The sequence below is a fragment of the Symsagittifera roscoffensis genome, chromosome 9, assembly GCF_963678635.1.
Source record: "Symsagittifera roscoffensis chromosome 9, txSymRosc1.1, whole genome shotgun sequence".
Lineage (NCBI taxonomy): Eukaryota > Metazoa > Xenacoelomorpha > Acoela > Convolutidae > Symsagittifera > Symsagittifera roscoffensis.
In genome coordinates, this window is record NC_087070.1 from 21460840 (window position 1) to 21532928 (window position 72089).

The 72089-nt window shown below is 34.2% G+C and overlaps 2 protein-coding genes across 2 annotated transcripts in view; one reads left to right on the plus strand and one right to left on the minus strand.

Annotated features, from left to right (window-relative positions):
* Positions 1–15177: 15177 nt before the first annotated feature.
* On the minus strand, positions 15178–57316 carry LOC134854074 (degenerin-like protein unc-105). Its single transcript, XM_063870147.1, has 12 exons — positions 56529–57316; positions 25225–25540; positions 24842–24981; positions 24295–24446; positions 23802–23902; positions 22851–23014; positions 22339–22434; positions 22003–22126; positions 18498–18640; positions 17707–17954; positions 16846–16921; positions 15178–15635 (listed from the first exon to the last, which is right to left on the minus strand). The coding sequence occupies exons 1-12, from the start codon at positions 56583–56585 to the stop codon at positions 15234–15236; spliced, it is 2019 nt and encodes a 672-aa protein (XP_063726217.1). The 5' UTR covers positions 56586–57316; the 3' UTR covers positions 15178–15233.
* A 13802-nt stretch (positions 57317–71118) lies between these two features.
* Positions 71119–72089, plus strand: part of LOC134854103 (uncharacterized) — a 17623-nt gene continuing 16652 nt past the window's right edge. The window contains exon 1 of the mRNA XM_063870215.1: positions 71119–72089. This exon is cut by the window's right edge and continues 214 nt beyond it. The gene's annotated coding sequence lies outside the window, so the exon portion shown is untranslated.

Genomic DNA, 72089 nt, shown 5'->3' on the forward strand with positions numbered 1-72089 from the left:
GAATTTTAATTTTGCCTAACTCAACTTTGGTTATAGTTGGCAAAAAATTGATGAGAACGGAAAATTCCCAAAGTGTTGCATTTTTTTTCATGGTGCATGTTTATCAAATTCGAACCAAAGTTACACCTTTCAAACAGGCGGAAGTTAACAGGTACAACTGTAGTTATCCTTACAACAATTGACCCTGTTTAGCTCCTCACTTTTGAACCAAAGGAATTGGTCCGTTCAAACAGTGTTAATTTGGTTTGACAGTTCGCTAAAAAATTGCGAAATTAAAAAAAGTAGTAAAATTCAAGCAGGACATTTATAACCAAACTTGAGAAAAACTATTTCAAAAGTCCTGTTTTAGTTCACTTTATCCAGTTGTTTTAATTCAGCACTAGAGTAGCTTGTTCAGCATAAAAGGCAGCGAAAACTCAGTAAGTCGGAAAACAAGCATGAACAAAAACAAGCGTGAACAAAACCAATGAAATATATTATCAAAATTTGGCAGAGTTTCACTGCCTACTGCAAAAGTTCACTTCAAAAACCCAAATAATAATGAAACGAGAGAAAATTTCTAAGTTGAAAGTTTTGAGAACACCCTTTGGAAGTAAACGGTAAGTCTTGAAACATGAAATTGTGTAATTTAGTATAAAAACTTCTATCCTTACTAGCTGCCGTAAAATTTTTCCCAGTTTTTGGTTAGGTCTTGAATAGTTTTATTTTGCATTATAATCCCAAAAAAAGTCAACTGACGAGCAGAAGCATTACTATGTATCCTGCTCTCAAGGAACAAAATGTTGGGGGTTTCGACTTCAACAATAGTCACCGCTCGAGAGTTAGACAGTTTTATCCAGTATATAAGAATGAACAACAACGCAATTTTTTATCTAGTTTTCGAATGTAGTTTTTTATCAGCTCCGTAGCAGCTGTGCGTCGTAAAAAGCTGAAAAGCTGGAATCTAGGTACTTTTTTTTCCTGGACAATTAGTTTCGAGCTGTTGCAATTTACGAAGCCAAACTCTATACTGAATAGGTGCAAAATTTGGGCGGTATAGACTCTATGGAATCCAGATACAAGTCTTTAAACATGTTCAATTTTTTCCAAACTATTACAGAAAACGAAAGAAAAAAATGAACAAAAAGCGCTTCCCTGGTGCGGAATTCGTTTTCATCTCAAAAAGTACGCTGGCAGTTTCGCCTCGTAAAAACTTTTAGCAGTATTTAGGGTTGAGGAACTTGCATGGTGTCATAGTGCTAAATTAGACATTCGAGTTGTTATTTAGTTCTTGCTAGTTTCTCCTGTCAATCATTCCAGTTATTTCTAGTGCTAGACATCATTGACAGATTTTTGGCCTTCGGAGTGTCTGACACCTTTGGATGACCTCTGAAACATTGTCTTTGTGATCTAGGATACGATTAAGTTGTATATGCAAAAGGATTTAATTCAAGTATAAAATATGCATTTTTAACTTGGCGCAGCCAGCAGGCCCAATAGGGGGAACAAATCCACTTGGAATTACATCCTTTTGGCCGCCCAAATGTGCAGAGCCACCGACGTTATGGGAGTTTTTGGTGAATCGCTTCCAGTGGAGAATAGTTGCGAAACTTTCTATAAATCCGATGAATTTCTACTTCGCTAGTACGCTGGACGCTGCGTTGCCGGAAAAAAGTTGACGTGAAAAACCGGTTAGAGTCGAACAAACTCTAACTTCGATATACCTGTGCCTGAGGGAGAAAGGACAGGACAAATTTCACAAACAAAAGTCACATCTGGATTTGGAGGCCTCGCTTTTTCCAAGGGTGCTCGATGCGATGGAAGGGGAGTTCAAGAAGGAACGTAATGAAACATAGGAAGTCTTTCAGCTACTGTCAAGGAAGCAGCGGACTGAGGAGTCCTTAGAGCAGTTTCATGCTTTGCTCAGTGGACTAGCGGCGCGTTGCTCTTTCGAGGCATTGGAAGCAAGTTCACGGTTGACATGACGACTCGCGAGGCTCAAAATGAGTTATGTAGAGCCACAAAAACCCCGGAAAAAGCGTATCGTCTTGCTTTTTACTAAAGGCGGGGGGAGAAATATGCTAAAACTTACGTTTCAACCGGAGGCGCAGCTACGAGCAAGCTTCGGGCAAGCTTCGGGCTGCAAATCAAGACGGAAACGGTGGGAGTTATCAGAGGTGGATACCGGAACAACCGGGGGAGAGGCCGCAGCCAAACCCAAGGCCGAGGACAGTACCGAGGAGGGACGAATGAGGGAGACAGTAGATGTTATACTTGTGATAAACCCTGTTTCACATGGAACCACATGAACGAATGTGCAACCGAGAACTTTACCTGCAACTTTCGTGGAAAACTCGGACATTTCGAGCGTATCGCCGTGCCAAGAAAAACAATAGGGGGAGATCATCGGTCGGAATGATTTAAGGGCCGGATTGTCAAGAGCAATTTAAATCGGAAGAAACGAAGGATGATCAATCGGAACATGAAAGCTCAGTGGGATGGGTGAAAAATTCCCAAGAAAAACAAGTCCAGTCGTGGGATTCTGACAACTCGAGGGACTACATGGTGATGGCGGTTAGAGCAAAGAAAAATGCAGAGCTACGAGTGGCGGGCGCAAAACTTCCTATTAAAATCAACGGGCGGAAGACAAGCGTGTGGATTGTTAGTGGGTCACCAATCTCGATATTTACCATTGGGGATTTTTGGAAAAATTAGGCGCCGCAGGCATAAAAATGCAAGATGTCAAGCCGAAGCACCAAGAGTTTCGCGACCACTGAAATAACTCTATACGCTTACTGGGGACAATAAGAGTGGAGCTGGTGTCCAATGGCTAGCTGACAACGGCGTCAATCAATGTCAACGGAGGAACTCGACCATCCATCATTGGACTGGATTTGAGGACCGAATTGGGATTGCAACTAAACCAGAAGAAGCCAGGCCAAAAAGGAATGTCAATACAGGATGAGACCGCCTCTTACGACGACACTAAATTGGAGAAATGGCAGGGTTACTTCAGTAAGTTCTTCGCTAATCTCTTTAAACAGGTATGAAAAATACGTAACTATAATGTACAAGCCAAATTTTTCGCAAATCTCATGCCGATTCAACAAAAATGACAAAGGGTGCCAATAACACTCCAAGAAAATGTCGATGGGGAAACTGATAAATTAATCAAACAAGGGCATATAAAAAATTAGAAGACTGCTCGAATAAGTTTTTTTATATCTCCGATATTGATTACGGTCAAGAAGGACGGCTCGGTAAAACTCGTTTTCTGAGCACGCAAATTAAAAAACAGGTGTATAAGAACAAGTACCAAATGCCGAGCATCGAGGAACTAATGAACGCCGTCGGCCAAACGATAAGTGAAAAGAAATCGGGCGAAATATACTTCTCCACTATGGATCTAACGTATGCGTACAAACAACTGCCGCTAATTCAAGATACCAGTCTGCATTGTAATTTCTCTTTAGCCGGTGGTATATCGACAGGAACGTATAGATTTGAAACCGGGTTTTACGATCTAACCACAATGCCGGCGGATTTCTAAAAAGTAATGGAACCGATCCTATCGGAATATCCACAGGCACAATCGTCAATCGAAGATATGTTAGTAGTAACTAAAGGCTCCGAAACAGAGCATTTATCAACCGTGGTGAGAATCCTAAGGAAGTTAGACAAAACAAAGATTTCATTGAAGCTAACGAATTGTATTTTTACCAAAATTATGTGAATGGTTAGGAGATAAAGTTACGTCGACCAGATTAACGCCGCACACTCGGAAATTGGAGCCAATCAATGCAATGAAACCGCCCCGCAAAATATCTAAACTAAAATCTTTTATGGGGTCAATTCACAGTCAACACAAATGTTTACCGGCATTGACAGAGTCATCAGCCCCGTTGAGATCATTATTAAGCAAGAAAAAACGAATACCCATGAACAGCTGAGTGTCAGGAAAATTTGAAAAATTTAAAAATTCAGGTGGCAAACATCGTGGAACCTTGGCATTTTGACGCGCATAAAGATATTAGGAGAGTGTGCGACGCTAGTCTAAATGGATTGGGGACCGTATTAGAGCAATTTGGTACCGAAAGGTGGAGGCCAGTTTCGTTTGCATCGCGTTATTTAAATGACGCCTAAAAACGGTACTCCACAAAAGAACTAGAAATTCTCGCCGTAGTCTGGGGGCAGAATACTTCAAGAATTGTTTTCTAGGACGGAAATTTCAAGTAAATACAGATCATAAAGCGCTAGCGTCAGTTTTAAACGGAAAAAATATGAATAACAAAACAGTGTTTAGTCGGTTAACAAGATGGCTCGGTATAATAATTCCGTTCGACTTTGAGTTGGAACATAAGCCAGTGGCGAAAATCGCTCTAGCGGACTATTTTTCTAGACATCCGAACATTGAAGCAAAAACTTTGTCGGCTTACGACAGCATGTTCACTGTCGCAAAAATTATTTCAATTCAAAGAGCCCTCAGTTAAAAAACAAAGTTATCCAGAGATCCGGAAACTGTACATACTAATAAGGATAACATTGTAATATCGAACCGTAAAATTGGTAGACAAACATCGCAGCTCTAGGGCGAGCGATCATGCAACGACAAGCCAATCAATCAGAGTTCAGATATTTGAATATGCCGACGGTCACGAGACAAACCGCGCCGACGGTCAAACGTCTATATAAATAGATTAGTTGGAGCGATTAAGAATTAATAACACAGTCACACATAATCTATTCATAACAAACTTCATTTGTTATGGACAAATCAATTCGAAAATTACAGAAAATTTTAGAACGCCATCCTTCTATAATCAGTAGTGACGAAGATGAAGTGGAAGAGTTAGTCGGAGAAGGAAACCTAAATGCAATCACTACGGAGGCGAATAGTACAAAAGTAACACAACCTTATCAATTCCTTCTTAAATTCCTGGTGAAACAATTCCCGCTGTTGTCCCAGCTAACTTACTTATGTCTATATTCCCTCGTAATTGTAAGATAGTTTCCAAGGCCACCGCGTCACCGGACTTATTCAACCTTCGGCTTGTTGAGTCTCAATATGCATTGGATCCCCAACTAGAAGCTGTTTATCAGTAAATTAAATGTAAGTACCCCGATACCGCATCGAAAAATTATGCGATTAACTAGTTTTATGCACAATTTTTTAATGATTGCCATATTAAAGAAAACTGTTTGTAGATGGACGAAAAGTGTTAATCATTCCAAACACCCCTCAGAAAGCAATCAACAATCGACTGTATTACTATCATCGCGGCAAAAAAAACATGTTTGCGGCGGCAGAGTAAATCTGATTTCCACATATCCATCGGAATATAGCGTCTATCACGGATAACTTCCAGGAGTGCATACTCGTCGGTAAAAATTTAAAACTAATGCGTACTAAAGATGACTTGAGTAAAAATCCCGAACCAAAGGAGCCCAATATGGCCTTACAGTTGGAGTTTTAGGGAGCCATAAACTACCTGCAGGAATCCAAAAAGTACGTGATAGTACTGGTGGATGGATTCTCGTTCGATCAGCAAAAGTGTAAAGGTCACAAAAACTTAATCGAATTCTAATTTCGAGAAAGTTTTAACAATTTCGTTTTTTCAAGTTTCCAGTTAACATTCCCAGTTTGTTTGTTCCCAGTTTAAAAAAGTTAACCCAGTAGCAAAAAAAAACGGTTTGAAAATGTTCAGTTTTTGGTCCGAGTTCGAGCGAGAAAAGCAATCGAGTGACGCTCGTGATCTAAAAATTGTTCATTTAGGATCAGTGTTTTTGATTTTATTTTTAAAAAATTTCGCAGATATTTTTTTTTTGATTTTCTTCATATGCTCAACTCAAAATTGTTTGCAAATTGAAATACAAATTACGCAACTACGCTCTCCCATAAAGCAAATTCAAATAACCGAAACAAAACGTGTCAGAAAGTTTACCTGCGTTTCGAAAGTTTACCTGCGCTTAAAAAGTTTTGTCTTATTGCAAAAGCGCATGCTAGAAGGTCACTGTTTGCTCCGAAATTTATAGTATGCAAGCAGCACAGAAAAACCCCAAATTTAGCTTTTAATTTTTTGTTAGTTTTGAGATACGCCTGCGGCGAGTTGAAATTCTCGGACGTGTTCAATTTTACCACAAACCAGTTTTTCGAAGAAAAACTGTTCAATGCTGTGTTATTTTTAAAGGGACTCAAACTTCAAGAACTAAGGCCCAGAACCAATTCTTGATTCACGGTCGTTTTATAAGTCAACGATGATTTGTAGATGATCAGTGATAAATAAGCGATAATGCTTTTTTCAATTATCGATTCAACTTATGGATGAATTACTGATAATTTGTTCATCGATCAATCAGCAATATTTCATCAATGAATTAGCGCTGGGACATTCTAAAGTTTTCCATGCTGACTAAATGATAAGAAAGATTTTTGAAAAGTAAATTCAACTTTCGTGTAAAAATCTGCCATGATATTTTATCAGAACGAAAAAATAAGAGTGACTGATATCAGAAATCATTCTAGAAATATCATGTTTTCCTTACAAAAATTTTGAAATCGATTATAATGATTTCCTTTGAGAAAATTGCAAGAAAAACCACAAAATAAGTTGCTGCAGTAACCCTTTGGTATCATTTTTGTGAAAAAATTTTGCCTATCGATTTTTTTCATGATAAGTGAAGTTCACTATACTGAACAAACGCAATAAATAAATCAATTTGAAAAAAAAATAGATGATCATAGTGTATCCTTTCATGGATCAGACTTCATCAGTATTTCTGACTAAATTACCAATAATCATAGTTCAAGGATAAAATGATGACCTATTGATGTACTTTTTAGATTTTTCAACAATTCAGGAAACTTTACTTACAAACCATTATCTCATATTTGGACCACTCACACTCGATTTGGAAAAACATGTTTTCTTCGAAGATGCTCATTGCAAGGTCAGCAATTGAAACGATATGAAAAATTTAAATCGAGAAGACAATTATTATTGTTCAAAAATTGTTTCAGCCGTTTTTGGTACAGCGGCTGCTGCATATTTGACGGAAAAATTCGATAAAGGTTTGAGACAGGTTCAGTTTGCAATGGCTATGCATTGGCTTTGTTTCTGTATGGAAGTGCTATGCCTTATAATGGCCTGTATAGCTGCCTTCTGCAAGAAAAACTAACGAAAAGGAGAACAACCTCGAAAAATGCTACAATCAATCAAATCGCTGCACTTTTTGGCCTATAATCAGAAATAATTACACAACATCTGCCAGAACGACATCGTCGAAAATTTGGTTAAAATGACAGCATTTTTCTTTAGACTGAGCCTTTTTCGACATTTTTGGAGCCGAGAAACGAGTACATTACTAATTTTTTTTTGCGTAGTTTTCCGTTCTTCAAAAATTGTAATCCCACAAGAATGAATGCAATTTTTTTTTAACCAATAAAAGTTTTCATGGGTATTTCTTTTTTGTCCTCAAACAGCTCCACTTTCGCAAAAAAGTTTTCCCTTTATTAATTGAAGCTGAGTTCCGCGGTTTTCGCTCGCTTTCAGTCAATTTCGAATTAAACATATGTTTTGATGCTTTGAAATTACTGAGGTTGAAACCGCAAATGACTAGCATTTAATTATTGACATTAGATTTAATTTGTTTTATATGACTACTATTGGTAGTAAATATCATGCTTCTTCCAACGCTTTTCAGCTAACCCACCATAAATTTTTTAACGAAAGCCTTTAACAAAAAAAAGCATCAATTTTGTTTGTTTGGTTCCCCAGTATTTACACAAAATTTTGAAGAAAACGCGCAATTTTTTTTTTCAAAATGTTCAAAAAAGCTTAAAAACGCCGTTGTTGGCTCGTTTATGCATTTTCAAAAAAAAATTTTGTGGCGCACAAAATTATCTCAGAAAGGGATCTTTAAAATGTTTTCAGAGTAATCGAAAATTTTATTTAGTCGATCCAGTGACGGAGCTAGGTTTTTCTCGAGAAGTGGATTTTCAAAAAAAAATCAAAAAATCTGTCGGTTTTTTCTACAATTACTGTACATTTAATCTGACTTCGTTTCAGTTGATTCTGGGAGCTTCTCAAATGCAGTGGAAACCAAAACTCACTTAATTATCATGCAATATTTTGTCAATTGACGAATCAATTGTCGTACATCGATCATACCAGATTACAAATGTTCAATATTAACCAAAACGAACAAATGTTAAATTTGATAAATCAAAAATGTATCAGTATGTGCGCTTTATAAATTCGAGATCAAAATTTAAAGCAAATTGATCTTAAATTTAGTGACTTAACATTTTTTGAGAAGGCGAAAGTAACCAAAGTTTTAATTTGGGCGTCAGAGTTTGAGGCCAAATTTTATTTCATTTACGCCGTTAGTTTTTTTAGGAGCCGAAAACTGTTTTTGCTGCTGTTTTTTTGGCGATCTGTTTTTTTGAATAAAAAGGCCGAATTTTAAATTTTTGCATAAATTTCGTAGGGTAAAATTGCTGCCAAAACTTTTTTGTTGCCAATATTTAAAATTTTGAAAAAAAAATCAAAAAATTTTACACATTAACACAAAAACGTCCAATTAGATCTTTCAAAAATGAACTTACGCCAATGATTTGTCTGAACAATATTTGAATTTTGCAAAGAACATCACTTTGTAGTGTGCATAGCGTGTAGTTTTTTCTTGAATATTACCACTGCTCTTTAGTTTCAATTTGAAAAAGTAGTTTCAAAACAATAAATTAGTTTTCAAAAAATCTAAAAAATAAAAACAGTTTCAATTATTTAACTATATTGGTAAATTTGAGCAAAAGTTATTTCACCGACGGTAAAGAGCAAACGGCACATTCAAATCTTTTTTCTTATACGATCAGTGTTGTTATCTTTTTATTGATAAGTTATGTCTCGAAATCGTTTATTTAAGAGTTCATTGTTCGTTTTCTAATAACAATTCGTGCTCAGTTTGGGTTTTCATATGAAATTTTGTTTTTTAACAAGTTTTGACAAAAGATTTGGTATTGATATCGACTAGAAAATATTGATGTGCTGAGCACAAATTTTAAAAAAATCCTCGTATCAAGGACAAATCATGATAGCTTCATCTGATTTTTGAATAGAAAAAAAATAGTTTCCTCTGACACCCTATGTGAAGTTAAAATACTGCTTTCGCGTCTATTAACGTATTGATACGATCAAACAGGAAGCATGAGTTCAATTTTTTTTAATTTGTGAGCAGCATTAGAGAGCGACTTAAGCTGAAAAGCATGCATTTTAAAGCGCGTTACTTTGCTCAAATTGAAAATTGTGAAAAAAAAAATTGCCCAAAATCAATCATTAGTTCAATTTTAATTTTCAATTCAAAGCTTCAGTAACTTTCAGATGATGAAAAAATTCTGTTCAAAAGAGGCTAGTTGTAAAGACTAAATTAATCTGAAAGAAAACCATGCCGAGCCGAAACGTTTTGGCACTGTTTTAGTTTGACAAATAGATATATACTAGAGTAAAGACAGTCGGATCATGAACAACTCATATTGCGTTTTCAGTAAAACGTGGTCATACATATTTGCTACTGCATCATGAAATTTGAGCTCTGAAGTTTTCCATTTACAAAATTAATATGGAAAAGTTTTACTTTTTTTCAGTGTTCTCTCATACAAATTATACTGCTGTCAAAGTTGCTATCCTGAGGCAAGTTAAACTTTATGAAGATTTTTAACTGAACAAAAAGGCAGTGATGACGGACTGCCAATTTGTAGTTTTTGAAACCAGCACAAAAATTAGAGCGAAGAACCATTTTTAATGTACGTACTGCCATTGAAGCAAAATTGAGGGTTGCTGTTTGTATATTAATCTCTGTCCATATGAACTTGTGTAGCAAAATTTGTAATGAATTTATAGCGAACCGATTATTTGAGTTAGGCTTAGGTTTTTTCCAAAAATGTTGGGTGACAGGATTAAACAGTTATTTGGAAATATGACACTCATATCAGCTATAAACACACAAATTCAAAATGGTTATTTCGGAGTGCTGATCTCAGAAAAAAAAGCAAAAACAAAAGAATAGAGACTTTAACATGGCTAAGTGCATCAAGGCAGAGCACTGACTGTCCAGACTTGTCTCTAGAGTCTATGAAAATCTTGATTACACAATTGATGCAAACTTAAAACGCAATTGAACAAATTGAAAATTAAATTGAACAAGATTGCTCGTATCAGGGCGAAGCCCTGAAAGTTCCGACTGCCTTTTAACGTTTATGGAGCAGTAATAACATAAACAACATAAAAGAATTAAATAAAACAAAATAAAATGAAATTTTTTTTTCTTAAATTTTAAATTTTTCATGAAAATCATACCCCCACACGCCATATAAAGTACAAAAGGATAAGTTTTGCTCCTTGTAACAAATCAATTATGGCAAATAAGCTTCTTCCAACCAATTTGGAACGATTTCGATTACGGATTAAATCTCCGCTTACGCGTTAATAGCGCGAAATATATCGCGCGTTAATTGTCCCAAATTGGTCAAAATGGCCAAAATGGTAATCTTTAAACCCTCATAACTTTACGAAAAATGATCACAAGTGAAATATCTTTTCAAATTCAAACTCAGAACAACAATGGCTTTCGAATGATAGATAAAAAAAAATTTGTCGAAAATGGCTAGTTAAAAAGACGAAATTTGACTGAAGAAAAAAAAAACCCAGCCCGAGCACAAATATTCCGTTACTTTCGTATCGAAAGTCGGAACAACAAGACTGCTCGTATCAGGTCGCAGCCTTGAATGTTCCGACTGCCTTTTAAGGTTTATGGAGCAGTAATAACATTTAAAAAATTCAATGAAATAAAACAAAATGAAAAAAAAATTTCTAAATTTGAAATTTTTTTATGAAAATCATCGCCCCACACGCCATATAAAGTACAAAAGGATAGATTTCGCTCCTTGTAACAAACCAATATGGCAAATAAGCTTCTTTTAACCAATTTGGAGCGATTTCTAAGACGGATTAACTCTCCGCCTACGCGTTAATAGCGCGAAATATATCGCACGTTAATTGTCACGAATTGGCCAAAATAGCAAACTTTAAACCCCCGTAACTCTACGAAAAATGATCACAAGTGAAATATGTTTTCAAATTTGAGGTCAGGAAAACAATACTTTTCGAATGATATAAAAACATTCTGTCAAAAATGGCTAGTTAAAATGTCGAAATTTGTCTGAAGAAAAAAACCCACCCCGAGCACAAATATTCCGTTACTTTCGTATCGAAAGTCGGAACAACAACAAGCTATGCTAAGCACAAATTGATTTATTTAGATTCTTGTAACAAAACATTAAAACTGAATAGCTTGTCTCAATTTTCTCAACTTATTCAGAAATTTTTTCTGAGCTGTTTTCACTTATCATCCACACGTTAACTGCGCGAGGCAGATCCCGAAATATTTTTCCTCATTTAACAGTTTGCAAATTTTTGTATTCTTACTTATAAAATTAACATGTGAATCTGAACATTAGAATACTTCTCAATTGATTCGAAGTTTTCCGTGTTCAGAGCTAGTTAAAAACCTTAAGTAAAAGTTAAGACAATTAAAAATTTATCTCAGTTAATCAAACACAAGAATCACATTTTTCCCGTCACTTTCTTTGCGTACATGATAGTCATTTCTTCCGATTCTATAAAGAAAACGGCTGCTTGTTTTTCTCAAAATAGATGGCGAAAAATCTTTCAGACCAGTGTAACAATTCATTACTTTTATGTATCACAAAACCGAAGCGATGAAGTGATTAGACTTCGTTACTGAGAGACATGCCGTCACCAACTAATGTTTCAAGTAAAAGTTTTGATCCGACGGTCCAAAAAAATCATCAAACTAATCAGTGCGGGATAGTTTCTTCTTGCCATCTGATAGCTTCTGATAGTTTTCCTCAAATTTGCTCAATGCCAGAAAATTTCAGATAGTTCACGAGACACTTTTCGAATTCCGACATGAAACTGATTAAAAAATAATGAAGACTTAAAAAAGTATATACAAAAAAAAGCAATTTTATTTTTAAAAAGTGTTTTTCCAATCGTTTTGCTTTAAAAAATTGTTATGAAAACAGAGAAGTTCAATTTCATTCAAATGGCTTGACTTTCTCATTGGTTGCTACAAAGATAGAGAAAAAACATAAACAAAACAATTCAAGAAAAATGAAAAATTAACTATAGTTAAACAAAAATTGTCCGATCAGCTCATGAAACTTTACTTTACTAAATAACATCGAAAACCATTAATTTTTCCCAAACTGCGAGGTTATTTTAGCGTGGTGTGATTTTAATACATTAATCACAATTCAATACAGTTGTATCCGAAAAAAAATTGATTTTCTTGAGTTTTTTGTAGTTTATTTTGACAACGAACTGCTACACAAAGCTTCAAAAACTTGTTTCCAAGCGCAAAAGTTATTTTTTAAGCGTAATAAAAAAACGATTAATTTTCATCTAAAAAACGTTACTCATTTGCCTCAGTTCAATGGTGTCCAGTAAGAAACAGTAGCGGACTTAGGGTGCAGCGCGTCCCAGGGATTAGGCCCCTTGGCCACCTAAAGATCTTTTTGAGCCATTATTCGAAATATATTTTTGGTCAACCAAGACCCCCTTAACCCTCTTAGCGCCAAAATTAACTAAAGTTGAGCGCGAGAATCGGTCGAAAACTTAAGTTTGCGGTCAGAACCTTTCGAAAAAATGCCGAAAAATGTCATTTTTGTCCTAGTTGAATTCAAAAACTTTGTGATAAATAGACAGTTAGTTTTGGAAGAGCTGCGCAGAAAAGATTGTTTTGGATAGTTTTCTAAGCGGCGCAAAAAATTTTAATTTGGAAGAGTTTGCAATATGTATCTGTCGACCTTCGACCTAATGATAACTTGGATCAAATCTTCGATATTACACCATTTCAAAGCCAATTGAACAATCGGTAATTTGAAAAAAATTATAGGTAACTTCCATTGAAGGAACATTTATTTCGTAAGTTCTAAAGAGTAGAAAAACGATGGAGTAATCACAAGTGACTTCAATTGAAAACATTTTATCTCAAATGAATAAGAACAGAATATAATATACAGAATCAACGGTTTTTATGCAACATCCATTGTTCATCCATCTATTTTATTCCTGACCAAACAATCCAGGATATATGTCAACGTATGATTGCACCAACCAACATACTTCTGTGGGGTAATATCACAACTTGTTCGTTCCACAATAGATTTGACATGACGGAAACGGGAATCCTGAAGTGTTTGTCCTGGCTCCTTCAAGGCATCAGCACTGATAAACAAATCCGTCTCTTCTTGCAGTTTTCGTTTCATAGCCGCTTTCCAGAAAATGCAGCTTCAACCGAAGTTAGAAATGGGCTGTACTTTGGGAGCCTCTTCAGAAGGAATATTCCACTGAGGTCCATATCTTCGATTCCTCTGTGCCCGGGAGCATTGTCAAAAATGCAAAATCCATCAGCATTGTCCCTTCGTCAAGGATAATGTTTCCACATAGAACTTCGAGAACATTTTTGAAAATTACCTTCTCCATTCCCCCTTGAATTACCTGATAATGCAAAAGGCCTTCCGTGGAAACTGCGCAACAGATTGTAACATTGGGTCCTTTCTGGGCACTGACCTTTCTATAAACGCTGTCACCCTTAGCAGATCGCCCTTGAGTACGCCGCATGTGGATATTTACACCAAATTCATACACAAAATTCATCCTGGACAATCTCTCGCAATCTTGAAAGTGATCATTCTCCCTTTTAATGCTTTTGATAGTGCTTGCTGGGTAAAATTGGGTTTTTGGGGTAAGCGCGCTCTCAACGCAAAGTTCACTTGTTGTAATGTCATCAGTGGATTGCCCTCCAGAATGTCAAAAGCCCGCAAAATAACTTCTTCGTCAGTTTTCAGATTGTATAATCCAACTTTTCGTAAATTTTCATATCTCCCACGTCGCACAATTGTATACGCAGTGTTCCGATTTATTCCCAAACAGTCGGCCAAAGCTATATAATCTTCTCCACGGGAATGCGATTCGATTAGACGTCGTTTGTCGATACATGAAATTTTTTTATACATGGCCATTTTGAGCGTGATTCAATTGGAATTTCGCGATTTCAAAAGAACTTATGAACACACAGTTGAGCATGCATTATTTCTTGACTTTCAATTGAAAATACGTTATGTTCAAAAGATGTCACTAACATTTTAATAGTAAAAAAAATGGATTTCTTGAGCTACGCCTGGGATCCCATCTGAGAGCCTGATTACAAAACTTTGACATGTTAAGCCGTATGAATTGTTCGATCCTTGATAAATTCTTAGCAGCCGCGTGGGTCGTCTTCACTCTTCCAACATTGGCAGTTTTGATTTCACACCAATAATGTGCTTTTTGAACTCAAAAATTAAGCAAAAGTTGACTGATAAGTTTCAGTTTTTAAGTCTTCTTTCTAACTGGATTCCTGGTTCAATCATTTTTATCCATTTACTTAAAGGCAATTAAATTTAGCAGTTAAAACTTTTCGAGGAGTTTGCCGAACATTTGTAGCTTATCCTGGTCAAAGATCATGATCAAGCTTTCTTCTCGACTAAGTTGAGCCTTTGCCTATGTTTAGATTTTGCTGGCGACTATGTTCAGATCTTGTTCTTGATGTCAAACCCCGCGAGGAATTTGAATTTTGATCTTCAGCTGTGAAATCAGAGTGCGTCTTTGGAAGTCGTAACATTCGTGACACTCTCTGGACACCCTGTCATTTTTTATGCCACTCGAGTTTATTTATGCAGATCTGTGGCTATGAATGTTTCCACGAACTCTGATATCCCATCAGTGCTGAAAATCTCTGTTCCAGCTGCGACAATCAGTCTAATAACTAATGTGATTTTTGCACCAAAAACTTATTCTCGCTATAAATTTTATCACATAGATTCTAACTTACAGAAAAACTTTTTGCCTCTTTCAAAAATAGCCGTAGCTCCACCGTCTGGCTTTTCTGCCGTTTCCATTACACGGAATGAAATTATCAAATCTATTGTGTAATCATTAATGAAATATGAGATGAAAATGAGCTTATAATTAGGCACTGAAAACCAGATGCCAATGTTTAAAAATTTTCAAATTGTTTTTAGCTGAGCCAAAAAATTATTCAATAAGAAAAACAAAATTTATTTTAATTCGACTTAACTAAAATCAGCATGCTTTTTTATTAAATAATTATTTATAAAATCCGATGTCTCTTTTTTAATCAAAACTTGTTTCATCTTCGGCCTTTTTTTCAATAGTGAAAACTGGAATTTGTCTGTTGGACCTCGGAACTAAAAGATCGTTTCCACTTTGCTGTGAAGATTTGGCCGATGGAGATTCTTTAACATAGCAATTCACGTAAGTTGTCAACTCTCGGTGCTCCACGCCCCTTTTCGTAGGAGAAGCGCGGTTGAAATTGTGCGTAACAGGATTTAAAGTACTTCCATTGTTTTTGGACGTGGTTATGGCGTTCTTGGGTATTTTGGAGAGCCAGTTCCAGGAGCTGCGGAGGAAGTAAACGGAGAACACGATGATTTCGAGGAACTCCATCAGCGTGATTACTGAGATGCCGACCCACAGTCCAAGAACTCCTCCGATCTCAGCAAGCAGCTTCTCAAACTAAACATTCATTCGTATGTCATGAAACAACAATCTACCTAAGTTGCGATTACCCAAAAACATCATTTAAATTTTTTTTGAATTAAATTCAAATCATGAATAGCTGACTGCTGTGCTAATAACAAAGAAAGAGACCGACAACACCGATTGGATTAAAGAAGTCCAGAAAAATCCAAAACGTTTTTTTTCTTCAATTTCCCCTAATTTGCAGTTTTTTTTCGGTAAGGGGCGATTACAACAGGTCAAAAAAAATGGTTTAAAAAATTAGGTCAATCAAAAGAATGTACAAATTGCTGCAGAAACTGAAGCTCTCCTTTTGTCGTTTTGGTTTGAAGAACAGAAAAATCCAGACCAGTTTTCTGTGCACGGAGACAATTTTTTTTAATTTTTTTTTTGCAGCTGGTGAGTAGCGACCGATTGGTTTTAATATGCCGCCACTACGATTTTTGCTGTGGTCAAAATTGGGATGAAAAAGCACTATCTATGCCATAGTTCCTCCTTTCACTATGTGAAATGGACTGAAATGAACTAAATTTGGCAAAGGTATCACAACCTACTTTAAGCATTGATTAACTAAAATAGCATCTTAAATAGTAACTTCAAGAAACGCTTCCAAAGGCAAAACTGATTGGTGGTTAGTGAAAAGGAGACCACTACTATTTTGACCAAATTAAAAACTCTGCCAATGACGTTTTCAGTTCTCATTAGCAAATTGTGCGAAACATAGCCAGCAGACAGTATGAAAGGAGTCATAAACGAAAAGAAACAGAAAAAAAATAACATGTTAGAAAAAAACTTCAAGTTAAAAATGTTTTAAAAAATTTTGCCCTTGAAGTTCTTTGAATTTCAAGGACAATTTAGGTTGAGACTTTTTTGACACACTTTACCCAACTTGACCCAACTTGAGAAAACTGGATCAATAGGTTAAAATGTTTCCGCTGGGAAATCCGAAAGTTAAAATCCACGTTAAAAATCTAGAAATTGATCACGTTTTTCATGACCTTTACACTTTTGCTGTTCGATAAAAATTGGCCTTACTTTAATTCAACGAAAGGAGCTGAACTTAAAAAGAATTCAAACGCCAAACCGCAAAAAAATCTAATTTGATCGTGAACAATTTTTCAGACTTCTTCACAAAAAAATCACCATGACCTAAATAAAGAGTGTTCACTAGGTTCATGACTCTAAATAACAATGGAAATGTACCAACCTGTATCTCTGGCTTTTCTGTCTGAATTTCATGGTCATTCACTGCTTCTGTCACGTGAATCGTCGCATACATCGACCTTGAACAATTATTCAGTTGCAATAACTTAAAACTTATAAAGTAATAACCAAACAACAAAGAAAAAAGGCATGAAAGACTTAATAAAGTGGCACAAAAACGGTTAGCCGTTATCAGTTGAACAGGTTTTTCTTGGTATTTTTCCTCGTGAAATAGTGGGCTTATCGCAATGAACATCTTCATGTCTTAAAGCACTGTGGTTCCTTTTTCTGCTTTAAAACACAAACCAGCTAATTATTTTGGGAAGAAAAAAAACAATCAGCAAACTTGATTTATCTGAAGCAAACACCATGTACCATGAATGTTGTTAACTCAGTCAATCGGAATCAGGGGCGGATCTAGGATTTTCACGAGGGGGGGGGCGGATTTTCAAAAAAATTTCGAAAATTTTGACGACCTTTTTTTTTAGGTCGACCAAATTGATTTTCCAAGCTCTCCTAAAGCAGTATTAAAACGCTGTTTTGGCCAATATTTTGAAAAAAAAACAGGTGAAAAGCCATTTTTGAGCTCTTTTTGGAAAATTTTGACAAAAAAATTGCGTTTTTTTGGGCGCGCGCTCCCCCTCAAAGTTAGTATATATTGGCGCCCGAGGCGCCTTTAGAAAAATTTTAGGTTCTGTCGGCCAAAAATGGATTTCTTAAAAAGTACCGAAGGGGGACCCTTTGGGTCGGCAGGGGGTCGAATCCCTGAGGGAGGAAGGCGTCCGCCCCCCCCCCCCCCCTAAGTCCGCACCTGATCGGAATCCTAACTTGCTCTCGAACCCTTGAATTATAATTTAGAAGTCACCTTATCTTGTCGAGTAAATCATTGATGCCATCTTGTTTTTTGATCTCATCGAACCACTTGAGTGGATTATAGTGAATAAAACAAGAGACCAGACTGTATACATTAACATCTGGATTTTTGTTCAAAATCTGTTCACATGAGGGGTATTGTGAACTGTTGAAGAGGTGGGCGAGGTCTGACAGGAATGTCTTGGAGTCGTTGCGCACGAGGGAGTTGCTGCTGCGCATCAAACTCAACAGTTCTGGAACCTATATGAAATAAATAGAAATTATGGAATTTCCCTTTGGTACTATTTTACGACAATCAAACCCTAATAATATCCCAGGATGCTTTCGGCATTACTAAGAGAGGGGAGTGCACGCCGCTCCAAAAATTTGACAACATTCGTTTAAAACGGCTCACAAAGATCAACTAGATTTCAGCAAACTCCGGATAGAAATTGATAAAAATCGAAGATATCGAATTCGCTCGAGCAAATATGAGGATATCAAACGAACAGCCTTTTTGGATTTTCCTAATGCTCCAAAATTATCTCATTTTATGAGACCTATATGCGCCTGTGATGGTCGAGCAATTGAGTGATTATTGCAAAACAAGTTGGATCATTGTTTTAGAAAAATGTTTTCGTCAACACTGCCATCATCAGTCATATAAAACCAACAATTATCCAAAAACCAAATCAAAAAAATTACCGGAAGAAAAAAGAGGGAAAATGAAAACAAAAACAGCAAATTGTGAGTTGGAAAAACAATTTATGATTCTGAGTGATCATCTTGACTAACTAGACATACTATTGAGTTGATGTGTGGGTACTTGGCAGCCGATAGAGCCAACTCGTACTGGGTGTCCCGGCATGGCAAGTGACACCTCTGATCGCACTTATGAGGAACTGCGTGGTCCACTTTACGAGAGGAGTACTGTTGCCAACAGAGATCTAAGAAGAAAAGACGACTTTTGTAAAATGGTTTCCACATTCACTAAGTGGTTCCACTGGCCACTTTTTTTCTACTTTTGTTTTTATGATTCCATTCCACAAATTGGAATTAAGTCGTTTTCCTCCTCCTTCTAAGTTGAACCACTAGTTTGAAAATTTTTGGGCCACTCTAATTTGTCTGGTGATGTTGTTGCCTAAAGTCGTTTGGCTGGCTTTAGAGGTGTTTGATTTCTCTAATTCGGTAGGTTTTTATACAGTGCTTATTGTAGTTATCCCGACAAAACGCATTAAACTTGAATATTAAAATGCATATTTTTCCCGAAGTGAGTTGACCTTAGTTGAAAAACGATGCAGACAAATCTTTTGGCTTTTAGAAGTTCGAATTTTAGGGACTGAAATTGAACGTCTTTTTTTCTCCCCCCCCCCCCCCCCCCCCCACCTTGCACGGTCATCAATTTTTTGATGTAATGAGTAGATTAACAAGGTTAATTATGAAGGTTGAAAATATTTGTCATGGTGCAATTTGTCCGCGCGTCAATTTTCATAACAATAGGAGAATGTGAAAAAAATTGAGTTGTTAAATTTGATGGTGGAGGGAAAGAAAAATGTACCCATCCCCCCACACCGCTATGCAAAATGACGTTTTAATTCACAAAATTTGTAATTAACAGAAAAAAAACATCAACGAACTCGAAGAAAAAAGGAACTTTTTTCAAATTCTGCGCTCAAAATTGTCTTGTGATCTCATCATTTTTCAGAAAAAAATCAGAAAACTGGAAGTTTAAAAACTTAGTTTAAACCATAATTTATAACAACAAGGATATCCAGTTACTGCGCAATAAGCACAGAATTTTCCGACCGTTGTCTTTAAAATAATCAAAAAAAATTCAAATAAGAGTAGTTTCTTTGCGTGGTTTGATAAAAGGATCTGATTTAAAAAATAAAAGTAGGCATATTTGACAGTCAGAGTAAAAGAGGCACTTTGGATAACAGTTTTGCGAGAGAAAAACAAAACAATCATGAAATTGAAACAGTTTTAAAAAAAAATCCAATTGAATCGACGTAATTTTTTTTGAACTTTTGAACTTTTTAAATGCCAGAAAAAAAACGCCAAAATTTTTTCCTCGAGTAAAACTAAACATTCACAGCTTGAAATTAAAGGTCCTAATAGCTCTGCAATAATATGTTTGGCTATAGGAGGCTCCTCTCTTGCACTCATTTTTGCAAACTGGTGGGTTGAAGATTGCAAACCCGTGCTGAAGAAAAAGATTCCCGAGATTTGCAAGCCCACGGAAGTTTTAATTGGCGTCCGTCCAAAATGTTCGAAATATTCTAAAGGCAAAGAAGAGCTGTGAAAGTTGGCTACAATGGTTCCATCAAAAGTAGAGTATGGTTCAGTCTAATAATTATTAGAAAGTAGCCAATATGATCTGGTTTCGCTCTTCAAGCTGAGTTCAAAAAACGATACCAACTTTCAGAGTTGAAAAAATTTTCAAAGAGGAATGTGGATGACATCATGAGAACTGTAAAAGGAGACCCGGTGAATATATCGAACGCTGCAATTAATTTACTTCCTTATCTGCAGATTGCTCTAGAAAAGGCTCACAAAAACAGAAATTTAGAATCTATATTTGTCCAATATTTCCAAACAGAAATAACTTCTTCGATATTCTCGAATCAAACTATTTAATCAATAATTCTGCCTGTTTTATCCAAGCCGCCAGTTCAACCTAAAAATACCAAAACATTTGTGAATAACTGAAAAAAAATTACCACATCCACCCACATGGCTTTTTTATGATAGAAATCCTTGGTTATTGTGTTTTGAGATTAAAACACAAACTTTTGAAGCTTTTTTTTTGCAATTTAATCATGAAAAAAGCCTATCATACAATTTCATGGAATAAAAAAAATGTTTTGCTATTTCGGCACTTTTTTGATACATATAAATGCAAAAAGTTGCTATTTAGTCCCGGAGTGTGGTAAAAAACACTTGTTATGAAATTTCATAGCAAGGGAAAAAAGATTATTTGTGCCATTTTCATATAATCGGTTCTCAGTAATCTAATGGAATGTTGTGAGTGTCTTATAACTTCTCTATTTTTTCGAAAGATTTGCCCTGACGCATGTTTATGAGAAAACTCAGGGTTTGCTTCTTACATCTGGCTTTTGGCCAAAAAAGCAGAGCGTTTTTCAAATTGATGAGGGTGCATTTTTGGTTACTAATATATAACTAGTAACAGTAAGTTGGAACAAACAGAAATAATTACAAAGCGCAATCTACCAATTTTGAGCACTTTTGGATGCAAATTTGAATTGTTACGTAACATTGAGTCATACTTTCTGTCTGACAAATTAGCTTTTGTAAAAAAAAAGTTTTCTGAAATAGCTTATTTGCTCTTTTTAGTTAATTTTGTCTGTTGCTACTTTTTGCAACTCTCTTTAACCACCAGTAGAAATTTGCGGCGACGCAGACATTTTTGTGGATTGCAAACCGACTGCCGAGTTTAGAATCGTTTCAATTTTTTGATTTATTGAAATGTACACTTTTATGTTCATAATATGAACAGCTTTGAAACAATTCGCTCTGAAAGAATGAATGAATAACAGACAAAACCTTTTGTCTCTTAATCTAAGTTTAGTAAATTGCACCATTTGAAAACTGTGGAGTGAGCAATCATGAAAAGATTGCATCTAATCTCTCACAAAAATTGTTACAACACTGATAAGTAAATTGAACTTTGAGTCAAATAACACTTTGAGCACTTAGACATGAAGACATTAGGGCATTTTTGTGCTTGTCGATTACCTCCACATACAAAAGCAAATGGATCATAATTGATTTTTTATGGTGTTTAGGCTTCTCGAATGGCAAATCACAACTCTCAGTCTCGGAGACGAAGATTTTACTTTAAATCACCATTAATTACCATCTGATACCGTCGTTCTCGAGCGAGATCAAATTAGACGTATAACAAAAAAGCTATGAAATATCCCTTCTTCTCGATAAACTAAAGATAGACCCTAGATGCTCATGTGTCTGATGTTTGATAACAACGGATGCAAAAAGTTAGCGTCAGTTATAACTGTGCGCTAAAGTTTCGATGTTTGCAAATTTTATGGATGGACTGTGAGTTTTTGAATGACGACATGTTTGAAACAAAGTCGGTCAAAACAAGAAGCCAGGCCACTTCGGTCGAAAGGTAAAGACGAACCCCCGTCAGAGGTGTTACCAGCTTTGCCGTCATCAGCGTCAAAGAGTGTCACTAACTAACTATACCGTGCTTCTATTGTCACGTGCCCCTATTGCCAATCACTTGCACCAATTGTGAGGAATTATTTCCCCGTGCCAATTGACTTACGATGCGATCCATTTTCGGCCAGCATGCATTTCTGTCTTTGAGGGTAGATGTTTTTATAGAGAACAGACAGAGCACACCCACATTCATCGTAGAGAGAATCCTCGATGCAGAGTTTGCGACACACCTTAAAATCAAATAAAAAATTCTGCAAATCAAATTCTCAAATACATCAAAAATAGCTACAAAAAATCTGGAAAAAGATCGTTTGATACAATCAGTAATCATAGTATTTGTGCAAGATATTTAGTATGCAAAAAATGTTTTAAAAAAATAAGTTTGAGTAAAATTATGAGTATAAGACAAGCCTTTGGTAAGTCGTTAAAAACTATCTCTCACTTTGTCGCTGTATGCCAGTCCATCCAGCTGACGACTCTGAAGAGGCCACACATCGCTACAGTGTTCACGCCTGTTGTCGTACCGAAGAAGTGCCTTCTAAAATCGAGCATAGAAATTTTTAAACTGAAGAATTGATGCATGTCGCATTTTTGCCAAAAAAAATTACCCTATGATATTATTGTAGAAATAAGAAAAGGATAAATCTCATACAATTAATTAGTTCAATTTTAGTTAGAGAGCCCCAATATAAAGTGTTTTTGTAGGAACGTGCTACGTTCCTGATACTACGTTTCTGATACTACCAAAAGCATCTATTTAAGTCTCCAGTTCGTCGCTACTTTATTTTTTTTCAACAGGTTGCATTTTTTGCAATAGAAAAGCATACACAAAAGAGAACCAACAACTTTGTTATTATGTCATTAACAACTATCTCGAAAAAAATTATCAATAAACTCAAGAAACAACGAACTGTGTTCAAATTTTGAAGGAATCATACTCTAGATCCAATTTACCTGGTTGAATCTGATAAGGGCATCGATGCCCAGAGGCGTGAACAACCCTCTGTCTTCGGCAAAAGAGGGCAGTTGGTTTGCATCGTGAACAGATATGCGGATTGCTTTAGTGGCTGCTCTCGCTTTTTCGGAGGTCTCGGGCAACCTCACTTTTAACTTGAGACCTAAATGATTCATTGTTAGATTGGTTTCTGTAAAAGTAAGTATGAAAGATTGGTCCAGTGATTTTTTGCAAAACGGAAAAGGACAGCCACCGAAGATTTTAAGGCAACTGATACTTGCTCTTTAGAAACGCAGAAATAATTAGATATTCTTTTAATTCTGCTATCTGACGTTTTTTGGCGTCATAAGTTGTAAGTCATGCTGAGCAGGTTCCCAGAGAACTAATTTGAGCCCATTAATTCGAATTTTTTTGTAATGTTCGCGAAAATGTTTACACAGCAAGAACATCTCTAAAACAGGTTATGAGATACTGTCTAATTCAGGCCAGAATCTTCAGGCCAGAATCTCATAAGATACTTGCTCGTTGAAATCAAAAAGCAACTTGTCCCGTGACTGTAGCAAAGATGTTAGGCTAGATATCTTGTTACTGTCGGTTTCTAGACTGGAAAACTTTGTTGAGCGAAACTCTTTTAGCGACCTTATATCTCATTCTTCCTTATTTTTGGTATACTTTTGATAAATTCAAACCCTACGTCAAAGATTCTATTTTTTTGTGTATTTCAGAGCTTCAGTATAACAAAAATATCAAAAGCATATAAGAAACGGTAAGAAATGTGTTTCAAATGACAGCCCCACACCCCGCATAAAAGAAATTATATTAGGTCATCGATTTATTTTACCTGGGGCTTTATTCGAAAATATTGCTTGTTATTGCTAATGCGTTTTTTCTGGGGAGGCAACTAAAAAATTACATAATAAAATGAAATCTTCCTTGAACCCTCAACTTACCAGGGAGTCCCTTCGGCGAGTCTTGTGGCGTGTCAGAATATTCGGGAGACTGGAAGGTGAAACAGTTGCCATAAGAGTCACTCTTCTGAACTGAAAAGTCACTGAAACAAACAAGAAGCTGCAGCTTTCCGAAAAGCACAAAGTTACGCAAAATGCCGAAACAAGACGATGTTTAACGCAAAGCGTATCAAAATTTACCAAAAACAGAACTTCGGAGTACGTTTTTTGGCAAAAAAAAATATTTATGAGAAGCATTTTACGGTAGCTACTTTTTTCAGCTTCCACCCTTCGTGAATACGAACAACAGTTTTCTGAACATACAAATTTTCGAACAATCGTAATTAAGTTTATTCAAATCTGGTTATTTGTTAACTTTGCCATGATCCAATGTATTTCATAACATCAGAGAAGCTTTTAAATAGGCTTTCATAAGTTTAATTTGCAGAGAAAATGAAAAAAAAAAGAGTTTCGGGTAAAACACAATCAACGTAACCTGAAATTGCATGGCTTCCCTCTGAAAGAGCAGTCGAAGAAGTAGCTCTCCGGGTGGAGTTTGGACATGGCGTATGACTTGTGGGGTCCAGAGTATGACATCATTTCTTGCAATTCCAGGAAATCGGAGAAGTTGTAGCGTCCGGGGTAGCGCATAGAGAAAAAGTAGGGGCATGCACTGACCATTGTGGAAATTTTAATTATTATTTCAGCAAAAAAAATCTGCAATTGCTCCAAAACTGAGTCCACTTTGTTTGAATGGCGAGGGCGCACGATCCCACCTTTAAACCCGTCACTGCTTTAACATACTTTAATCAACATACTTGCAATGCTTCTTCTATATTTGTTGGATTTTCAGAAGAAAAAAAATATTTATTTTTCCATGTTTAAATAGTGCTCCTCTAAAATACATTGAATCCAAAAAATCTTTTGAAATACATTAAATCCAAAAACCGATCGATTTTTTAGATACCATTAATAATTATAATCTGACACAAAAGATAAGATGCCGTTTTGTTTTTAATTGTCTGATGTATTTGTTGCCCCTACATGTAATCGGTGATGTTGAACATCTGTTCCTTTAGTTCGTACCAGATGTCGACCATGTGTTCGGCGGAGATGTTGCCGACGTTGTAGGCCTCCATGATCTCGGGGATCTTGTTGATATCCGTCTCTGTGCTGATATCCACTGAAACAAAAGACGACACAGGAGGTCATGCTCGAATTGCTATTTCTAGACAAAAAAACTGAATAATAAAGCTGTTTATCTTTAGACAAGCTACAGGTTTTAGCTACCGACTTTGGATTTAAAAAAAACTATTGAACGTGAACCTATAAAAAAGCAAATATAAACTTTTTCATCGTTACTCAGGAAGGCTAAGTTACTCAAGTACAGTCTGAGATAGACTTTAGGAGTCCGCTTTCAACTGACCTTGCTGAGCTGTGATGTGTTCTTTCGCCAGTTTAGTCAATTCCACGAAGTATGGACTCGGCTCAACATCATCAGGAACAAAGAACTCACTGCAAAAGGTAATATACGGAAATTGGGGCAATTTTTCCTCCCTCAGCGCAATTGAAACTGTCTTTCCATAACTCAGATATTGACCAATCAGTGTCCAGCACTGGCTGCTGACCATAAACATGGACAGAAAGAAGGTCAGGATCCAGAAGATTGACCTTTTACGCGGTCCCGATCCAATTCTCTCCATTCCATGGGCGGTGGAGTCCTCGAGGAGCAAGGAAATTTCCTGAATGAAAAGATGCAAAAATTTCATTCTGGCGCTTTTGTTTCCGCTTCTGGAATCCATGAAATTAATATCAGAGTTTGTATGCTAAAGTTTCCAAATTTTCTAAGCTAAAAATTCCGAAATCGGGTGGTCTGAATAATGAAGGAAGAATTGTAAGAATCAAAATTGTTTCTTCGTCTGTTTGGATCAGCAAAACAGATTTATATTGACAACATTGTCCATTATTAGCCTGACCAGAAAACTCATTGGGCGGAAAGTTACTCCTCCTGATAAAAAATGTTTTCTGGGGTAAAGCAATATTTTACATTAACTGTAAAGGTATTATTGAGATTTAACACAGTGGCTTGTTTTTTTACAAACCATTTTAAAGGAAATTGCATAGTTTTTAACTCAATGGGTTCTTTATTTTAAAAGTGGAAAAACGTAAATTGGATGCAAAAAGAAGCAAAAATGAACTTGTAGTAAAATAAGAAACATTACTCGAGGGAAATAACTGTCGAATTTGCGTCATTTTGTTCAGTGAAAGGAGCTTTTCAACTCAAGTACAATGCAAGAGTAGTTGTCATTTGAACGCTCAAAGCAGATGTTAAAAAAACCACTACCGTGAAAAAAAAATTGTTCACGCCACAATGGTTAAGTTGCTAGGGTACAGATCTTCGCCTTTTTTCTTTACGGATAAATAAACGGTAATTTGTGTCGCAAAAGTAGCGGAACTGGAACTTTTACACTTTTGTTAATTAGATAAAAGTAATTTAATATGAGATGCTAATAGGTTGGAGACTGCACAAAAACTGCACCTGGGGCTCGTTAAACTTATTTGAAGTATCTTTTGAGATCCCTTTGGGAATCTAACAAGGAAAAGGAGACTTTATATTATACAATATAACTCATTACTGCGTTCACAATTCACCGCATATTTCGGAGGTTCGTCTTTTTTACAAAAAAAACTGAAAACAGACCTAATTAAGTTAAAGTATGTAGGCAGACCAAAAACATGTCAATCGATATTTGAGTTTGACAACGGCTCATTGAAATTGAAGTATGCTCGCTATTTGATCTGCATATGTTGTCAATTAGAGAGTTTGAACCAACCAGTCCCGATGCAAAAATAATCCAATTGCTATCTGATGTTACATTAGGCAAATTATTTCCCCAGTGATCACAGATTTTCTAAAATGAAGTTGGACCAAAATTTACAAAAGAAAAGATTTGGTTTTATTTCATGTAAAGAGAACGGCATTCCTGCGCAAACCTTTCAATATTGACATACGGTTGGAATCAAAAAACACGGACTGATTATTAGTTACCCCCGGATAGGGTTATCGTACTCAATTTTTGACGATAGATGCAATATATTCCGAGAAAGTCAGAAGAAAACGTTGAAACTTTCAATGGTTTAAGTAGTATATGTTGGGGCAGTTCAAGGGGGGGGGGGCTGAGGACCCCCATGTATTAACATAGGCTATAGAGTATCCGGTCCTCACCCTATGTATTAACATAGGCTATAGATTTCCCAATGTATTAAGATAGGGAATAGGTTTCCCAATGTATTAAGATACGAGGTTTCAGATGGTAAGATGGTAAGTTTCAGAAAATTTTTCGGCGCCCGAATTTCCCATGTATAGATTTCCCTATGTCTAAGAAATTCTTTGTAGGTAATTAAGAACTCATTAGGGAATAGATTTCCCTATGTATTAAGATAGGGAATAGGTTTCCTATGTATTAGGATGGTAAGGTTTCAGATGGTAAGATGGTAAAGTTTCAGATGGTAAGTTTCAAAAAAATTTTGGCAACCGAGTTTTTTGAGCTCGATTTTGCCGATACTTGCGTTTCTTAGCTAGCTTCTACTGTTTAGATGTTTTGGTTATTGTTTTATAGGTTTGATTCAACGAGAAAGCTATCTAAAAGCCATATTGAAACCTAACGAAACTTCGAGAAAAAAATCATATTTTTTGAAAAAAAATTTGGTGCTTGTGTGGAAATGTCTAGTTTTTTCGCAAAAATTATAGCTCGGATTATCTAATTGTTAGTTAATACTGGTTAATTACGTGTAGGTTGTGAAACTAAGGTTATTTCATCAGTTTTCTTGTACATGGTAAGTCAATGGTAAGAGTTTTTGGGCAAAAACTTGGAGTTTTTGTCACAAAAATTGAAAATTTTTCTTAAAAACTTTAAAACACAAAGTTTTATTGTAATTCGATCTAATTTATTGGATAATCCTATTTTCTATCTACCTGAATTTATGCCGAAACCTACTGAAACTTCGAAAAAAGTCAAATTTTTGGAAAAAATTGCAAAAAAAATTCAAGTTTTTGGGAAAAAAATGCAAAAATTTCAAAGTTTCGGAATAAACTGCAAATTTTTGAAAAGAACTGCAAAAATCTGAAGATTTTGGCTACTGTTTTGTTGCTTCTGATCTAATTGAACAAAAAGTAAATACGTTTAGAGTTTAAAATTAGGCTCAAATTGTATTTCAATTGGTATCATGTTGAGACACTGATACAAAACTTTGAATAGAAATATGGATTTTTCCAAATTTTTCACACAAAAAATTGAAATACGATAAATTTTAGCATTATTTGAGTAACAAAGCGGGTTATTTAATGCTCTCAACATTAACAAGAAAGCTCATAAAAGCTGAATCGAAATTGAAATTTGCGGAAGATAGTGAAAATAACCGTAATTTTCGAGAAAGTAAAATAAAAATTATTCAAATTTGTCAAAAAATTTCCATTTCAACCTTTTAAATGGATAATTAACTGATTTTTTGTCCAATTCAGGGAGAATTGAAATAGAACTCTTAATACAAATGAACATTAAGAGCAATATTTCATAAAAATTCTAGATTTTTGCTCAATGATTAACCCAAATTTGTACAAAAATTACAAATTCAGAGAAGTTATTCATCTTAATAGTACAGAATTTCAGTTCAATGATGAAAAATGAGCAGTTAATTGCAACAATTTGATTAAAATGAGATAAATTTTTCTCAAAAATTTATTCGATATTGGTTCAAATTCAACAAAATCTTCTTCATAACTGATGATTATCTCTCTGTTGCTTCTGCAACATAATTTTCACGATTTTCCGTAGAAATGTTCTATTCTTAAAGTTTATTCTTACTTTCAGCTTAATACATGGTTTCGCTATTGAACACACTTTGCCGGAAAATTTAGTCAGAACTGGAGAATTTAGGGGGAAAACAGTATCAATCGAACGAATAATTTGCTAGCAGAGATGAAATTAGAACTAATACCGTCTGATGATTTGATAAAAATTGTAAATGTCTGCCTCAAGTTTCCCTTAATAGGTGCTACAGTAAACTATTTAAGCAAAAATACAACTTTTGGGATAAATATCTATCACTTTTTTGGAAAAATAGTCAATTTTTCATGATTTTCTGTTGAAATGCTCTATGCTTTAAGGTTATTCCTGCTTTCTGCTTAATGCATGTTTTCGCTATTGAACACATTTTGCAAGAAAATTTAGTCAAAACTGGAGAATTTAGGAGGAAAATGGTATCAATTGAACGAACAATTTGCTGGCAAAGATGAAATTAGAACTGATACCGTCTGATTATTATGATAAAAATTGTAAATGTCTTCCTCAAGTTTCCCTTTTTAGAGGCTACAGTAAACTATTTAAGCAAAAATTTAACTTATGGGATCAATAATTATCATTTTTCTGGAAAACAAAGTCAATTTTTTATGATTTTCTCTAGAAATGCTCTATGTTTTAAGGTTTTCCTTGCTTTCTGCTTAATGCATGTTTTCGCTATTGAACACACTTGGCAAGAAAACTTAGTCAGAACTGGAGAATTTAGGAGAAAAATAGTATCAATTGAACAAACAATTTGCTAGCAGAGATGAAAATAGAATTGACACCATCTGATTATTACGATAAAAATTGTAATTGTCTTCCTCAAAGTTGTCTTGATAGGTGCTAGAGTAACTTATTTCAGCAAAATTACAATTTTTGTGTCAATAACTATCACTTTTCTTGCAAAACAAATATTGAATAGCTTTTTTTTCTTATTTAAAAAGGAATTTTTCTCAAAAATATCGAATTGAGAAAGAATCGGTGCTGGTTAAAACATTCAAAAAAAATATGTAAAAAATGAGAATATAAATGTGTTTTTACAATTTAAGAACAAATTAGGAGCAGCTCTATTAGTTATATTCTGAAAACCTCCGGAAATACGCAAAGGAACCTAGTTCTTAACATCTACAATATCCAAAAACTTCTAAAAGAGCGCGTCTCAAAAAACGATTAAGCAAAGGAAATCAAGGTGCAAACTGGAACAATTGTGTAATTTTCGGATTTTTATTAAGCAAAAGAAAACTCTATATAGTTTAAAAAAAATAATGAAATGTAGATCTTGAAAGCTTTTTTTGCTTATGCTTCATGTATTTTCTTCCAAAAGATGTCGGATTGAGTTTACTTTACAAACACTATCCTCAAAACATCTGATTTTTCATAAAAAGTTACCTTATATATCAAAGGATAACAAACTTTTCTAATGAATTACACATAAATACCAATCTTTGACACTTTTTATGTTGGAGTTTCTCTCAAAATATGGTTTATAAGCTAAATTTTAGTAAAATTATGTCAAAACTTTTATTGAATTAAATGGAGTTTCTATCTCATTTTCTCAGTTTCTAAAATTGAGAATTACTTGAAAATTGAACTTTTGATGGAAAAATATATCGTTTCAACGACCGTTCAACAATCCGAAGCTGAATTAATACCACGAAGCCTTTGCTAAACGTCTTAAAATTATTTTCTCTACTTGATAATATATATTGCTGTTTCAACTCTAAATTTCTTTTTTGAAGTAAATTTTGGGTTGAGAACGATGTATACTATTATCTTGAAATTTTCAAATGTCAGCAAAACATACAGTTTCAAGGTCAGTTATCAATTCCTTTTCTGAAATGTAGAAAAAAAGCAAAAAAAAACCATAATTCTTAGTAAATCAATCTCCAATATCTGCTACGCACTACTCTAAGATTACTTTTACAACCACTAAGCAAGGAAAACTTTAAATTGGTTACTAGGTAAAACCTTTCAATAAATCAATGTTTTTATAAATATCCAGTTTTTTATAGTTTTTCAACAAATACTTAAGCACTCCTTAGCGTAGGTGATTCACTTTTACTACAAATTTATCGCAACAAAATCTCCGCAAGCTTGCAACTAATGGAGTTTTTACTGTAGTTTAAAGATTTTCGGATTGATTTCCGTCGAAACTTTCACGACAATTTGAACTCGATTGTTGCTGGTTTTACCCTCAATCAGAACTTTTGAATATGACAGAACAAGAATAAGGACAAAAAAGTGTAAATTTTTCACTAAAAAAATTTCAAATATAGTGTATAGACTTTTCAGACTCAGTAAAAAAATTATTATTCAAAGTATTTACTACTATGTTTTTCTTAAAAATATATCAATTTTACCTTCTCTTGGAGTGTTTTTTGAGACTGCCGAGCACATACTTTAACATTATATTGACACTGCTTCTTCTTGATATGATTAGTAAGTTCCTCGCTGCTAAATGTATAAAAATTACAATTGGAACACTTTAAAACGTCACAGTGCTTTTGATGTCTTGACGCATCTTTACGTGTGTATTCTCTTCCACATTCAAGACATGCAATTTTTTTGTTTCTATTAAGTAACGACATCTCAATAGGAAGAAAAAGAAAAAAATGGGAGATTTAGAATGTCCCAAATTTTCAGTAAAGAAAATTGAACAGGTTCAAAAAATGAGTAAAAGTGAATAAAAACAGCAAATTTCTTGAACAATTGTTTTTGACGTGAAAGAAAATCAGAATCGATACGCTATTTAGCCTAGCTGAAATGAAAATCGTCCAATCTAACCATGGAGTTTTCAAAAATTTGCTATCAACCAATCAGAATCGAGCATTCATTTTAAGGAAATTTTTAATTTTTTTCCGATACCAACCAATCAGAATCGAGCTTCAATGGTCATGGAATTTTTAAAAAAAATTTATGTCAACCAATCGAAACTGATTTCTACTTCTCATGGGTTTTTCAATAGTTTTGATATCGTTTGTAGATATCAAGGATTTCTTCACAGGTAGTATTTGTGATAATAACCAATCAGAATGAAGTATTCACAGATTTTAAAATATTTTGTAGATCAGAACCAAACTTTATTTATGAAACTTCCCAATCAATCAATTTAATTAAATTGTTCTAACATAACTAAGATATAAAATTTGATACCTTAGAGAGATAAATGAGATTTCTTGTCTGGTTTATATTGTTTTTTCGATGCTGAAATCAAATTTTGAAATTTCAATCAAAATTTTTTCGATTTGTTCTATTTCTAACCAGTGAAAAGAGAAATTACCGAAATATACATTTTGTTGTTTTCTTTCTGGTATATTGTAATAAAAACAACCGGAAGTTTTTTAAATTTGGATAGTCGATTAAAAGATAATCTGACAACTCTTGATTTTGCATTTGTATCAAATTCAAAACAGTAATCGAAATGATGTTCCTTATCTTCAATATTTGTTTCATAGAATCTTCCATTCTTTTGTTTTTTACTGATTGACCACTCAATTTGAGTTAATTCTTCTAAATATAAACATTGTTGATAAATCTGGCAGTACTCTTCTTTTCTGAATTCTCCTCTCCATCTTTTTAACAGAATTATTGAACTTTCTGTGTTTCTATAAAAGTCAAAACTAATACGATCTCCATGGACGTCATCTGTCCACCACTCTTTTTGGTTTTTGTAGTAGTTCAACCTTAAAATCTGATAAATGTTCATTTCAGACATTGAAAACGCTTTTGATAGAAACATATTTCTTACTGAAATTAACAAAGAAACTTAAAAAAAAACTCGAATTGATGAACCATTTTTTACAAATTTTGCAATCAACATAAAGTGTATTTCCCTTATTCAGAGACTGGTTATTTTTAAGTTAATTCATGTAGCCAATCAAAACCTCAAATTGAGGCAATTGAAAACAACCAATGAAATTCAGATTTTCGAAAAATAATGATAATGTTACAACTAACTATAAATTTAATTCGTAATGTTGTTCAAATAAGACATATTTTACTCAACTTTTGATAAAAGCATTAATTAAATAAATTTTTCTGTAATTTCCTAAACAAATAGTGGAAAATCTATTGATGATTGGATAGAGTTTTATGTCAATTTTGATTAAATTTTCATGTTTTGTCTGACTTTTCCTCAGATATCCCAGCTCTAAATATACACTTTAGTGAGAAAAAATAGTTTTGAACCAATAATATCTCAATTACCAAACATGCAAAACATCACAAAGCTTTACTGAGGCTTACAATTATCAACAAACATAAAGTCTCCCAATATTTGGGACAGTTCTTTGAATTCATTTAAAGTATAGTTGACATATGCAACTTGTTTCATTGCTTCATTCTCTTTTGCAGTAAAGAGTCGAATCTGAATGTAGGATGGCTTGTTCACACTGTACTTCTTCATTGTGAGACACACCCTCCTCATGTTGTATGTTGCTATTTCTTATACTCTATTACAGATCTCCAGCTCCTGATCCATAGTTGATTCTTTGCCAGGTTTGGCTTCATATATAGGTACGAGTCCAAGGTTTTCAGCATCGTGAATAACAGTATTCCGGATTGTCGATAATGCTTCACCTTCTTTTTCACTAATATAGACTTGTTGGGACTTTTCAAATTGTCCCAAATCGTTAATTTTTAATAGTTGGAGGCAGGGCTCAAAATAAAATTTCCCCTTGTAGGATTTTTGGAACCAAACAAATCTCCCAATTCTTGTTTGATTTTTTGAAAACTCAATATAATTGGGACTAGTGTTTTTTCTTGAGTACATTTTCGAAGAACAGACTGATCAGATGAAGAGAAGTGCGAAAAATGATTTTGACATTAATTGAAAATTGAAATAAAATGTATGACTCATCATGATTTCCATTTATGGAGGTAATATCAAATAAGGAAAGTTTTGTATGAAATTTATATATACCGAAATCACGTAGGCGTGACTTCTCCTATATAAATCCACAATTCTCAGCAAAAATCATTCTTCCCAATGGCTGCTGCTATGTGTCAAGCTCTTCCCAGCTTTTATTCAGATTATTGTACAAAATCATTATTTATTTCCGTTTCCAGTGGTTTTTACGAAAAATACATAGTAACACAGGATTATTGTGTCTCTACCTACAACTCTTTATGTTCTTTGGAAAATTGTAAGTTCCATATGGTTTTAATAGGAATATCTCTTAGTCAAATTTTTCAGAGATTAGATAAATATGTATACATATATCAAGAAATTGACTGTCTTAACACTTTGTTCAAACACAGATTCTATTCAAGTATTGTTACGTCAAGCGGAGAAATGTTCAATCAGCTTAGACGAGCTGTTCAACATAAATTGGTGAGGAGCCGAAAAGATGCCTAGTATTGCAAAGAAACGACTAATTCGGAAAAAATTCAAGAGACATTATTTATGTTCCAACCAGAATCTGGCTTCCACACAAACTCTTGGTTCAGCGTTTCTGGATAGAATTCGAAAAATTCAAAACTCAAAATATGAACCTGATTTTTTCAAGATTATTCATTGCTTTATTGATTGTCATGGTTCTGTGCAAAGTGATTATGTAAGCTTTGTGATAAAATAATCAATTGTTTTCAAATTCTTCAAAGTTTACATTGATAAATCTTTAAAAACAAAGCTTTGGTTCAGGAGCACTTTATTCGAATGATAAAAAAAACCAATTTACAATTCAATGGGAAACTTGAAAAAATGTGTAAGAAATCAGAAAATGAGTTAATTTTCGAGTTCCTTGTCACTTTCTTCTTCAAGTGCCACACCATGTTTCCTTCTAAACAGAGCTAAGTTATCCTGTTGAACCTTCAATTTTTCTTTCTTGTACCTTTTATCACGAATTGTTTCAATTTTTCGCCAATCATGTAGGGAAATTCTTAAGGGACTGAAACACTTCTTCGGATCTCTGTAGAAGATATCAAATTCAACCATTTTTTCAAAAATAGTCATTTGTAGTAAATGTTCACTTGTAGGCAAATGAAAACTATTTCCGTATCCCAGATCCACAACTTCATCAAAATATTTTTCATTTGAATCATATGAAAACCCGTACTTTTTTCTCGAAGGTGAGTTAGACATAGCCAATTCTTTTCCAAATTCCCTAACTCTTCTACTCTCGAGTTCTCTCCATTCCGAAAGATCTATGATAATTTGATCACTAGCTTGGGACATTTTAATAAATTTGAGAATCTTGACAGTTTCTGTGCCAATTTCAAACTGGATGCAGTAACTCGCTCGTTCTATTATGATTGGTTTCAAAGTTTGAGATAGATTTCCGTTTCTTCTAAAAATTCTTCTCATGTCGGTAAAATGGACTGAACTGTGCTGAATTTCTCTAGATTTTGCTGAATTTCTCATAAAAAAAACTGAACTCCAAAAATTTGATTGATTGATTGATTGATTGATTTTAATTGCTTATAAAGGATTTTGTAAAATAAGAATTTTTTGTTGACTAAGATTTTTCAAAAGGGAAGAATGTGATTGAAAACTATTCCTATTATATACAACCCTGGTTGCGTATCTTTTTTTTTAAATTTAAAAAACTAGCAAAATAACTAAAATCCACAAATTTTTTTCATCAACGTCATCACCTTAGAGTTAGTTCTGGAATTCTGATTGGTTAATTTTTAGTGATTATTTCTAGAATTTAGAAGATTGAGGAAAATGTAGATGTTAATGTGTAATGACTTTTTATAAAATTCAAGGATTTAATCTGTAGATTCTAAAAGATAGAAGATTCTAGAATTTAATGAATAATGACGGCAATTTCTCTGGTGGAAATATTCCACAACTTTTACTGTTCTATAAAAATTAAAGTGTAATGACGTCATTTTCTCAGGTGGAATTACTTTTTTATTACCTAAAAATTTCAAAAGACACCTTCCTAGCTCTGTAGAGGAATCATGTCAGACCCTCTGAATGGCTTTTTCAAATAGTTTTTCTTAAGATAATTGAATATTTGTTACAAGAAATTTATCAAAAATAATTTTTTCTTGCCTGAATAGTTTTTAACATATAAATATAGATATTTTTTTTTACGTATACCGATCTAAGAATTTTTTTTTTGGTAAAATGCACGTTTTTTTTTGGTTTTTTCAAAAATTATGTTGAATTTTTTTTTTTCATTTCTAAAATGATAAGGCAAAAAACGCAGAACTTTGATGTAAAAAGCATGTTGACTTATCGCTTAGAAAACTTCTAATACCTTGGTTTTCAATTGTTTCTGATCAACAGACATGCAAAAATTAGTTTTCTGAAGGATTTAATTGTGAATAAAAGTTTCATAAAGATTAGCAATGTGCATTACAATTAACTGTGCAAGAAAAATTGTAATGATTTAATTCGGCAAGATGGGAAAAGTGTTTCAATTTTTAGAAGCGTATTCAAAAATTGTTTCACTTTTTTTGTACAAATGCAAAAATTGTTTCAATTTTTTTGACAAAATGCGAAAAGTGTTTTAATTTTTTTTGACAAAATACGAAAATGTTTCAGTTTTTTTGACAAGATGCGAAAAGTGTTTCACCTTTTTTGACAAGATTCGAAAAGTGTTTTACTTTTTTCGATACAATGCGAAAAGTGTTTCAATTTTTTCGACAAAATGCGAAAAGTGTTTTAGTTTTTTCGATAAAATGCAAAATGTGTTTTACTTTTTTCGACAAAATGCGAAAAGTATTTTACTTTTTTCGATAAAATGCGAAAAATAATTCAATTTTTTTGACAAAATGCGAAAAATGTATCAACTTTTTTGATAAAATACGAAAAGTGTTTCAATTTTTTTGACAAGATGCGAAGAATGTTTCAATTTTTTTTGACAAGATGCGAAAAGTGTTTCAATATTTATGACAATTTGCGAAAAGTCTTTCACTTTTTTGACGAAATGCGAAAAGTGTTTCAGTTTTTCTACAAAGTGCGAGAAAACAAGAAAAAGCAAGAAAAAGCTGATAGAGGGATAGCTGACGGAAGAAAAGTTGAAATCAAGGTATTTAGAGCTGAGAGAGGAGGTAGTTGACGGTAGTTAAGTTGAAAACAAAATGATTTTTTGTGAGGAGTTAGGGGTACCTTCAACTCGAATGTGTGGTTTTAACCAATCAGAATTGATTTTCCTTATTTGGATTGTTGTCGTGTCCAATCAGATTTCAGCTTCCTTTTATGGCATTCTTGAATAAAATTTGTGTCCAATCGGAAACAAAGCTCCATTTTGGGTATTGTCGTTTCCAATCACAAAAATGATCATTTTTGTTCTAGTTGTCGTATCCAATCAGAGAAGTTTTTAAGGACTTAAATCTGTCAAAAAAGTAAAAAAATATACACAAAAGAAATTGCAAAAATAATTGACCAAAAGTTGTTTGATGTAAAAATAAGTAAATATTGCTGAAATAAGTAACAAAAGGAAGAAAATTAATAAAAGTAGCATCTCTACAATTTTTTTCATCAAGTTAATTGATTTTTTTGTATGTAATCAATGAGAAAAAGCTTATTTTAGAGTAGATAGTCAAGTTCTTTGATTTTTATGTAAATTTGGGAGGATAACTCAAAGTTGATCAATTTTTCAAAGCAAATCTCTGGAAATCTGATTCCAAACAGAATCAAGCAGGATTTTGAAAAAATTTCCTTAAAATGAATGCTCGATTCTGATTGGTTGATAGCAAATTTTTGAAAAACCCATGGTTAGATTGGATAAATTTATTTTCAGCTAGACTAAAAAGTAAATCCATTCTGATTTTCTTTCACGTTAAAAACAATTGTTCAAGAAATTTACTGTTTTTATTCATTTTTACTCATTTTTTGAGCCTATTCAACTTCTCTTTTCTGAAAATCTGGGACATTCTAAATCTCCCATTTTTTTTCTTTTTCTTCCTATTGAGATGCCGTCACTGAATAGAAACGAAAGAATTGCATGTCTTGATGTGGAAGAGAATACACACGTAAAGATGCGTCAAGACATCGAAGGCACTGTGACGTTTTAAAGTGTTCCAATTGTAATTTTTATACATTTAGCAGCGAGGAACTTACTAATCATATCAAGAAGAAGCAGTGTCAATATAATGTTAAAGTATGTGCTCGGCAGTCTCAAAAAACACTCCAAGAGAATGTAAAATTGATATATTTTTAAGAAAAACATAGTAGTAAATACTTTGAATAATAATTTTTTACTGAGTCTGAAAAGTCTATACACTATATTTGAAATTTTTTTAGTGAAAAATTTACACTTTTTTGTCCTTATTCTTGTTCTGTCATATTCAAAAGTTCTGATTGAGGGTAAAACCAGCAACAATCGAGTTCAAATTGTCGTGAAAGTTTCGACGGAAATCAATCCGAAAATCTTTAAACTACAGTAAAAACTCCATTAGTTGCAAGCTTGCGGAGATTTTGTTGCGATAAATTTGTAGTAAAAGTGAATCACCTACGCTAAGGAGTGCTTAAGTATTTGTTGAAAAACTATAAAAAACTGGATATTTATAAAAACATTGATTTATTGAAAGGTTTTACCTAGTAACCAATTTAAAGTTTTCCTTGCTTAGTGGTTGTAAAAGTAATCTTAGAGTAGTGCGTAGCAGATATTGGGGATTGATTTACTAAGAATTATGGTTTTTTTTTGCTTTTTTTCTACATTTCAGAAAAGGAATTGATAACTGACCTTGAAACTGTATGTTTTGCTGACATTTGAAAATTTCAAGATAATAGTATACATCATTCTCAACCCAAAATTTACTTCAAAATAGAAATTTAGAGTTGAAACACCAATATAAATTATCAAGTAGAGAAAATAATTTTAAGACGTTTAGCAAAAGCTTCGTGGTATTAATTCAGCTTCGGATTGTTGAACGGTCGTTGAAACGATATATTTCTCCATCAAAAGTTCAATTTTCAAGTAATTCTCAATTTTAGAAACTGAGAAAATGAGATAGAAACTCGATTTAATTCAATAAAAGTTTTGACATAATTTTACTAAAATTTAGCTTATAAACCATATTTTGAGAGAAACTCCGACATAAAAAGTGTCAAAGATTGGTATTTATGTGTAATTCATTAGAAAAGTTTGTTATCCTTTGATATAAAAGGTAACTTTTTAAAAAAATCAGATGTTTTGAGGATACTTTTTATAAAGTAAACTCAATCCGAAATCTTTTGGAAGAAGATACATGAAGCATAAAGCAACAACAGCTTTTAAGATCTACATTTCATTATTTTTTTTAAACTATATAGAGTTTTCTTTTGCTTACTAAAAACCCGAAAATTACACAATTGTTCCAGTTTGCACCTTGATTTCCTTTGCTAAATCAATTTTTTGAGACGCGCTCTTTTAGAAGTTTTTAGATTTTGTAGATGTTAAAAACTAGGTTCCCTTGCGTATTTCCGGAGGTTTTCAGAATATAACTAATATAGCTGCTCCTAATTTGTTCTTAAATTGTAAAAACACATTTACATTCTCATTTTTTACATATTTTTTTGAATGTTTTAACCAGCACCGATTCTTCCTCATTTGGATATTTTTGAGAAAACTTCCCTCATAAATAAGAAGAAAAGCTATTTAATATTTATTTTGCAAGAAAAGTGATAGTTATTGACCCAAAAATTGTAATTTTGCTGAAATAATTCACTGTATCAAGACAACCTTGAGGAAGACAATTACAATTTTTATCGTAATAATCAGACGGCGTCAATTCTAATTTCATCTTTACCAGCAAGTTGTTTGTTCAATTGATACTATTTTCCTCCTAAATGCTCCAGTTCTGACTAAATTTTCTTGCGAAGTGTGTTCAATAGCGAAAACATGCATAAAGCAGAAAGCAAGAAAAACCTTAAAACATAGAGCATTTCTAAAGAAAATCATAAAAAATTGACTTCTTTTTCCAGAAAAGTGATAGTTATTGATCCCATAAGTTGTATTTTTACTTAAAAAGTTTACTGTAGCACCTAACAAGGGAAACGTGAGGAAGACATTTACAATTTTATCATAATAGTCAGACGGTAACAGTTCTAATTTCATCTTTGCCAGCAAATTGTTCGTTCAATTGATACTATTTTCCTCCTAAATTCTCCAGTTCTGACTAAATTTTCTTGCAAAATGTGTTCAATAGCGAAAACATGCATTAAGCAGAAAGAAGGAATAACCTTAAAGCATAAAGCATTTCTACAGAAAATCATGAAAAAATGACTATTTTTCCAGAAAAGTGATAGATTTTTATCCCAAAAGTTGTATTTTTGCTTGAATAGTTTACTGTAGCACCTAAGAAGGAAAACTTGAGGAAGACATTTACAATTTTTATCAAAATCATCAGACGGTATCAGTTCTAATTTCATCTCTGCTAGCAAATTATTCGTTCGATTGATACTAAATTCTCCAGTTCTGACTAAATTTTCTGGCAAAGTGTGTTCAATAGCGGAACCATGTATTAAGCCGAAAGTAAGAATAAACTTTAAGAATAGAACATTTCTACGGAAAATCGTGAAAATTATGTTGCAGAAGCAACAGAGAGATAATCATCAGTTATGAAGAAGATTTTGTTGAATTTGAACCAATATCGAATAAATTTTTGAGAAAAATTTATCTCATTTTTAGTCAATTGTAGCAATTAACTGCTCATTTTTCATCATTGAACTGAAATTCTGTACTATAAAGATGAATAACTTCTCTGAATTTGTAATTTTTGTACAAATTTGGGTTAATCATTGAGCAAAAATCTAGAATTTTTATAGAATATTGCTCTTAATGTTCATTTGTATTGAGAGTTCTATTTCAATTCTCCCTGAATTGGTCAAAAAATCAGTTAATTATCCATTTAAAAGGTTGAAATGGAAATTTTTTGACAAATTTGAATAATTTTTATTTTACTTTCTTGAAAATTACCGTTATTTTCACTATCTTCCGCAAGTTTCAATTTCGATTCAGCTTTTATGAGCTTTCTTGTTAATGTTGAGAGCACTAAATAACCCGCTTTGTTACTCAAATAATGCTAAAATTTATCGTATTTCAAATTTTTGTGTGAAAAATTTGGAAAAATCCATATTTCTATTGTGTCAACATGATACCAATTGAAATACAATTTGAGCTTAATTTTAAACTCTAAACGTATTTACTTTTTGTTCAATTAAATCAGAAGCAACAAAACACTAGCCAAAATTTTCAGATTTTTGCAGTTCTTTTCAAAAATTTGCAGTTTATTCCAAAAACTTTGAAATTTTTGCATTTTTTTCCGAAATTTTTGAAATTTTTGTATTTTTTCCCAAAAACTTGAATTTTTTTTGCAATTTTTTCCAAAAATTTGACTTTTTTCGAAGTTTCAGTAGGTTTCGGCATAAATTCAGGTAGATAGAAAATAGGATTATCCAATAAATTAGATCGAATTACAATAAAACTTTGTGTTTTAAAGTTTTTAAGAAAAATTTTCAATTTTTGTGACAAAAACTCCAAGTTTTTGCCCAAAAACTCTTACCATTGACTTACCATGTACAAGAAAACTGATGAAATAACCTTAATTTCACAACCTACACGTAATTAACCAGTATTAACTAACAATTAGATAATCCGAGCTATAATTTTTGCGAAAAAACTAGACATTTCCACACAAGCACCAAATTTTTTTTCAAAAAATATGATTTTTTTCTCGAAGTTTCGTTAGGTTTCAATATGGCTTTTAGATAGCTTTCTCGTTGAATCAAACCTATAAAACAATAACCAAAACATCTAAACAGTAGAAGCTAGCTAAGAAACGCAAGTATCGGCAAAATCGAGCTCAAAAAACTCGGTTGCCAAAATTTTTTTGAAACTTACCATCTGAAACTTTACCATCTTACCATCTGAAACCTTACCATCTTAATACATAGGAAACCTATTCCCTATCTTAATACATAGGGAAATCTATTCCCTAATGAGTTCTTAATTACCTACAAAGAATTTCTTAGACATAGGGAAATCTATACATGGAAAATTCGGGCGCCGAAAATTTTTCTGAAACTTACCATCTTAGCATCTGAAACCTCGTATCTTAATACATTGGGAAACCTATTCCCTATCTTAATACATTGGGAAATCTATAGCCTATGTTAATACATAGGGTGAGGACCGGATACTCTATAGCCTATGTTAATACATGGGGGTCCTCAGGCCCCCCCCCCCCTTGAACTGCCCCAACATATACTACTGATTTATACCCTAATGGATCGTTTAAGATGACTTAATGTGAAACTAACGTTTTTGAGTTTTGAATTCATGCTAGATAAATTTTGACGGTGAAAGTCTAAATAGTCATCACGTTTTTTAAAACTCTATCCTACAAAAATAAATAATCATCCCAAAAATTTCGTTTCTCCTTTTTTAATTGATTTCTGCCGGTAAACAGAAACAAAAAACATGTTAAGTTTTTGAAAAATCCTTGAGATAAAATTTGTTACAGAGTCAGTTTTTAAAAGAAAATTTGTGTAATGCTGCCAGGTATGTGGTTTCGGCCAGACACGCACCGTTTCCTCGTGGGACTTGCAGACTAATGTTTTTTGTCTTACAAATGAGTAGAACCGCTTTCCGTCGGTGTGCTCAGCAGTTGTTATCAATAAATCTTTAACAAGACTCCTCGTATCAAGACGAAGCCCTGAATGTTCCGACTGCATTTTAAGGTTTATGGAGCAGTAATAATTTTTAAAAATTCAATGAAATAAAACAAAATGAAAAAAAAAATTCTAAAATTTGAAATTTTTTTAAATAAAAATCATCCCCCCCCACACGCCATATAAAGTACAAAAGGATAGATTTCGCTCCTTGTAACAAATCAATTATGGCAAACAAACTTCTTTTAACCAATTTGGAACGATTTCTAAGACGGATTAACTCTCCGCTTACGCGTTAATAGCGCGAAATATATCGCGCGTTAATTGTCCCAATTTGGCCAAAATGGCAATCTTTAAACCCCCATAATTTTACATAAAATGATCACAGGTAAAATATCTTTTCAAATTTAAGCTCAGGACAACAGTACCTTTCGAATGATATAAAAAAATCCGTCAAAAATGGCTAGTTAAAAAGTCGAATTTTGTCTGAAGAAAAAAAAACCCACCCCGAGCACAAATATTCCGTTACTTTCGTATCGAAAGTCGGAACAATAAACTTTAGGATGCCTTCTCCAATGCCCCAGGCTTTCCACGGCAATTAATCGAAGATGACTGGTCCAACAAGTTTTGTTCTCAGCATCATTGGCAACTGTTCGTGAGCTTCTAATCTCTGGTGTGATTTTGCTAATCGATTAACACGTAAAATCCCCTGCAATTACTTATTTTGGTTCAAAGAGTCTACCGCTCTCCTGAATAAAACAAAGAACTAGCAGAGACGATATCTTCTTGTTGTAAACAGGAGATGTCCAGCTGCTCTGTTTGACGAAGCTGTCATGGAAGTAAAGGCATAATCAACTTGGTTCAGCCAGATGTCGACGGCTGAAGCGAAAGTATGAATGGCACACTGGACGTGCAAGGCGACAAACAACTGCTTTGTGGAGACGAAGGAAGATAGGAAGGCCCTTGCCGCAAAATAACAATGTCTGTGGGCTATATCCGCCCATTCTTGATGGCATTGTAATTTATGACCATGCCCTTTTTCAAATACTGACGTTGGTAACCTTCTCAAATTCAGTACGATTAGTTTCGGAGACACCGCCAAACTTCTTGGGAAACTAGAAACAAGTTGAAAACCTGAAAATGCACCTCAACTTCACAATTGAGAAGCATTTCTTCAGCAGGTAGAACGCTTCTTGTGACGAAAAAAAAAGATAAGGACATTGCATAACTTCTTCAACTCGTGATATTTCTGCGCAAGAACTACACCAACGGCGGAATGGTAGCCGGAAACTTAACCACTTCCAGACCAAAGGCCCCAGTAGACACTCATTAAAATTTTCACTTTACGCATTGTGATATGGTTTGCGTGAATTCTGTTACCAATCCAACAAAAGAGAGCTTGCCACGAGGTTTGCTCACTGTGGTCTTGAAATGTGTTCATATCTGGCAGTGGAAAACTTTTGATACACGCATTTTTTGAACGCTGATGCAACTTAGATCTTTTTAAAAATTAGCCAGGCTGGAAACGCTAAATTCATGTAAATGTATCAAGGACTTCGATTTGAGCTTTAAAGTGGTATAAAAAATTTTGAAAAAATTTTCAACGGATACAAAACCCAAAATTTACCGATCTCTAGTTACACTTTGATTCTCATTTGCTTAAATGCCTGATCATATCTATTGAGTTTTGAGTTTAATAGAACTTTTTGCTGAGTCGTCTCGCATTCATTGCTGACATTAAATGTTAGGTTTAGTGCTACAACATCAGCGGAAACTCGCTGTATCACCTCCGAAAATTTACTCCACGAAAAACGCGGAGCGACAAGCAACTGCACACCAATACCAGAATGAATTACGAACGATCAAGTCTTTTCGAAATTGACTTTTCTCTGCCTTAAAGAAGGATAACCGGGCACTGTATAACTATAATCGAATGCTGCATCTCATGATTTCAGATGAAGGAAAAAGAAAACCAGAAAAAATATCAGCCAAAACAAAACGGAAAAGAATAGAACATTCTTTCCATTTCCATTCCCAACTTTTCAATTTCTTGACTTTATTGGATTCCGCTTGTTTTTTTTTAACGATAAACGGTTAAATATGGCTTAAAACTGCGGCAGAAGCACCGGTAATTGAAACAGAATTCATATCAAAACTGACGTAGAGTTGAATTGAGTTACATCATAATTGAGAAATTGTTGTATTACATCATAATTGCGAAACCTCGAAATCCTTTGCGCAGTTGGGTTCTAAAGCTCCTTAACAGGCGCGGATCTAGGAATTTTTCGAAGGGGGGCAGATTTTCAAAAAAATTGAAAATTTTGCCGACCTTTTTTTTATGTCGACCAAATTGATTTTCTGAGCTCTCCCAAACCCCTATGAAGACGCAAATTTAATCAAATTTTGTGCGCCGCAGTCAAATTTTTGAAAAAAGGCGTTTTTAAGCACTTTATGGAGAATTTCGACCAAAAAATTGCGTTTTTTCGGAGCGGGATCCCCCCCCCTTAAAATTAGATAGGCGCCTTTAGAAAAACTTTAAGGGTCCGTCACCAAGTATGGATATCTCAAAATAGTACAAAGGGGTGGAATCCCTGAGGAGTGAGGAGGGGGTGTCCGCACGGTCGCCAGCACCCCTTCCCAAATCCGCCACTGCTCCTTAACATTAGCTACTGAACTTGACTTTGACGGTTGGTTATTTGAAAAGATAACACCAGTAACTGCAGCTGACAAAAATTTTTAAATTATTCTGTGGATCAATAAAATTCTGCATATAAATTTCCCCGATCTTCGCAATTTGATTGCTCAAAAATAAATACTTGCGGAGTTTTTAACAGACCGCTGGCTCAATTATTGCTTTGAGATTATGACACTTTTTTAAAATCTAGTTGGGAAATTTTTGTTTTCGATAAAGAACGTCTTAAGCAGGAGTTTCTGCAGCCTAGAGAAAATCTTTTTGAGACTCAAATCCACAATCCACTCTTCACCAGCACAAAAACCTGGAGGTCTCCTTGATATAGACAGAGAGAAAACGACAATCAGTCAGATTAACCAAAAAAATTTACTCTGATAGGCTTCGTTTACAAACGGATCTATCTACCAAAAGGACAATTAACATGCAGCCGCTCTGAAAAAAACTTTAAGTCGACAAGACGTCTGAAAAAAAAGATGTTATTTTGCGACATCAAAAAAACAAATCAAACCAAACTACGCAAATCAAGATGTTCTCAAACACATAAAGAGTGGCAAAAGGAGACAATGATCAGAAGCGTACTGACGTTGAAATAAGAAATCCGAAAGAATGGCAATTTAGGTCGACAAGACGTCTGAAAAAAAAAGATGTTATTTTGCGACATCAGAAAAAGGACATCAAAAAAACAAATCAAACCAAACTACGCATATCAAGATGTTCTCAAACACGTAAAGAGTGGCAAAAGGAGACAATGATCAGAAGCGTACTGACTTTGAAATAAGAAATCCGAAAGAATGGCAATTTAGGTCGACAAGACGTCTGAAAAAAAAAGATGTTATTTTGCGACATCAGAAAAAGGACATCAAAAAAACAAATCAAACCAAACTACGCATATCAAGATGTTCTCAAACACATAAAGAGTGGCAAAAGGAGACAATGATCAGAAGCGTACTGACGTTGAAATAAGAAATTCGAAAGAATGGCAATTTAGGTCGACAAGACGTCTGAAAAAAAAGATGTTATTTTGCGACATCAGAAAAAGGACATCAAAAAAACAAATCAAACCAAACTACGCATATCAAGATGTTCTCAAACACATAAAGAGTGGCAAAAGGAGACAATGATCAGAAGCGTACTGACGTTGAAATAAGAAATCCGAAAGAATGGCAATTTAGGTCGACAAGACGTCTGGAAAAAAAAATGTTATTTTGCGACATCAGAAAAAGGACATCAAAAAAACAAATCAAACCAAACTACGCATATCAAGATGTTCTCAAACACATAAAGAGTGGCAAAAGGAGACAATGATCAGAAGCGTACTGACGTTGAAATAAGAAATCCGAAAGAATGGCAATTTAGGTCGACAAGACGTCTGAAAAAAAAAGATGTTATTTTGCGACATCAGAAAAAGGACATCAAAAAAACAAATCAAACCAAACTACGCATATCAACATGTTCTCAAACACATAAAGAGTGGCAAAAGGAGACAATGATCAGAAGCGTACTGACGTTGAAATAAGAAATCCGAAAGAATGGCAATTTAGGTCGACAAGACGTCTGAAAAAAAAAGATGTTATTTTGCGACATCAGAAAAAGGACATCAAAAAAACAAATCAAACCAAACTACGCATATCAACATGTTCTCAAACACATAAAGAGTGGCAAAAGGAGACAATGATCAGAAGCGTACTGACGTTGAAATAAGAAATCCGAAAGAATGGCAATTTAGGTCGACAAGACGTCTGAAAAAAAAAAGATGTTATTTTGCGACATCAGAAAAAGGACATCAAAAAAACAAATCAAACCAAACTACGCATATCAAGATGTTCTCAAAACATAAAAAGTGGCAAAAGGAGACAATGATCAGAAGCGTACTGACGTTGAAATAAGAAATCCGAAAGAATGGCAATTTATCGACAAGACGTCTGAAAAAAAAAGATGTTATTTTGCGACATCAGAAAAAGGACATCAAAAAAACAAATCAAACCAAACTACGCATATCAAGATGTTCTCAAAACATAAAGAGTGGCAAAAGGAGACAATGATCAGAAGCGTACTGACGTTGAAATAAGAAATCCGAAAGAATGGCAATTTAGGTCGACAAGACGTCTGAAAAAAAAAAGATGTTATTTTGCGACATCAGAAAAAGGACATCAAAAAAACAAATCAAACCAAACTACGCATATCAAGATGTTCTCAAAACATAAAGAGTGGCAAAAGGAGACAATGATCAGAAGCGTACTGACGTTGAAATAAGAAATCCGAAAGAATGGCAATTTATCGACAAGACGTCTGAAAAAAAAAGATGTTATTTTGCGACATCAGAAAAAGGACATCAAAAAAACAAATCAAACCAAACTACGCATATCAAGATGTTCTCAAACACATAAAGAGTGGCAAAAGGAGACAATGATCAGAAGCGTACTGACGTTGAAATAAGAAATCCGAAAGAATGGCAATTTAGGTCGACAAGACGTCTGAAAAAAAAGATGTTATTTTGCGACATCAGAAAAAGGACATCAAAAAAACAAATCGAACCAAACTACGCATATCAAGTTGTTCTCAAACACATTAAAAGTGGCAAAAGGAGACAATGATCAGAAGCGTACTGACGTTGAAATAAGAAATCCGAAAGAATGGCAATTTAGGTCGACAAGACGTCTGAAAAAAAAGATGTTATTTTGCGACATCAGAAAAAGGACATCAAAAAAACAAATCAAACCAAACTACGCATATCAAGATGTTCTCAAACACATAAAGAGTGGCAAAAGGAGACAATGATCAGAAGCGTACTGACGTTGAAATAAGAAATTCGAAAGAATGGCAATTTAGGTCGACAAGACGTCTGAAAAAAAAGATGTTATTTTGCGACATCAGTAAAAGGACATCAAAAAAACAAATCAAACCAAACTACGCATATCAAGATGTTCTCAAACACATAAAGAGTGGCAAAAGGAGACAATGATCAGAAGCGTACTGACGTTGAAATTAGAAATCCGAAAGAATGGCAATTTATCGACAAGACGTCTGAAAAAAAAAGATGTTATTTTGCGACATCAGAAAAAGGATATCAAAAAAACAAATCAAACCAAACTACGCATATCAAGATGTTCTCAAACACATAAAGAGTGGCAAAAGGAGACAATGATCAGAAGCGTACTGACGTTGAAATAAGAAATCCGAAAGAATGGCAATTTAGGTCGATAAGACGTCTGGAAAAAAAATGTTATTTTGCGACATCAGAAAAAGGACATCAAAAAAACAAATCGAACCAAACTACGCATATCAAGTTGTTCTCAAACACATTAAAAGTGGCAAAAGGAGACAATGATCAGAAGCGTACTGACGTTGAAATAAGAAATTCGAAAGAATGGCAATTTAGGTCGACAAGACGTCTGGAAAAAAAAATGTTATTTTGCGACATCAGAAAAAGGACATCAAAAAAACAAATCAAACCAAACTACGCATATCAAGTTGTTCTCAAACACATAAAGAGTGGCAAAAGGAGACAATGATCAGAAGCGTACTGACGTTGAAATAAGAAATCCGAAAGAATGGCGATTTAGGTCGACAAGACGTCTGAAAAAAAAGATGTTATTTTGCGACATCAGAAAAAGGACATCAAAAAAACAAATCAAACCAAACTACGCATATCAAGATGTTCTCAAACACATAAAGAGTGGCAAAAGGAGACAATGATCAGAAGCGTACTGACGTTGAAATAAGAAATCCGAAAGAATGGCAATTTAGGTCGACAAGACGTCTGAAAAAAAAAGATGTTATTTTGCGACATCAGAAAAAGGACATCAAAAAAACAAATCAAACCAAACTACGCATATCAAGATGTTCTCAAACACGTAAAGAGTGGCAAAAGGAGACAATGATCAGAAGTGTACTGACTTTGAAATAAGAAATCCGAAAGAATGGCAATTTAGGTCGACAAGACGTCTGAAAAAAAAGATGTTAGTTTGCGACATCAGAAAAAGGACATCAAAAAAACAAATCAAACCAAACTACGCATATCAAGTTGTTCTCAAACACATAAAGAGTGGCAAAAGGAGAAAATGATCAGAAGCGTACTGACGTTGAAATAAGAAATCCGAAAGAATGGCAATTTAGGTCGACAAGACGTCTGAAAAAAAAGATGTTATTTTGCGACATCAGAAAAAGGACATCAAAAAAACAAATCAAACCAAACTACGCATATCAAGTTGTTCTCAAACACATAAAGAGTGGCAAAAGGAGACAATGATCAGAAGCGTACTGACGTTGAAATTAGAAATCCGAAAGAATGGCAATTTATCGACAAGACGTCTGAAAAAAAAAGATGTTATTTTGCGACATCAGAAAAAGGACATCAAAAAAACAAATCAAACCAAACTACGCATATCAAGATGTTCTCAAACACATAAAGAGTGGCAAAAAGAGACAATGATCAGAAGCGTACTGACGTTGAAATAAGAAATCCGAAAGAATGGCAATTTAGGTCGACAAGACGTCTGAAAAAAAAGATGTTATTTTGCGACATCAGAAAAAGGACATCAAAAAAAACAAATCAAACCAAACTACGCATATCAAGTTGTTCTCAAACACATAAAGAGTGGCAAAAGGAGACAATGATCAGAAGCGTACTGACGTTGAAATAAGAAATCCGAAAGAATGGCAATTTAGGTCGACAAGACGTCTGAAAAAAAAGATGTTATTTTGCGACATCAGAAAAAGGACATCAAAAAAACAAATCAAACCAAACTACGCATATCAAGTTGTTCTCAAACACATTAAAAGTGGCAAAAGGAGACAATGATCAGAAGCGTACTGACGTTGAAATAAGAAATCCGAAAGAATGGCAATTTAGGTCGACAAGACGTCTGAAAAAAAAAGATGTTATTTTGCGACATCAGAAAAAGGACATCAAAAAAACAAATCAAACCAAACTACGCATATCAAGTTGTTCTCAAACACATAAAGAGTGGCAAAAGGAGACAATGATCAGAAGCGTACTGACGTTGAAATAAGAAATCCGACAGAATGGCGATTTAGGTCGACAAGACGTCTGAAAAAAAAGATGTTATTTTGCGACATCAGAAAAAGGACATCAAAAAAACAAATCAAACCAAACTACGCATATCAAGATGTGCTCAAACACATAAAGAGTGGCAAAAGGAGACAATGATCAGAAGCGTACTGACGTTGAAATAAGAAATCCGAAAGAATGGCAATTTAGGTCGACAAGACGTCTGAAAAAAAAGATGTTATTTTTCGACATCAGAAAAAGGACATCAAAAAAACAAATCAAACCAAACTACGCATATCAAGTTGTTCTCAAACACATAAAGAGTGGCAAAGGGAGACAATGATCAGAAGCGTACTGACGTTGAAATTAGAAATCCGAAAGAATGGCAATTTATCGACAAGACGTCTGAAAAAAAAGATGTTAATTTGCGACATCAGAAAAAGGACATCAAAAAAACAAATCAAACCAAACTACGCATATCAAGATGTTCTCAAACACATAAAGAGTGGCAAAAGGAGACAATGATCAGAAGCGTACTGACGTTGAAATAAGAAATCCGAAAGAATGGCAATTTAGGTCGACAAGACGTCTGGAAAAAAAAATGTTATTTTGCGACATCAGAAAAAGGACATCAAAAAAACAAATCGAACCAAACTACGCATATCAAGTTGTTCTCAAACACATTAAAAGTGGCAAAAGGAGACAATGATCAGAAGCGTACTGACGTTGAAATAAGAAATCCGAAAGAATGGCAATTTAGGTCGACAAGACGTCTGAAAAAAAAGATGTTATTTTGCGACATCAGAAAAAGGACATCAAAAAAACAAATCAAACCAAACTACGCATATCAAGTTGTTCTCAAACACATAAAGAGTGGCAAAAGGAGACAATGATCAGAAGCGTACTGACGTTGAAATAAGAAATCCGAAAGAATGGCGATTTAGGTCGACAAGACGTCTGAAAAAAAAGATGTTATTTTGCGACATCAGAAAAAGGACATCAAAAAAACAAATCAAACCAAACTACGCATATCAAGATGTTCTCAAACACATAAAAAGTGTCAAAAGGAGACAATGATCAGAAGCGTACTGACGTTGAAATAAGAAATCCGAAAGAATGGCAATTTAGGTCGACAAGACGTCTGAAAAAAAAAGATGTTATTTTGCGACATCAGAAAAAGGACATCAAAAAAACAAATCAAACCAAACTACGCATATCAAGATGTTCTCAAACACATAAAGAGTGGCAAACGGAGAAAATGATCAGAAGCGTACTGACGTTGAAATAAGAAATCCGAAAGAATGACAATTTAGGTCGACAAGACGTCTGAAAAAAAAAAGATGTTATTTTGCGACATCAGAAAAAGGACATCAAAAAACAAATCAAACCAAACTACGCATATCAAGTTGTTCTCAAACACATTAAAAGTGGCAAAAGGAGACAATGATCAGAAGCGTACTGACGTTGAAATAAGAAATCCGAAAGAATGGCAATTTAGGTCGACAAGACGTCTGAAAAAAAAGATGTTATTTTGCGACATCAGAAAAAGGACATCAAAAAAACAAATCAAACCAAACTACGCATATCAAGTTGTTCTCAAACACATAAAAAGTGTCAAAAGGAGACAATGATCAGAAGCGTACTGACGTTGAAATAAGAAATCCGAAAGAATGGCAATTTAGGTCGACAAGACGTCTGAAAAAAAAAGATGTTATTTTGCGACATCAGAAAAAGGACATCAAAAAAACAAATCAAACCAAACTACGCATATCAAGATGTTCTCAAACACATAAAGAGTGGCAAACGGAGAAAATGATCAGAAGCGTACTGACGTTGAAATAAGAAATCCGAAAGAATGGCAATTTAGGTCGACAAGACGTCTGAAAAAAAAAGATGTTATTTTGCGACATCAGAAAAAGGACATCAAAAAACAAATCAAACCAAACTACGCATATCAAGTTGTTCTCAAACACATTAAAAGTGGCAAAAGGAGACAATGATCAGAAGCGTACTGACGTTGAAATAAGAAATCCGAAAGAATGGCAATTTAGGTCGACAAGACGTCTGAAAAAAAAGATGTTATTTTGCGACATCAGAAAAAGGACATCAAAAAAACAAATCAAACCAAACTACGCATATCAAGTTGTTCTCAAACACATAAAGAGTGGCAAAAGGAGACAATGATCAGAAGCGTACTGACGTTGAAATAAGAAATCCGAAAGAATGGCGATTTAGGTCGACAAGACGTCTGAAAAAAAAGATGTTATTTTGCGACATCAGAAAAAGGACATCAAAAAAACAAATCAAACCAAACTACGCATATCAAGATGTTCTCAAACACATAAAGAGTGGCAAAAGGAGACAATGATCAGAAGCGTACTGACGTTGAAATAAGAAATCCGAAAGAATGGCGATTTAGGTCGACAAGACGTCTGAAAAAAAAGATGTTATTTTGCGACATCAGAAAAAGGACATCAAAAAAACAAATCAAACCAAACTACGCATATCAAGTTGTTCTCAAACACATAAAAAGTGTCAAAAGGAGACAATGATCAGAAGCGTACTGACGTTGAAATAAGAAATCCGAAAGAATGGCAATTTAGGTCGACAAGACGTCTGAAAAAAAAAGATGTTATTTTGCGACATCAGAAAAAGGACATCAAAAAAACAAATCAAACCAAACTACGCATATCAAGATGTTCTCAAACACATAAAGAGTGGCAAACGGAGAAAATGATCAGAAGCGTACTGACGTTGAAATAAGAAATCCGAAAGAATGGCAATTTAGGTCGACAAGACGTCTGAAAAAAAAAGATGTTATTTTGCGACATCAGAAAAAGGACATCAAAAAACAAATCAAACCAAACTACGCATATCAAGTTGTTCTCAAACACATTAAAAGTGGCAAAAGGAGACAATGATCAGAAGCGTACTGACGTTGAAATAAGAAATCCGAAAGAATGGCAATTTAGGTCGACAAGACGTCTGAAAAAAAAGATGTTATTTTGCGACATCAGAAAAAGGACATCAAAAAAACAAATCAAACCAAACTACGCATATCAAGTTGTTCTCAAACACATAAAGAGTGGCAAAAGGAGACAATGATCAGAAGCGTACTGACGTTGAAATAAGAAATCCGAAAGAATGGCGATTTAGGTCGACAAGACGTCTGAAAAAAAAGATGTTATTTTGCGACATCAGAAAAAGGACATCAAAAAAACAAATCAAACCAAACTACGCATATCAAGATGTTCTCAAACACATAAAGAGTGGCAAAAGGAGACAATGATCAGAAGCGTACTGACGTTGAAATAAGAAATCCGAAAGAATGGCGATTTAGGTCGACAAGACGTCTGAAAAAAAAGATGTTATTTTGCGACATCAGAAAAAGGACATCAAAAAAACAAATCAAATCAAACTACGCATATCAAGTTGTTCTCAAACACATAAAGAGTGTCAAAAGGAGACAATGATCAGAAGCGTACTGACGTTGAAATAAGAAATCCGAAAGAATGGCAATTTAGGTCGACAAGACGTCTGAAAAAAAAAGATGTTATTTTGCGACATCAGAAAAAGGACATCAAAAAAACAAATCAAACCAAACTACGCATATCAAGATGTTCTCAAACACATAAAGAGTGGCAAACGGAGAAAATGATCAGAAGCGTACTGACGTTGAAATAAGAAATCCGAAAGAATGGCAATTTAGGTCGACAAGACGTCTGAAAAAAAAAGATGTTATTTTGCGACATCAGAAAAAGGACATCAAAAAACAAATCAAACCAAACTACGCATATCAAGATGTTCTCAAACACATAAAGAGTGGCAAAAGGAGACAATGATCAGAAGCGTTTTGACTTTGAAATAAGAAATTCGAAAGAATGGCAATACAAAGCACGCATCATCTGTCGTAGTGTTTTTTTCTTTCTCCCGTGGTTTGAAAAAAGAAGGTTGATGCTCACAATAGTTATTAGGCAACTTAAATTGCCCTAAGATTTTTTGCTGCCTGGTGGCCTGGCATCTCAAACGATGTAGAACGACTTAACGCATATGTGAGAGCTGTCGAATATAAGACCATCGCTAATTAAAAAAAGAAGCATCCAAGTGCTAGAACAAACTTTTAATGTCTGGGCGACAATTGATGACCAAACATACAACTTGGTTGCTGCGGTAGCAGGAAATAAGTGGATTGAAGCTTTTCCGACTATTGAAAGCAAAACTTGGACGTCAGCGAACGCCTGTCAGCTGTCTTTGCTAGATTTTTTGTACGAAAGGCATTGAACTCACCTTCCTTAGCGACGACTCCAAAAAAAAGGCGCAAAAGAAAATAGGAATAAAAATCTCCGATCTACAAATCACGCAGAAAGAGCAGTCCAGATAAGCAAACAAGAAATCAAGGTTTGAGTCAAGATTTTACCAGCCAACTTCTTTGCTTCTCCTCGATGGGTGTAATGATGCATCGGAACGCATCTACAGTAAAACTAAAAAAAACGGGCCGAAAAACAAGACTGCTTCTTATGACGCTTGCATTAATTTGATTCTTGCATGCAAACGCTTTTTACTTTACGACGTGTTTTATGCTTTGCCGCTTGCATACAAAAATCTGTATGCCATATAAGAGCTTCATCATTCAGATTTTCGTGCTGAGACTTTTGTTCTACAGGCGGTCGAAAACGTTTCATTTCATATAAAAGGTTCCATTGTATCCATACGTCGCGCCATGCATGATACCATAGTAACCATACATTGCAATCATCCATGGTGACATATAAATTCTCAACAGCCCGGGTAAAATTATCAAAATTGTCTAATTTGAAATCCCCCATAATAAAAAAAAATTTGCAACCATACGTCGCGCCATGCATGGAAAATGTGTTATTTTAACATAAAAATACGTCGGCAGTTTTTCATGGCTTCCATGGAACCATGCATGGTGCGACGTATGGTTGCACATTTTGGTCAACCCGGGATTTCTAGATAAAATGAAGTGGTCTCGTTAGCGATAACTCAGGCTGGATACAGGTAACTTCTAAATCACAGACGAAACAAATGAGACGGGCTATACTTAAAACCAAGTGCAAAATTACAGCAAAAATCAGTTTTCACCAAAGTACAGAATGTTATCCTCAACTGGCCTTAGACGATTTCTATCATCATCAAGGTTGCAGAAATGAACAAAACACTACGCAGAGTCGCGGGTTGACCTCCAAACACCAAAAATGCTTATCATACAATTCCATAGAACAAAATCATTATCATACAAATCCATGCATCAAGTGTATGGAGAAAATGGTTGTCTCACAATTTTCATACATTTTCGAAAAACGATAGAAAAAAATTAAACCATTTCTGCGGCTTTTTGGGAACAGTTAAACAGATTGGTGACAAAAAAAACTGATTTAAAATATTTTTTTTGAAAAAATGCTTTCCATACAATTTCCATATATGGAAATTGCAAGACTGGCCATTTTTGATGGCGACACAAAATCTTTTTCAGTAAGTTTGAAAATTTGCCCAAAATTTTTTTTGTTTTTTATTTCAACCGCAAATCAATTTTTGTACGCAAACTAACATTTTTCGAAAAAAAATTTTTGAATGCAAAATTTAATTTTTGTGTGCATAACGTAGTCCTGGATACGATAATATTGGCTTTTTTTTTCTTTTCACTTAAAGTTTTTTTTTCAAAAACGCTGAAAATTCCTATTTCTTTTGTATGGCGTGTTTATGTATGCCATGATCATTGTCTAATAAATTGAAAATTCAAAAATTTAAAAAAATCATCACTGAAAAATTTTGAAGTTTGTTACTTTTGTTATATCATTTGTGAAAGACATCTGCAAGTCAATTCAGGTCGTTTTTACGCATTTTAATGTAAGACCGTCCAACCTTTGGTGCTTTGAGTAACCAAGGTCTTTGTCACTTGTATTCGGTTGCAAACACAACCCGAAACGAAATTTTTCAGAAAATAAGTTTAGAAACAAAAAACAACTTTTTGATTTATAGAGAAAACACCTATTATACAATTTCCATTTATGGAAAAATGTTTATTGTAGAGTTTTCATACAATTTTCTGTACTTTTGGAATTGTATGAAATTGTATGAAAAGGAATTTCCCATTTATGAGAATTGTATGATAAGCATTTTTGGTCAATCCGGGGGGGTGTATATCTGTAGATCTTCAGATCTTCCCAGAAAAAGAAGGAAGCTGTCATTAGTTTAAAACAAGCTACAATGAATATTTATATGATTTTATCTAATCTATTTAAGCAGAGCTAAACATGATCTGAATCTAGATTTTTTGCTGTCTAACATTTGATGCATATCTTCCATCTTGATTTGAGAAACAAATTGTTTAAGAACTATGAAGACAGAACTTCTAGTTATCGGTTATACGGTTTAACAGCAAATTTTCACGTGATCCTAATTAAATAAAAACGTCATAGGGAGTGAAAAATATATTTCCAACATACTTTATGGCATTTACGTACTGTTGAGTACGTGAGTACGTGTATTTTACCGGGTTCTTGAATGTTTTTAGTATAGAAAGAAAACAGGAACAAAAATTTGCTGCTCAGAATTAATAACGTATTTGATCGTCGAAACTTCTTCGTTCGACTAAGCTTACAAGAAAAATTACCTGTTTCCAATCATCCAAAACTTGTTGCAGGATTGAAGTGTCCAAACAAAAACCCATCGCAGCAGAATTCTTTTGAGGCTAAATGTTGAAGATTAATTAATTGAACGAATTGGTGCTCTGGACATTCAATGACTTTTAAAAAAAGTAATATTTTCTGAAGAGCTGTAGAGGATAAACATTTAGTAATGAGATCGAAAATTACGCAAGAATACTGAAAACTAGGAATACATCTGAAAAGCAACCCCAAAAGGGTGAGTTAAAAAAGACGGATAAACGACAATGAATAATTAATCTAGTTTTAATTAAACTCGATTAGATCAAAGTTATCAACCAACCGTTGAAGTGACACTTTAAAAGCACTTAGACGATAAGTGTTTGCAGGCGCTGAACGCTTTCGGGTAGTTTTTTCTAGCTTTTTACACTAGTTTTAGTTCAAGTTTGACAAAATGTTGCGCTCAATTAATAATAATTCTTTTCTTTTTTTGAAAACTTTATCATCAAAAGAAGCAGCCTTGAAATTAGGATCTACTTTCGAAATTAGAACCACCTGCGGGGCTTTTTTTATAGTTGTAACGGGCGAAAATGGCAGCACTCAATGGGCGTTAATAGAATCGGGGCTCGCAGTAAGAATCCATCTAAATTTTATGAGAATTCTTCTAAACCTTTCAACCCAATTTGCATAATAAAATACAATTACCAAAACGAAGATGGTCATTTATCAACGAGGGAATAGGCCTGAAAGGTAATTCTGTGCCCATACCAGGGGACTTATAAGCCATGAAATTGAATTAGCATTTTTATGAAATAACCGCAAGTCGAAACTATCCCAAAAAGCTATCTTCTGCTACATCAAAATTAAAAAGACGCTAAGATCTAATGTAAACAATTTCTGCCGACCATAGTAAAAAAGACGTTTAGCTTTGAAGTTTGTTCTAATATACTTCTTAAATCATTTTTTTGTTTTAACGCGACTTCTCAGCAAACAAACGTCCGTACAATATTGAAATACACGGAGACGGAACTACCATTCATAAAACAACCAATTATGGGGAAAAAATAAAAAGTTTTGGAAACTTCAAAAATTCATTTTTCCAAGGTTGCTAGGTAAAACCCATTTTTTGCGAAGATTGTTTTTAGCGAATTCGAAAACATTGCTATTTCGATTCATAAAATTGAACTAAATTTGATTTTTATTGTGAATATAAAATTAAATGTTGTCAGGTAATCAATCAACAAAGAAATCTCAACAACAAATAACTAAAACAAATACGATTCTGAAGAACAGCGAAAATGGCTGAAAATTGTTAAAATCACTTTTAACTGTCTGTCACAAACTATGAATTCCAATACTGTTTTTCCTCGTAGGCATTTTTCAGAGACTGGATTTAGAAACAAGGCGTGAACGGATTACAAAATTGCAAGTCGTATCTGTTGAATTAATTTCGTTAGAGTATCCTCCTCTTTTTGGACGGGCGATGAATGAAACAGGCACATGGGTGGTTTAAAATAGGCAGATATAGAACTTTTTTTTCTCTTTCTCTCAAAAATCTACCAGGGTGTTGTTTGTTTGTAGTATGACGCTTTTCATCTTGCATTGGTATATGCAATTTTGGAAATAAGTTTTTCTTAGGGCAGTGGTAACAGTAACAGGTATAATAAACAAAGGATCCGGCACAAAATTACGCTGCATGCTACACTAGCTGGTCAGAAAGGTTGGCACCTAATACCGGAATTGAAAATATGTCTGGAACATTTTAGATGATGTTTGTCTTCCCTCTAATCAATAAAAACATGTCTGGTATACCCTAAATTACTGTAGCTTGTAGGTATCTAAATTGATTTTTTTTTGCATATTTTGCAGACAAAAAACGTAGAGCCATCACATAGTTTGGTATTCTGCTATACAATTGCAAATTTTTTCACCATAATCAAGTAAAAATTTCATTTCACCTTTATGAACAACAAATAAGAGCGTCACAAACTAAAGTTAATTGATATATCGATTTCCGAGCTAACAGAAGACGACATTCCAGACATTCACATTTGCTAGATAAAAATAGACACTGAATCTTATCAATCAAACATACTTTTTTTCCTACTTTTTTCCGTGAAATTTTGATTCGTTTGATTGTCAGATAACTGGCAAAGAAACATCATTTGTGAAAATCAGACAGTGTTTATTTATAATCCCGTTTTTTTCAGTTAGTTCAAGCTGGGTTTCAAAAAGTCATGATAGATCTGAATCTCAAAAGAGGCATTTAGGACAAGTTTTATTAATAACAAAAGATTTGCAGTAATTTTTATTCAAGCTAATAGTTAGGTGCTAATAGTGAATTTTTTATCCATCAATGATCCAGAACTGCGAAATGTAATTACTTTTGAATCTAAGAAATATCTCAGATTTTTTATGCTTGATCTATGTGTTATCAGATATCTGCATTTCCAAAAAAGCTACAATAATGCTTCTTTTGGACTTATTCGCCTACTAGGCATTGAGCCGATCTTCAAAGACAAAACAATCCGAAGGCGCCTTTAGAAATTTTTAGGGTCAGTCAGCCAAAAACGGAGATCTCAAAATAGTACAAAAAGGGGACCCTTTGGGTCGGCAGAGGGCCGAATCTCTGAAAAAAAGGCGTCCCCCGCCAACCCCTCCTACATTAGCTGTTCAGCGTATGCTCAGAGAAAATACTTTCGACATTAGTACTCAACTTTCAAATACACTCTGTTATATGATCATACGCTTCTCTGAGATTGGCATAAATTCTACACATGACAATTGCTACAATGGTTTTGAGGCCTACAGGCAAATTGCCCGTTCAGGGCAAAAAGTACCCGGCTGAAAATAGGTTTTCAAAACTGGCGGTTTGAAAAGCAACAATCAGATTTTTGCTCAATTTTGTATATTGATTATTGATTATTCTAAACTTTTGCAGTAATGTGTTTTTAATCCGACTTTTGATGAAAGTGACGGAACATTGTGCTTGGGGTGGTTTTTTTCTCCGGACAAAAATCGATTTTTGACTAGCAAGTTTTGATGAGATTTTTTATACCATTACAAAGTTATTGCTGTACTGAGCTCAAACTTGAAAGATATTTTACCTGCAATCAATTTTTGTAAAACTTTGGAGGTTTAAAGATTGCGAACTTGGCCAATTTGGGACAATTAATGCGTGATATATTTCGCACTATTAACGCGTCAGCGAAGATTTAATCCGTTTTAGAAATCGTTCCAATTGGTTCAAGAAAGTTTATTTGCCACAATTGATTTGCTACTAGGAGCGAAATTTATCTTTTTGTACTTTATATGGCGTGTGAGGGGATGGTTTTTGCAAAAAGTTTAAATTTTAGAAAATTATATATTTTGTTTTTTTTACATTTGTTTTTTCATGTTATTTTATTTTCTACATTTGTTTCATGTTTTTACTGCTCAATAGACCTTACAAGGCAATCCGCTTATTCAGGGCAAGTTTTTAGATTTTTTGTTCCAATTTTTGAAGACAGTTACGAAACATTTGTCGACTTTTCCTACTTTTCTCTGGACTAGTTTCGAATTTTTTACTGGCCCGCATTGTTGAAGAGATGTCCTATAGATTTTAAATTATATTAATTGCCTGAGCTCAAACTAAAAGGATATTTTACTGGGATCGTTTAATTTTCTCAATTTTGCAAATTTGGTCAAATTGGATGACTAACGTGCAATTAAATTCGTGCAAAGAAAGCGTCAGAAATTTTTCAAAACTAAAGGGCAGCAATTTGATCTTACTAATGTTTAGGCTAAAATATAGTTTTTTTTAACGAAGCAAACCTTCAATATGAACATTCCCAGACCAAGTGAAATTCGACGGACCTAGTAACAAATCAAAAGTTAACATCCTCAAAACCGTGAGAGGACAAAACAAACCTAGTCAATTCAATACCGAGAATTCAACAAAAAAAAATCACAATCTTTGTGAAAATGTTCAAAAAAAGCTCAGTTGTAAATTAATTATTTTCTGTAGCTCAATTTAGCCTTTCTAAAAAGTAAACGTTTCTAAAACATGCTTTTTTTGAGGTTCCCCGCATACTAGAAGGCTGATATTTTGTGAGGTAATAGAAGCTCATATAAAAAAAAGTTTTTCCTTCTCCATCACATCGCTCCCCATTACTGCCATAGTCATGCAATGGGGGTCTATGCTCCCTTTTTGTTTAATCAGTGAAACAAACTAACGGTCTTTTTCGAATTTCAGATAAAATTTTCAATTCGGGGTGATTTGATCTCTCCAACCTTTCAAATGAAAGCAGATGCAATATTCACTAAGCTACAGTGACTTGGCTGTACTCGACATTAAACCCGAACGGTCTTTTTTTCTTGGAGTGTGAGAATTCATAATATTAATAGCCGAGCATTGTGCACGACAGATGGAGTTTTAGCAAGTAATGTCAGTACAACCCATTCAAAACTTAGTCACCATATCTGATTGTTTTGGTTTTAAGTTCTAGACTAATCTAAGAGTATAGCGGACGTGAGCCGCAACAAGCAGAGAAGGCCCTTCCCCATACTGAGGTTGAACCTTGTTAAGTAAATGGCTTCCGATCCGGACCGACAACACGTATCCTCAGCAATGTAATTCCATTTAGCCTTTTGGCCCTGCACGAGGCGATACTCGAAAATCTGGACGCGCAGCTTTTCGGCCAAAACGTGGAGATCGGATTTGCGGATTCCGCATTTGACAATATTCTGACATGGAACAGTGGGTAGAAAGGCAATTGATATCGCGCAAGTTGCTTTTATTATTGTTCTCTGACCATCTCTTGAAGCTTAGTACACTTATTATTCGACCCCGTGTGAAGGTGGTGGGTGCAGTCATCAGACAATTGGAACACGGGGGAGCTCATTCTAATAACAACTAATCGTATCGGAACGCGTCAATTTTGTCGGAGTTCTCTGAGATAATAGAGCTGTTCCCTATCGTCAGTCCCAACCTTTGACAAGTTTGGGCTCCTATCTTCGGCGATAGGCGAACCATAGACCCGTCGTTATTCATTGTCTTGCGGTTCTCGAAACAGCCTTCGCAGTCAATGCACAGGGTCCGACAGCGTCTGTGCCTCATTTGACTTAGGTAAAGAACCTCTTGACCTACGGCATGCAAATATATTTAAGTTTTACAGTCCGTATTAACTAATATGACTAAAAGGTGGGCGATAGTTAAGCTAATGAGCTTAGAATCCGAGTGAAAATAAGTGGGTCTACCAACCCCCCTAAATAGGAACAAATTATGCCAAGATTCATGAATTTCATACGGTAGTTAGTAGAAGTGGTTTGACACGGGCATGCAAAAATCCAGAACCCTCGGACCCCCCTGACCCAAGTGAAAAGGGATCCCAAAAATGCAAATAGCTCTTTTAAAAATCAATATCTAGCGGTTCGATTGAGACTAAAAAATTGTATGTGATAGATCTAAAAAGAGGGAAGCCTCACCATAGCATACCAGACCCCATAGACAGCTATTTCCGGTATTCTCTATAGAGTATATAGTACCACCCCGACATTACAGTAGTCGTTTATTGGCCACCATTGAAGGCAAGAAGCCAAAACTTTGGAAATTGATATTTAATGACAGGTCACGTCATGTATTATAATTTCAATCAAATCCGATGGTTGGTGTTTATAGTCTTATCCCAGAAAAATTCAAAATGGAACTTTGAAATGGGATAACTTGGAAAACATTAATGAGATATGAAGGAAATTTAGTAGGTAGGGCCCAATGGAAATCTGAATCCGAATATGGAAGATTGATCCCAGGTGACCCCGAGTGACCTTTAAATGAAGTTTGAGCGTTTAGGACTAAAATTGCATAGACAATCCCAAGTTGAACTCAAGAAACGGGAGTGTTTCCCAGAAGTGTCAACTTTTTGAAGTCAGAACTGGCAGAAAAGAAGAAATTGAAAGTAACAGGAGCGTGGCATGGGAAATAGGTCTCCTAAATTACATGAATGAGTGGGATAATTACTTACCTCCCAGAGTAAAGAGTATAGATGGGAGACTTAGATGCTTGAAAGGATTTACCGATCCATGAAAAAGGTCTTCATTTGCTCGCGGAAGGTCGAAAAAATTACAGAATTAGCTAAAATAAAGTAATTGGAAAACTTACTGATAAAAATAGCTTGGATTAAATTGGAATTGACAATTAGCTAGCTTGAACGAACTAGCTATTGGCAATTGGTATTTAACTAGTGACCTCATAGGTGATAACTTAGCCCAAAAGTCTTGTGTAGGAAATATTTAGGATTTTATCACAAAATTTTTTTGCTTAAAACTAAATACTGCTAAGCAAGTTATTGGCATTGTCATTTTGCTTACCCATTACAATTTCGAACAGTTAATATTTTTGTAATTTGGATGAAATTGTATAAAAAAAAAATTAGAAAATAATCAAAGTTTTTATGAGATAAATTTCAAAACAAGAGGACAGAAGTTTTCACGGAAATTGCTCAGATGCTGGAAGCAAATGTCCAGTTTAAACCAAATAATGTGAAAAGCGATTTGTATCCTGCCCTAATTTGGCCTTTTCTCTCAACAAAAACGGGTGATACGAAAACTATGTTTTTTAAAAGAACTTGCATGATAGTCCAACCGGATTCTTCTGCCAGGAATTATCAGTACTGTTTCAGAAGAAAAACCAGTATTATGTTCTTTGCAGTACTGTTGCAGGACAAAAAGAGAGAAACCAGAAAAACAGTACTGTTGCAGGGCTGTTCTTTCTGTTTGTTATAAAGGCTTTTACGAATATGACTTTGATGTTTTGCCAAACAAATGTTCCAGCTTAAACATGGTATTTCCTAGTTTAATAATTTCAAAGCTGGTTTCTTCTCTTAGAAGAAAAGTGTTATGGTCAAAAACAAGCACACTAGTTTTTCAAGTTGCACGACAGTCAAGACTATTTAGGTTAAAAGATTTCACTATGATGAATCAATTGAAATTGACGTTGAAGGGCTTTTTTGAGTTTCATGAGTTTGCAAAAAAACTGCAAAACTCAAAATGCCTCCAAAACTGAGCAATTATAAAAAGGTGACTTTCGACTCTCATTATAAGATAGCCTTATAGCTATGAAACCCAAAATACACCAATTTGATTTAAATTCGAATCAGATAAACGTATAACGAATATCCAAACAGTTTTTTGGCAGAAAATAATCAACAAAAATGTAAATATTGGAAAAACTGAGCCCTGCTGAGATTTAAATGAAGACAAAGGTTCAGATGATTTTATGGTAAAAAACCCAGAATATTTATGCAATAGTTTTCAAGAAGGTGAGCTAACTAGTTGATTAGTTTTTCGAATCCTTAATTTGGTCATAATTTCATCAATATCAGATAATGATGAACCGACTGTTCAATTTGTAGCAAAATTTAGAATCCGAGGTCATTTCATCTTCTCTAATTTTTTCTGAAGGCATCTTTAGCTTACAATGCTTCAAAATAAATTGAAGCCTTCAAGTAGCAAGTTTGCCTTGAATAATTTTTAATTAACTACTGATTTTCCGTAAATTTTTTCTGAAATTAGAACAAAGCCTACAAAACTTCATGAAACAACTCATTTTGAGTTAGTCACATTGAAAATTCCAATATTATTTTTGATTTTTTCCAAATTATTTTTTAAGTATCCTATTTTACTTTTGCGTTATTAGGACGTGAAGATACTACTGACTGACTACTGTCTTGATTGGATAACGCATTTAGAGGTGAGTTAAAGACTTTTGAAAACAAGAATAAAACAGCTCTGCTTTTCTGCTGCTAAAATGTTACCCACACTTACGTTGCTTGATTTTCACAAACACCATTATAATTTTGAAAACGCATAACAGAAAACTATTTTTTGGAAAAAGCTGCGAGCCTGATGGTTTTGGAAAATTTTGGACACAGTGGTTTTTTCAACAAATAAGTCGATCCACGGCTCAATCGTCTTCCAATATCTTTTTATAACAAAGGGTGCAATTTGGACGGTTGTAATTCGCTTTGCTCTTTCAGGTTGAAATGAATGAATGAAACATTCGAAACTGAGTCAGTCTCAAGTTTGACCGAAGAAAAATAGTTCGACCGAGTTCGACCAAGAAAGGATTTCGACCGAAAAGAAGTTCGACCGCGAAAATTTTTTCGACCAAGTTCAAGTGGGAAAACAGTTCGATTAAGTTTGACCCAGCTGATATACGTTTTGACTAGGCAAATTAACTTTTTAAAAAATTAAATTGTATGCTTTTCGCGTATGATTTTCTGTCATTATTTAACAAGATCAAAAGCATAATAGTTACTGGAACGGTAACATGGCGTAGCGATATCGTATTTTTTAAATTTATTAGTCCATTAACTTGTGTGTTTTGTTTTAGGTTTGGTCACTGTTTGCAGCCACGGGAGTCCTTATATCTCAAATTATTGAAGATTACCCGTTAAAACCAATGATTTCATTAAACTATAGGTTTCAAAATCGAGCCCAATTTCATTTTTCGATTATCTCGACCATCTATTTGACTTGTGTTAGACTTTTTGTTTCAATTTTGTGTTCGGCTTTATGTTTCAGCTGACTGGATTTTATGTTTTGACTTTGAGTTTGACTATAAAAGCTTTTAGACTTAGAATTTGCAATAGAATTTTAAACAGTAATAGACCCGAATCGGTCGAAACATAAACTGCAAATCTCGACCTGGTCAAAATTGATTTTGCGTTCAAAGTTTATTAAAAACAATGAAACTCTACTGAAATCATTAAGCGGGTCAAATACTGAAGCAAAGTTTGCGGTGCACTATTGAAGTTTTAACAAAAAATTAAAGAACTTTTTTTGAAAAATGAAGCGTAGATGAAAACTTTTCTCGCTAGTGTCCTTATCAGACATCTTAGCAGCAGTGACATAAAACGAAGACAATTATTCTTACGGATTTGAATATGAATATGTTGAAACAGGTCAGATAATTGAAAAACAAGAAAGCGTAAGTAAAGCAACAAACCAACCTTTAATAAGAAATATGGCAAGAATTGACACGTATTTCTCTGAGGTTTTGTGATACTTAAATTAAGAGTTTGAGCCAATCTTATACCCAAAATTTGCACTTTTACTACCTGTACTTGCCTCGTGCAAAAAGTTGCTTTCCCTGCATGCAAAAACTCGTGCAAGGGTTGAACAAGCAAGTTGACAAACTTGAATTCAAAAAAAAACGTTTGATAGGTTAGACAAAAAATTTGGGTATCTGATCCCTAAAACTAAACTGCTTCCCGATATATTTTTCAGCTCGTACAATATTGCCCCAAAATGAAAGTTAAAGGCTGTTGAGTTTTCAGATGAAACGTACTTAACTTTTCTAGAAAACTATCCATATAGTTTTTTTCACAATTTCTTCAAGCAAAAACTTTCCGTAAGAAAAAAACGTAGATATTCTTTGAAAATCATTAACAAACTTCAGAACCAAAGCAAAAAGGCCTGAGATTTTTGTACCCTAACTTACTTGGAACGCAAAAGTTGCAAGAGTTTTGCCTAGATTGTGAGCTAACAGAATATTCTGCGGTCTTTTTATTATCTGTTAAATTGAAAAATTAACATTTTTTGATGATTTATATCATTGTGAGTTCTAGCAAAGTATAGATTTAAATTTTAAAGTTTTGTATGAACGTATGAATTTTTGACAACTCCTCTATATCCACTTTCACTATAAATATCCTTTCAAGTATAAAAAATAAGAAAGTGAAAATTAATTTATTTAGCTGTAGAATGCTAAATACTGCATTTTCATTGAAAATAGAATGCACATCTTGCAACAATTTGATTTTTCGAGTCTTGTTATATATGTTTAGAAGAAGAAAAAAGTGAATGCATTTCACTTTAAAATTCCCTACAAGTATCTTGAAAGGTTTGAATTGCAATATTAGATGGATCAGAAGAGCAAAATTTTTTAGATAGCTCTTATCACAAATGTATATCAATTTATGAAAAGACAAAAAATTGAGGAGTGCCCCTGGATCAAAACCTAACAAAAAACAACTACCGGGAAAAAAATTATGAGGCAAAAATTATTTTAAAATTTTAGTTCTCAATTTATTATTCTTTAAAATTTAGATAGAATTCCTTAAAATTTAGATTTCGAAATAAGACAAAACCCTTTTTACTGTGAGAAACATACAACTTTAAAAGTTTTTTCGCTAAGGGTTAACAACATTAATGCTAATCTTTTTAATTTGTTTTTTTTTCAAAACCCGTAGTTTGTGCCATGAAATGCGTCAAAAAACGGGGAGGGTCCTCATGCTTGAAGGAACGAATGCTTGATACGTTTCAACAAATCAAAATCGCTAAGCGTTCCTATTGGATTAATGCCTTTCTCACAAAATCGAAGTCAATATTAACAGAAAATGTTTTAAATCAGTGGAAAATAATCAAAAATATTACAAATTGCGGGTTACAACCGCAATACTATTCAGATATACATCAAGATTTATGAGTTCAATTTCATAAGAATTTTTAAGTCTTGAAAACTCATCTGCTTATTATCTAATCGGTCAATATTAACACTAATGGCCTGGATTTATTTTCTTACTTTGAGATTTTGAATACTCAATCCTGATTGGCTGAAAGTAAGCTAAAATTAATTTCAAGCATTCGGACCTTCAAGCATGAGGGACGCCACCAAAAAAAACTGTTTGATTTCTCAATATTCTAACTAAGACGTTATTATTGTAACGTGCTTCAAATTTTTATCAATGAGTTTCACATACTGCTTTGAAAACCACATTGTAACTTAAATCCATCACAATCAGTGATAAAGCTATCACTAAAAATTGGACGGCTTTTTGTCACTGTGGGACAAAAGTTTGCGATAAACACTTCTAAAACGCCTGATTTTTCTTCCGATTATAAATCTTTCTAATTTGTTCATAAAATAATAAAAATCATGTGGTTGCCGTATATCTATGTTTCCCAGAGCGATCCATTTAGATTTTTGACAACTGTCACATCACATCTATAAAAACAATCTGTACGACAAATTTTTTTAAATTGCTGGTGGTTTTCTGCTGACATCAATCCTGCAGCAAAGCATCCTGCAAGAAAACTTGCAAATTTGGAATGGAAAAAAAAGACATACTGAATTACAAAAACCTTACATCGGATTATGTTTTTCTTGGGATTGTTACGACATTCAAAGTATTTGTGCTCGGTGTTTTTTCTAATCAATTTGGTGAAGCAATGGGGGTTTAAAAGTTGACAATTTGGTTGATTTAGGATAATTAACGCGCTGTATATTTTGTGCTATTAACGCGTAAGCGGTTAAACTGTCTTAGAAATCGTTCCAAATTGATATGAGAAAAACTATTTGATCTAGTTTATACTTAACTATATGCTGAAAATATTATAGCGTGTGAGGGGTGGTTATCGCAAAAAATTCGAAAAAAAAATAATTTTTCTTAATTTTTTTAAAAAAAGTTTTATATATTTTTTTCTAAACCAAACAATATTCCATAGATTTTAGAAGACAGTCGGAACATTCAGAGTTTTGCCCCAATACTGGCAGTCAAGCAGTCTTCCCAGGTCGAGGTGCGCGACTAAATTTTCGACTTTTAGGGTCGCAGAAATGTTAAAGTATATGTCGATCAGTAGCGTGCCGAGGAAGGGTTTGCGATCTCCCCTCAATTCTGGTAGCCAAAATTTCCAAAGGGTCCCTCTTCAGGATAACATTATGACATCCATTTTTCGGTGAGGAACCTGAAAGTTTTTCTAAAGACGCCTTCGGCTCCAATATGTCTAATTTTGAGGGGTGAGCGCACGCGAAAAAAAAAACAGCAATTTTGGGCAAAACTTTCCAAATAGTGCCTAAAAACGACCTTTTTGGCCTTTTTTGATAAATTTGCATGAGGTGCAGAAAATGTTTCAAAAAACACGGTCCTTATACTACTTTAGCAGAGCTCAGAAAACTAAATTGGTCGACCTAAAAAAAAGGTCGGCAAAATTTTCAAAATTTTTTCAAAAAATCGCCCTCACTAGAAAAGTTTCTGCGCACGCCACTGATGTCGCTATATAAACTGTGTTTCCGAAAACGATACAACTGTATTGTTTTTGAAAACAATTTTTATATCGAAAACTTTGTTGGGTAGGACTTAAGATGCGTAACATTTACAAAGAGACTCATTTCTATAGTCACTGTTTTTTACTAGCACCTAGATAAAATTTGTTATCGATTCCATCAGTGGAGCTTATTAATTTTCGAGCAAAGAGTTTTCGTTTATCTCATGATTTTATAACTTTTCTTGATTCTTCTACGTTTTTTTGTGACAAACATGGAATTTTGAACGTCACTACAACGGAAAGTTCAAATGAAATAATTCTTTTGATCTGGTTTTCTAATATTTATTATTGAAAAAGATTTCACCCGTAATCCTGGCTCTGCGATTGCATCAATAATTCTCTTTAAATTTTTGATATTCTGTTTTAACTTCAATCACGCTTGAAATTCTCAGTTCGTTGTTCAAGTTTGCTCCAATTTAACGTTGAGTTTTGCGGACCGTTTTAAAAACCACACTGCTAGTGTCACTTTTGATCATTTTTTCCCACCTAACCTGACCAGTTTGGAAATAGACCGGTGTTTTTTGTTACGCCATCACGACTTCTCTCCGAGATTTTTTTCGTTATAATATCACTTTAACTCTGAAGCTAGTAATAACTCGCATTCAGTGAAAACGCGAATGCGATCACTGAAAAGTGGACAGCTTCCTGTTCCCTACGGATTTAATTTTGTGGGAGTCATTTTGGAAACCCTGATTCTCCGTCTCAGAGGAAGTCTTCCCAATTTATTCAGCTTCATAGTCAAATTTCATATGATTGCTTTATGTCCTTATGCCTTTGAAGTGTGACCAATTTTGAAAGACATTATTATTCGTCGTTTTAGCTTCAATTTTTCATTTTTTACGATTGTATTATCTTAATAAAATCAATTCGAAATTATCAAAGATAAATACTGATTAAAAGTAAAGGCCGTGTGAACAATTTTTGAACAATTTTATATTCTAACTTTACGAGCGGGCGGGAAGGGGAATTAGTCGATATAAACTACCAAGGGTCAATTTCAGACTCCTACCCATTATAGCCCCGACTAACCACCATCAGCAATTTATGCAACCCCCGCCCTTCAGTAAGTTATACAACCCCCGCTCTTCAACAAATTATAGCCCCTTTCCAATGTACGTACATCAACGCAGAGTAGTCTGGTTGTATATATTTTTACTAGGCCATTATGGGAGGAGACATCAGGGGCGGATCTAGGAGATTCTCGAGGTTCTAGGATCTTCAAAACGTTTTCGAAAAGTTTATCGACCATTTTTTTGGTCGGCCAAATTGATTTTTCGTGCACTCTCAGAATACTTAAAGACACTATTTTTGTTAAAAAAATAATCGCATCACAGGCAAATTTTTGAAAAAACAGGTCAGAAAGGCAGTTTTTAACACTATTTGAGAAATTTTGACCAAAAAAAATGCGTTTTTTCGGCGCGCGCCTTCAAAAACAGAATATATTGGCGCCAAAGGTCGACCGAAATTGAGTATCATAAAATAATCCCAAAGAGGGTACCCTTTGGTTGGCGAGGGGATCGAATCTCTGAGAAGAAGGCGTCCACCCAACACGCCATCCCCCCCCCCCCCCCCCCAAAAAAAAATATGCCCCTGGGAAACAAGCCAATTCTACTTTAAAAGCTTTTCTCATGAAATTAGGAAATGAAATGGTACATTTTCCTGCTTTTTCAACAATTTTGACAAGTAGAACATTTCGAAAATAAATGGTCTGTGAAGTAAAAGAAAGAGGAATAAATGCATTTTGCTACTTTTTATCGATTTTATGGTGAATGTTGCAGGGATTTATAAGCAGACATTCTCGACGAACGCTCAGTTTCGCGCCGATAATAAAAACCTTGCCTGCGCATTATATATTTTTGAATAGTCCTTTCCTTGAAAATTCTTCAGCTTAAGAATAATAAATTCTGAATTTTCCATTGCAAATGGCAGACTTTCCTTGGAAACAAGACAAGAGGATTATAAAGTGCTTCATTTCATCAGCTATATTCTCTCTACCGGAGGCTTAATTAGGTGTCTTTCAATTTAACTCCTTGGGGGGAATTCGGTCATAAATTAGTTATAAAAATGAGGAACAAATCAATTCTATTACTTGAGTGAAAAAAGTCTAAAATCGCAGGGGCTTGTCATTATTTCTACGATTTCGCTCTCAATTTTATTTAACCCATTGAAACGGTTGAAAATGATAGGACAGGACATTATTTTTATTGTTCAGTCAATGCAATTCGATATACAACAAAGACGATGAAAAAGCTTAGTTGGTTTAGTTACTGTTTTTTAATTTTTAGTAAACCAGTATTGTTTTTTTTTTTTTTTCAAAAAATTGAGTGATGCATCTTTTTATTTTATAACGTGAACAAAAATGTGAACACAACTTTGAAAAAGGTTTAAAAACACTTCTGATTTTTTAATTGAGGGAAAAATTGTAAATTACGTGACCAAGAGAAAAAATTTAGAACATATGAATGTGCTAACCTAAGAACATAAGAATATGGAAATAATTTTGAGGGCCATTCTGAACTCGAGCCTTTTATTTCGTTGAATCAATATTTGCCTGCTTTGTGATGGCTACTTCCTCTGGGATATTTGTCTAGTTAAAAACAAACCACCGGTTGGTTATACCGCCTAAATTCTATATTTGCCCCCTGGGGTAAAAGGACATATGAAGCTTATCCTTATATAATCCCAGGGATTATTTTCAGCGAACGCCGCAATTTCTTTGCACTCGAACGTACCACGACGACATATACCATTGAACAATTTGACCAGTTGAGCAGACTTTGAAGGTTTATTTAAAACTGGAATTTGATTTCTGATTCCTATGAAAAGACCTGAAATAGAATTCGAGTAATTCCAAACTATACTTCTCACTACACTTTTTAAAATTATCAGTGAACGAAAATACGAGTGCACTAGAGTTTCACCATTCGAGCAAATGGTTTGTGTAATACAAAGTTAAGTTTTGTTTTATATCTTTGATATTTCAAAGAAGTTTCACTATAGTTTTATTTGTTTTTACGCTTCTTTGAAAAACCCTGCACAAAAGTTTAAGTCTCCGTTTTTCTCTTTGACAAAAGTCTTTGATATTCTGCAAAGACAGATTTTATAGATTTAGAAAACTTCGAATATTTGTAAACATTAACTTCAACCTATGTTAGCTAAACAGAAACTAAGTTTCCGAATTTTGCAAAATTTGGTACAAACTAGCGTTTGCAGAAGTGTTTCACAATTGCCTTGAGCCAGACCGCTATTTCCGTGAAACTGTGGATTTTCCTTTCGTCCATAACTTTCCTGCTTATAGAATTACAGTTACAGTCCCATACAAATTTTACCCAGTTTCAGGGAATAATTACGACCTACAAGTTCAGTATTACTACAAATAGCGCTTCCCTTGCTTCTTTGAATATTTATCACCATTGCCGATTCTATTTTGATCAACCAGCACAGCTTCAAACGATCTGTACAAAATAGATATAAAAGGAAGT

Excerpts from the sequence above, each read along its gene's own strand:
- LOC134854074 (XM_063870147.1), bottom strand. The coding sequence starts at position 56,585 with ATGGGTTTTTGTTTGGACACTTCAATCCTGCAACAAGTTTTGGATGAT. Across the intron at positions 24,447-24,841 it reads TCAACATCACCGATTACATG|CGCTACCCCGGACGCTACAA; the intron begins TAGGGGCAACAA and ends TTTTTCTCTATG. Across the intron at positions 16,922-17,706 it reads GATTTACTCGACAAGATAAG|GTCGATGTATGCGACGATTC; the intron begins GTGACTTCTAAA and ends TAATTGTTCAAG.